The sequence below is a fragment of the Nicotiana sylvestris genome, chromosome 1 (genome assembly GCF_000393655.2).
Source record: "Nicotiana sylvestris chromosome 1, ASM39365v2, whole genome shotgun sequence".
Lineage (NCBI taxonomy): Eukaryota > Viridiplantae > Streptophyta > Magnoliopsida > Solanales > Solanaceae > Nicotiana > Nicotiana sylvestris.
Window position 1 is genome coordinate 57,917,240 of NC_091057.1, and position 72,089 is coordinate 57,989,328.

The window sequence follows — 72,089 nt, forward strand, 5'->3', positions numbered from 1 at the left end:
CCTACTTAGGTTAAATAAAATATAAAGATCAACAGTATAGAACAGAACGGTATAAATAAGTACGGCAGTAAAATAACACAGGATGTACAGAAAAGCAATAACTATACAGGAACAAGGTAAACATGGAAAGGAAATACACCTCAGCACCAATAATAACAATCGGGGATCTCCAAGGATACCATCCTATAATCCCATTTGTACATATCCAGTGGATCCCTGGGATCTCGTCCCGTAGTCTAACTCATAGTGCATGGGGATCTACCGGAATCTCGTTCCATAGTCCCAAATATAAATACCCAGTACCGGGGGAATCTACCGGGTGCATTCCCGTAGTTCCATATAATTGTGCAGGGGGATCTACCGGGAATCTAACCCTTAGTCGCAAAGTAACTATGCAAGGGAACTACCGGGAATCTAACCCGTAGTCCCAAAGTAAACTGACAGGGGGAGCTACCGGAATCCCACATCCGTAGTCCTAAAATAAATACACGGCAGCAGCAGAAAGATATACAAAAATGGCAAAATTTCATATTAAGGCAATAAGTGATTCTAGCCTAGCATGCTGAACAGAATTCAAGTAAGGCAGGTTGAGCAAATAAGGCAATTAAGTCACTTAGATATGCTTTCCTAAACTAACAACAGGTTTAATAGTGCAAGTAATAAAAACAGGAAGGGAAACATACTAGTGATTACTTAATGAAAACCGGATTTCCAACAATTAGCACAAGTACGCACTCGTCACCTCACGTACGAGGCATATCAATTACCAAATATACTAATCCTAAGGGGAAGGTCCCCCACACAAGTTTAGACAAGACACTTACCTCGAACCGGCTCAAAAATCAATCCGAAACCACGCTCTTGCCACGAGTACTCGACTCCAAATGGCACAAATCTATTCAATTCAATTTCATAATGCAAATAACACTACAAGTAACTGATTCTACAATTAAATTCTAAGCTAATGCACAAAATTAGGTAAAACGACCAAAACGCCCCTCGGGCCCATGTCTCAGAATCGGGTGAAATTTACATTTCCAGAAACCTCGTACTCTCACGAGTCTATACATAACAAGAACATTAAAATCGGAGTCAAAATGACCACTCAAATCCTCATTCAAAAGTCTCTTAAACTCAAGCCCTAGTTACCCATTTTTCCAAATTTTTCACCACTAATTAGGTCTTTAGTCACATAAAAACGAGTTATGAAGTAAAGAATGTTACCTCCAAGTGATTCCCCTTTGTTTTCCTCAAAAGTTTCTCTCAAAAGCTTCAAACCCGGATGAAAATAGTGAAAGAATAGCTCAAATTCGTGAAGGCAACTATTTATATGTTCTGGCCAGTGATTTCCGCATCTGCGGCCCTGGGACCGCATATGTGGTCCCACTTTTGCGGACCAAAGGTCGCACCTACGACATTCACTTAAAGACCAGAAATCGCATCTGCGATTACCCTTTCGCAGATGCACCACCGCTTCTACGGAACCTGAAAACCCTCCCCAGATCCGCTTCTACGATGGCTTCGCTGCTTCTGCAGCTCCCCACCTGCGGAAACCAAACCGCAGGTGTCGTTATGATAGAAGACCAGTTGCTGCAGCAAACTTCAAACTCCAAATCCTTCTGTCAACCATCCGAATTCACCCTGAGGCCCCCGGGACCTCAACCAAAGGCATCAACAAGTCACAAACCACTATCCAAACTTGTACCAATTGTTAAAACACCTAAAAAAACATCGAAACCTTGAATTAAACATGGATTTAAGCCTAAGAACTCCAAAATTCTCAAAATACGATTTCGATCAAAAATTCTATCAAACCTCGTCCGAATGACCTGAAATTTTGCACACAAGTCATATTCAACACTACAGAGCTACTCCAACTTCCAAAATTCCATTCTGACCCTCGGATCAAAATCTCACTGTCGGACCGGAAACTTCAAAAATTCAACTTCCGGCATTTCAAGCCTAATTTAGCTACGGACCTCCAAAACACAATCTGATCACCCCCCCCCCCAAGCCCGAAATCACCCAATGGAGCTAAAAAACCATCGGATTTCCATTCCGAGGCCGCTTGACACTGTTCCGACTGCAGTCAACTTTCCAACACTTAAGCTCTTATTTAGGGATTAAGTGTCCAAAACTCTCCGAAACTCAAAACCGAATATCCTGGCAAATCAAAATAGCAGAAATAAACTTGGGGAAAGTATTTAATAGGGGATCGGGGCGTTAATTCTTAAGACGACCAGTCGGGTCATCATAATAAAAAATAATTAAATAACTATTTTGTCTACCGTCTTAAGAATTAACGCCCTGATCTTCTATTAACTGCTTTCCCCAAGTTTATTTCTGCTATTTTTTATTTGTCGGGATGTTCGGCTTCGAGTTTCGGGGAGTTTTGGGACACTTAGTCCCTAAATGAGAGCTTAAGTGTTGGAAAGTTGAGCGTAGTTAGAATAGTATGAAGACGGCTTCGGAATGTAAATCTGATGGTTCCATTAGCTCCGTTAGGTGATTTCAGGCTTAAGGGCATGTTCGGATTGTGTTTTGGAGGTCCGTAGCTAAATTAGTCTTGAAATGTCGAAAGTTGAATTTTTGAAGTTCCGGTCAGATAGTGAGATTTTGATGCGAGGGTCGGAATGGAATTATAAAAGTTGGAGTAGTTCCGTAGTATTGAATGTGACGTGTGTGCAAAATTTCAGGTCATTCGGACGAGATTTGATAGACATTTTGATTGAAAGCGTATTTTGAAAATCATGGAGTTCTTAGTCTTAAATTCATGGTTAATTCGAGCTTTAGATGTTGTTTTAGGTGTTTTAAGGATTGGTACAAGATTGGATAGTAGTTTATGACTTGTTTGTGCCTTTGGTTGAGGTCCCAAAGGTCTCCGGATGATTTCAGTTGGTTGACGAAAAGATTTTGGAATTTAAGTTGCAACTTCATCTGCTGGTTCTGTCATAACCGCACCTTCGGTTTGGGTTCCGCAGATGCGGCGCCGTAAAAGCGGCTCTGTGGTCGCAGAAATTAGGAACTCCTTCAGGAACTGCAGAAGCGGTGGTAATTCCGCAGAAGCGGTACCGCATCTGCGGATTGGGAGTCGCAGATGCGGAAATTGGCCATTAAGTGAAAAGCCGCAGATGCAACATTAGTTCCGCCAGAAGCGGGACCGCAGATGCGGTCCTAGGGCCACAAATGCGGATATCGCTGTGCAGAACATACAAATTCTTGCCCTAGCGAAATTTATCCATTTTTCATCTTTTTCAAAACGGAAAGAAGCTTGGGGAGAACTTTTCAAGAGGGATTCTCAGAGGAGTTCATTGGGGTAAAGGCTTTGGTCACTAAACTTGTTATTGGAATGATTTCTATCAATTTAAGCATGAAAAATTAAGGAAAATTAGTGGTAATTGGGGAGTTAGGGCTTCTATAATTGGAGACCATTGAGTGATGATTTGAGGGACAAATTGAGGTCCGATTTTGGTACTTTTGATATGACTGAACTCGTAAGAGTGCGGGGATTCTGGAAATATAAATTTTACCCAATTACGAGATGTGGGCCTGAGGGGCATTTTGGTCATTTTATATAATTTCGCGTATTAGCTTAGAATTTAATTGTAGAATTAGTTACTTGAAGTGTTATTTACATTATGAAATTGAATTGAATAGATTTGGGCCATTTGGAGTCGAGTACTCGTGGCAAGAGCATGGTTTCGAATTGATTTTGAGCCGGTTCGAGGTAAGTGGCTTGTCTAACCTTGTGTGGGGGACCTTCCCCTTAGGATATAATATATTTGATAATTGAAAAGCCTTGTACGTGAGGTGACGAGTGCGTACTTGAGCTAATTATTGAAAATTCGGTTTTAGTTTAAGTATTTAAATTGAGTTCCTTTTTCTTGTATTATTCTACTTGCGAATTTAGCCTGCTGTAGTTTAGAAAAGCATGTTTAATTGACTTAATTGCCTATTTGCTTAAATTGCTTTAATTGCATTACATGAAGCATATTATGCTAGAATTAACTATTTACTTGGTACGAAATTAGCATTTTAATGAGTATTCTTATGTTGCTTCTGTGTGTTTTTAATTGGGACTACGGGACGGCATCCTGGGAGATCTCCTATATGTATTTATGATTTGGACTGAGGTGCGGGATACCAAGAGATCCGTGGCACGTATATTGAGGATACCAAGAGATCCTCGGGTTACCAAGAGATCCCTAGTGTATATTGAGGATACCAAGAGATCCCTAGAATATATATTGAGGATACCAAGAGATCCTTAGGATACTAAGAGATCCCTTGTATACATAGAGGATACCAAGAGATCCCCCGGTTAACATCCTTGCTATGAGTGGTATTTTCCTTGTGGGTTGCCCTTATCTCTGTTTCCGTTATTGTACTCTTATTATCCTGTATAGATTTTTACTGTAGATTCTCAATTGTACTGCTTATCTTATCTTGTCATCTTTATATTTATTTAATCTCAGTAGGGCCCTGACCTTCCTCGTCACTACCAAACCGAGGTTAGGCTTGGCACTTATTGAGTACCGATGTGGTATACTCATGCCTCTCTGCGCATATTTTTCTCATGTGCAGATCCAGGTACTGCTACTCAGTCCTACCATCCTTGAGGGAGGCGACTGCTTTAGAGACTTCGAGGTACATTTGCCGCGTCCGCAGACCGAGAAGTCCCTTTTTATTCCTACTTTTAGTATTTAGCCCTTTTGTATTTTTCTGTTCTTATTAGACATTCCAGAGATAGAGCTATGTAATATTTCTCTTAGCTTGTCATTCGTGGGTTTCCTGGTCTTGGATTTACGTATTAGTATTGAGAGTTAAACATGGTGTATGTCGAGCGGCACATTTAAAACACTGTTATCACTTTATTTCTGTTTTAAATTGTTTTACTTCCACAAATTTTGGTTTTCTTCTACAATTTAGGCTTACCTAGTCATAGATACTAGGTGACATCACGATAGTTCACGGAGGGCGAACCAGGGTCGTGACACAAGGTAAAGGAAACACTAAAGCAAAGGAGAAAATGCAGGAGGAGGAGCTAGATCAGGACAGTGATGATGCACATTGGTCGAATCTGGGCAATTATCTAGTCCAATCAGTAACACCAGCGAGTTCTAGCAAACAATTAAAACCTATGGAGAATTCTGGAAAAGGAAACAACACAGTGATGATTACAAGTGAGCAACCAAGCTCGAGCAAGATGCAATTCAATGGGATAGTACATGTAACCCCAAATAAGGAACAATGGACCACTACACTCGATAGCCAGATGAAAACTGAGCAGAAGAGCAATGTATCAGTAGTAGAGAAGGGATGATCATGGGCAGGACTAATTCAGGAGAACAAGTTGGCAACGAAAGGTATGAATCCAACTTATATACCCCTAGTGATGAAGGATGGTGAAGTAGTTCCCTATAGGTAAGGGTTGACTTTTTAGGATGATTTTTCCAATTCTTGCTAAAATAATAATTTCATTATTTAGATTAGCTCCCTATAGTTATATTAGTAGTATGTAATTGTTTTTGTCTAGAATTGAGTTGTTCGGAGTTGGAAAGTCGAGGGAAAGGCCTTCTTATTGATTGATTGAGCGTGGTTTGAGGTAAGTGACTTGTACAACCTTGTGGGGGGAGGTATTCTTACGGTAATTTGCTATATGTGAATGCCGTGTACGCAAGGTGACGAGTGCGTACACGGGCTAAGTGTTGAAATTTCAATTTTTGTTAAGTAGTTTCCTTTTTATGCCTTAACTAAGTTACTTTAGCATGTGTAATCATCATGTTTAGCCTAATTTCACATGTCTACTTGTCTTATCTCTTAATTGCAACTTGTGCTACATGCTTAGTTAAGTTACCTGGTTTCTTGATTCCATATTCATTATTAATTGTGTGATTATTTACTTGAAATTGATATCCTTGAAATGTCATTGGTTCAGTTGTCGTTTTAGTTTCCGTGACTATTATTAAGATAACCGTTTGGTTGTTATTGTGGCACGAGGTTTATGTAGTGGGGGTTGTTATTGTGGCTAGATGTTTCTATCGTGTGTGTTGTTATTGTGGCACGAGGTTTCTGCCGTGCGGATTGTTATTGTTTGCACGAGGTTTCTGTCATGCCGTTGTGATTATGGATACGCATGGGAGGTATAAGGAAAGACTGTGAGATATTTACTTTTGGAACTACAAGGCGGTTCCCTGTTAATTTTTCCTCTATTTGTTATTTGTTGTTTTTGTTTCCTTAACTTGTAATATTCCCTCTTCTTATCGTGTTGTAGTTATTTTTCTTTGATTCCGTACTATTGCCTTCTGAGTACCGCTGTGGTGTACTCATGCCTCTCTATGCATGTTTCTCATGTGCAGATTCAGGTACCGCTACTCAGGCCTACCATCCTTGAGGGAGGCGACTGTTTTAGAGACTTCAAGGTACATCTGTCGCGTCCGCAGACCGAGAAGTCCCTTTCTATTCCTGCTTTTAGTATTTAGCCCTTCTGTATTTTTCTGTTCTTATTAGACATTCCGAAGTTAGAGCTATGTAATATTTCTCTTAGCTTGTGATTCGTGGGTTTCTGGGTCTTGGATTTACGTATTGGTATTGAGAGTTAAACCTGGTGTATGCTGAGCGGCACATTTAAAATATTGTTATCACTTTATTTCTATTTTAAATTGCTTTAATTCCGCAAATTTTGGTTTTTTCCGCAATTTAGGCTTACATAGTCGTAGATACTAGGTGCCGTCACAATGGTTCACGGAGGGCGAACCGGGGTCGTGACAAGTTGGTATCAGAGCCCTAGGTTCATAGGAGTCATGGATCACAAGCCGGTTTATTAGAGTCTCGTTGATCGATACGGATACGTCTGTACTTATCTAATAGAGGCTATGTAACTATTAGGAAAATTTTCACTTCATTTGATTTCCTTGTCGTACAATATTTTGACATCACAATTCTAAACTTTTGTCTTCTGTTCTCTCACAAATGGTGAGGACACGTGCTACCCGAGATGATCAGGCACTCGTGCCCCCTACTGCAGCCGTTAGAGGCCGAGGTAGAGGCCGAGGACGCGCATGTGGTGCAGCCAGAGCACTTGCACGAGCTGCTGCCGAGGTACCACCAGCAGTTCCAGCCGGAGTCCAGGCACCTAACACGCCTACTGCTACCACTACTCTAGCTCTTCAGGAGACTCTGGCACAGTTCATGAGCATATACACCACTCTGGCTCGGGCAGGATTGCTTCCCCTTGCTGCAGCCACATCTCAAGCCGGGAGAGGAGCACGGACTCCCACCGCCCGCACTCCTGAGCAGCGAGTGCATGTTGAGTAGGTCCTGAGATTATTCTTGTACCGCCTGCAGTACCAGTTCAGCCCGAGGTCAAGGTAGTGGCTTCCGAGGAGGAGCAGCTGAGGCTTGAGAGGTTCAAGAGGTACAAGCCTCCTGTATTCAGTGGTCTAGCATCGGAGGATGCTCTGGGATTTTTAGATGAGTGTTATCGTATTCTCCGTATCATGGGTATATCAGGATCGAGCAGGGTTTCCTTCACTACTTTCCAGTTTCGAGGATCCACCTATGAGTGGTGGCGCACCTATGAGTTAGACAGTCCGGATGAGGCTGCTTCACTGACTTGAACTCAGTTTTCAGATCTGTTCCTGAGAGAGTATGTTCCTCAGAGCCTCAGGGATACATGGCACGCAGAGTTTGAGCATTTGTGTTAGGGTACTATGACTGTCTCAGAGTATGCTGTCTGTTACACCAGTTTGGCTAGGCATACACCAGCCTTGGTTTCTACTGTTTGCGAGAGGGTTTGCCGGTTTATTAAGGGCCTTATTCCTAGCATCAAGTCTAGCATGGCTCGTGATTTGGAGATGGATATTTCTTATCAGCAGGTGGTGAGCATTGCTAGGAAGATTGAGGGTATGCATGCTAGGGAGAGAGAGGGGAGGGAGGCCAAGAGGTCTCGAGAGTCAGGCCATTTCTTTGATGCTCGTGCCCCAGCAGCAGGTCGTCATGGTAGGGGTTATATGAGTCGCCCTATTCATTCAGCTCTTCTAGCAGCCAGTGGTATTCCAGCTCCTCCTAGGCCTCAGGAGGCTTATTATGCACCTCCGGTTTCTAACGCGCCTCCTGTGTGGGGTGTTTTCAGGGGTTAGTCCAGCAGACCTGACCCGAGCCAGTCACAGCCACCACATCCTTCTAGAGCTTTTTTTAAGTGTGGTGACACATGCCACGTGGTGAGGGATTGCCCTAAACTTGGGAGGAGTTCACCTCCACAGACTTCTCAGTCACAGTGTGCCCCGCAGAGTTCTCAAGCTATGATTACAGCTCCAGTTGCTACCCCACCTGCTCAGCCAACTAGAGGTGGAGGTCGGGGAAGTAGAGTCTCCTTAAAGGGGGAGGCCAGGCCAGATACTACGCCTTTCATGCCCGTACCGAGGTTGTTGCATCCGATTCTATCATCATAGGTATTATATTGGTTTGTCACAGAGATGCATCGGTTCTATTCGATCCAGGCTCTACTTACTCTTATGTGTCTTCTTATTTTGCTCCACATTTGGGTGTATCTCGGGATTCTTTGAGTTCCCCTATTTATGTTTCTACTCCTATGAGAGATTCTCTTGTTGTGGACCGCATTTATCGGTCGTGTTTGGTTGCTCTTAGTGGTTTTGAGACTAGATCCGATTTATTATTGCTCAGCATGGTAGATTTTGACATTATCTTAGGCATAGACTGGTTGTCACCCCATTATGCTATTCTTGATTGTCACTCCAAAACCGTGACGCTAGCTATGTCAGGTATACCGCGTGTTGAGTGGAGGGGTACTTTAGATCACACTCCCAGCAGAGTTATTTCTTTTCTTAAAGCTCAGCGTATGGTTAAGAAGGGTTGTGATGCGTATTTAGCTTATGTGAGAGATGCCAGTATTGATACCCCTTCAGTTGATTCGGTTCCAGTAGTACGGGATTTTCCCGATGTGTTTCCAGCTGACCTTCTAGGCATGCTGCTTGATAGAGATATTGCTTTTGGCATTGATCAGTTGTCGGGCACTCAGCCCATTTCTATTCCTCCGTATCGTATGGCTCCTGTTGAGTTGAAGGATCAGTTATAGGAATTTCTTGATAAGGGTTTTATTCGGCCCAGTGTATCACCTTGGGGTGCTCCTATCTTGTTTGTGAAGAAGAAGGATAGTTCTATGCATATATGTATTGATTATCGCCACTTGAACAAGGTTACAGTGAAGAACCATTATCCCTTGCCTCGTATTGATGATCTGTTTGACCAGTTTCAGGGTGCACGGGTGTTTTCTAAGATTGATTTGCGCTCAGGTTACCATCAGTTAAAGATTCGGGAGCTAGGTATCCCGAAGACTGCTTTCAGGACTCGATATGGTCATTACAAGTTCCTTGTCATGTCATTTGGGCTGACCAATGCCCCAGTAACTTTTATGCATTTGATGCACAGTGTGTTCCGGTTGTATCTTGACTCGTTCGTCATTGTCTTTATTGATGATATTCTGGTGTATTCCCGGAGTCGGGAAGATCATGAGCAGCACCTGAGGACTGTTCTTCAGACTCTGAGAGAGAAGAAGTTATATGCTAAGTTCTCGAAATGTGAGTTTTGGTTGGATTCAGTGGCATTCTTAGGCCACGTGGCATCGAGTGAGGGTATTCAGGTGGATCCGAAGAAGATAGAGTTCGTGCAGAGTTGGACCAGACCATCCTCAGCTACCGAGATCTGCAGTTTCCTTGGTTTGGTGGGCTACTACCGTCATTTTGTGTGGGGTTTTCATCGATTGCGGCCCCTATGACCAGGTTGACCCAGAAGGATGCTCCGTTCTAGTGGACGGAGGAGTGTGAAGCGAGCTTTCAGAAGCTTAAGACAGCTTTGACCACAACCCTAATTTTGATACTGCCTATAGGTTCGGGGTCTTATACGGTCTATTGTGATGCCTCGAGGGTTGGCCTCAGAGCGGTGTTGATGCAGGATGGTAGGGTGATTGCCTATGCATCCAGACAGTTGAAGATATATGAGAAGAACTACCTTGTTCACGACCTTGAGTTAGCTGCCATTGTTCACGCCCTAAAGATTTGGCACCATTATTTATATGGGGTTCCCTGTGAGATTTATACTGACCATCAGAGCTTACAGCACCTGTTCAAGCAAAAAGATCTTAATTTTTCCAGAGGAGGTGGTTAGAGTTGCTAAAGGACTATGATATCACTATTTTGTATCTCCCGGGCAAGGCCAATGTGGTGGCTGATGCTTTGAGTCATCGGGCATAGAGTTTGGGGAGTTTAGCTTATCTACCAGCATCAGAGAGGCCTATGGCGATGGATGTTCAGGCCTTAGCCAACCAGTTTGTGATATTGGATCTTTCGGAGCCTAGTCGGGTTCTAGCTTGCGTGCTTTTTTGGTCTTTCTTGTTTGATCGTATCAAGGAGCGGCAGTATGATGACCCTCATTTGCTTGTCCTCAAGGACAAGGTTCAGCACGGTGATGCCAGAGATGTCACTATTGGTGATGATGAGGTATTGAGGATGTAGGGTCAGATTTGTGTACCCAATGTTGATGGGCTGCGAGAGTTGATTCTAGAAGAGGCCCATAGTTCGCGGTATACCATCCATCCGGGTGTCGCGAAGATGTATTAGGATTTGAGACAGCACTATTAGTAGAGGCGGATGAAGAAAGATATAGTTGGATTCGTAGCTCGGTGTCTCAACTGTCAGCAGGTGAAGTATGAGAACCAGGGACCGGGTGGGTTGCCTCAGCAGATAGAGATCCCGGAGTGGAAGTGGGAGCGGATCACCATGAACTTTGTAGTTGGGCTCCCACAGACTTTGAGAAAGTTCGATGTTATTTGGGTGATTGTGGATTGGCTGACCAAGTCCGCTCATTTCATTCCTGTGTGTACTACTTATTCTTCAGAGTGGTTGGCGGAGATTTATATCTGGGAGATTGTTCATCTGCATGGTATTCCGGTTTCCATCATTTCAGATAGAGGTACTCAATTCACATCACGGTTCTAGAGGGTCGTTCAACATGAGTTGGGTACTCAGGTGGAGTTGAGTACAGCATTTCACCCTCAGACGGACGGACAGTCCAAGCGCACTATTCAAATTCTTAAGGATATGCTCCGTGCGTGTGTGATTGAATTTGGAGGGTCTTGGGATCAGTTCTTGCCATTGGCGGAGTTCGCTTACAACAACAGTTATCAGTCCAGCATTCAAATGGCACCATATGAGGCTTTATATGGTAGGCGGTGTAGATCTCCGGTGGGTTAGTTTGAGCCGGGTGAGGCTAGACTATTGGGCACGGACTTAGTTTAGGATGCTTTGGAGAAGGTTAAGGTGATTCAGGATAGACTCCATACAGCCTAGTCCAGACAGAAGAGTTACGCGGGCCGGAAGGTTCATGATGTTTCCTATATGGTTGGAGAGCGGGTTCTACTTCGGGTTTCACCTATGAAGGGTGTCATGAGATTCGGGAAGAAAGGAAAGTTGAGTCTGAGATTTATTGGCCCTTTTGAGATATTTAGACATGTTGGGGAGGTTGCTTATGAGATTTCCTTACCTCCCAGCTTGGCCAGAGTTCTTCCAATATTCCATGTTTCAACACGGTGATTCGTCGCACGTGTTGGATTTCAGTCCAATCCAGTTGTACAAGGATCTGTCTTATGTTGAGGAGCTAGTGGTAATAATAGACAGATAGGTTAGAAAGCTGAGGTCAAAGAACATTACATTAGTAAAGGTTCAGTGGCGAGGCCAGCCGGTCGAGGAGGCGACCTAGAAGACCGAGGAGGATATGCGCAGCCGTTACCCTCATCTTTTCACTACTTCAGGTATGTCTTTATGCTCGTTCGAGGACGAATGAATGTTTAAGTGTAGGAGGATGTGACGACCCGGCCGCTCGTCTTAAGAATTAATGCCCCGATCTCCTATTAACTGCTTTCCCCAAGTTTATTTCTGCTAGTTTTGATTTGTCGAGATGTTCGGCTTCGAGTTTCGGGGAGTTTTGGGACACTTAGTCCCTAAATGAGAGCTTAAGTATTGGAAAGTTGACCGTAGTCAAAACAATGTGAAGACGGCCTAGGAATGGAAATTTGATGGTTACTTTAGCTCCGTTAGGTGATTTCGGGCTTAAGGGCGTGTTCGGATTGTGTTTTGGAGATCCGTAGCTAAATTAGGCTTGAAATGACGAAAGTTGAATTTTTGAAGTTCCGGTCCGATAGTGAGATTTTGATCTGAGGGTCGAAATAGAATTTCAGAAGTTGGAGTAGTTCCGTAGTGTTGAATGTGATGTGTGTACGAAATTTCAGGTCATTCGGACGAGGTTTGATAGACTTTTTGATCGAAGGCGTATTTTAAGAATCTTGGGGTTCTTAGGCTTAAATCCATAGTTAATTCGAGGTTTAGATGTTGTTTTAGGTGTTTTAAGGATTGGTACAAGTTTGGATAGTGGTTTGTGACTTGTTGGTGCCTTTGGTTGAGGTCCCGGAGGCCTCGGGATGATTTCGGATGGTTGACGGAAAGATTTTGGAATTTAAGTTGCAGCTTCAGCTGCTGGTTCTGTCATAATCGCACCTGCGGTTGGGTTCCGCAGGTGCAGCACTGCAGAAGTGGCTCTGTGGCCGCAGAAGCGGAAATTGGGAACTCTTTCAGGAACCGTAGAAGCGGTGGAAATTCCGCAGAAGCGGTACCGCATCTGCGGATTGGTAGTCGCATATGCGAAAATTGGCCATTAAGTGAAAAGTCGCAGATGCGACATTAGTTCCGCAGATGCGGTCCCAGGGCCGCAAATGCGGAAGTCGTTGGGAAGAACATATAAATTCTTGCCTTCGCGAAATTTATCCATTTTTTATCTTTTTCAAAATGGGAAGAAGCTTGGGGAGCACTTTTCAAGAGGGATTCTCAGAGGAGTTTATTGGGGTAAGGTCTTTGGTCCCTAAACTCGTTATTGGAATAATTTCTATCAATATAAGTATGAAAAATTAAGGAAAATCAGTGGTAATTGGGGGGTTAGGGCTTATATAATTGGAGACCTTTGAGTGATGATTTGAAGGATAAATTGAGGTCCGATTTTGGTACTTTTGATATGACTGAACTCGTAAGAGTGCGAGGATTCTGGAAATAATAATTTTACCCGATTCCGAGATGTGCGTCATAGGGGCATTTTGGTCATTTTACATATTTTCGTGTATTAGCTTAGAAATTTATTATAGAATCAGTTACTTGAAGTGTTATTTACATTATAAAATTGAATTGAATAGATTTGGATCATTTGGAGTGGAGTACTCATGATAAGAGCGTGGTTTCGGATTGATTTTGAGCCGGTTCGAGGTAAGTGGCTTGTCTAACCTTGTATGGGGGAACTTCCCATTAGGATATGATATATTTAATAATTGAAAAGCCTTGTACGTGAGGTGACGAGTGCGTACTTGAGCTAATTGTTGAAAATTTGGTTTTACTTTAAGTATTTCAATAGAGTTCCTTTTTCCTGTTTTATTCTACTTGTAAATTTAGCCTGTTGTAGTTTAGAAAAGCATGTTTAATTGACTTAATTGCCTATTTGCTTAAACTACTTTAATTGCATTACGTGAAGTATGTTAGGCTAGAATTAACTGTTTACTTGGTACAAATTATCATTTAAATGAGTATTCTTGTGTTGCTTCTGCGTTTTTAATTTGGGACTACTAGAAGGCATCACGGGAGATCCCCTGTACGTATTTATGATCTGGACTGAGGTGTGGGATACCAAGAGATCCCTGGAACGTATATTGAGGATACCAAGAGATCCTTGGGATACCAAGAGATCCCTGGCGTATATTGAGGATACCAAGAAATCCTCAGGATACCAAGAGATCCCTAGAATATATATTGAGGATACCAAGAGATCCTCGGGATACTAAGAGATCCCTTGTATACATAGAGGATACCAAGAGATCCTCAGGATACCAAGAGATCCCCCGATTAACATCCTTGCTATGAGTGGTATTTTCCTTGTGGGTTGCCCTTATCTCTGTTTCCGTTATTGTACTCTTATTATCCTGTATAGATTCTTACTATAGATTCTCAATTGTACTGCTTATCTTATCCTGTCATCTTTATATTTATTTAATCTCAGTAAGGCCCTGACCTTCCTCGTCATTACCCAACCGAGGTTAGGCTTGGCACTTACTAAGTACCGATGTGGTGTATTCATGCCCCTCTATGCATGTTTCTCATGTGCAGATCCAGGTACCGCTACTCAGGCTTACCATCCTTGAGGGAGGCGACTGCTTTAGAGACTTTGAGGTACATCTGTTGTGTCCGCAGACCGAGAAGTCCCTTTCTGTTCCTGCTTTTAGTATTTAGCCCTTCTGTATTTTTCAGTTCTTATTAGACATTCCGGAGTTAGAGCTATGTAATATTTCTCTTAGCTTGTGATTCGTGGGTTTTCGGGTCTTGGATTTACGTATTGGTATTGAGAGTGAAACATGGTATATGCCGAGGGCACATTTAAGACACTGTTATCACTATATTTCCATTTTAAATTGTTTTGCTTCCGCCAAATTTTGGTTTTCTTCCGCAATTTACGCTTACCTAGTCGTAGATACTAGGTGACGTCACGATGGTTCATGGAGGGAGAACCAGGGTCGTGACACAAGGTAAAGGAAATACTAAAGCAAAGGAGAAAATGCAGGAGGAGGAGCTAAATCAGGACAGTGATGATGCAAATTGGCCGGATCTGGGCAATTATCTAGTCCAATCAGTAACACCAGTAAGTTCTAGCAAATAATCGAAACCTATGGAGAATTCTGGAAAAGGAAATAGCACACTAATGATTACAAGTGAGCAACCAAGCTCGAGAAAGATGCAATTCAATAGAACAGTACATGCAACCCCAAATAAGGAACAAAGGACCACTACACTCGATAGCAAGATGAAAACTGAGCAGAAGAGCAATGTATCAGTAGTGGAGAAGGGACAATCATGGGCAGGACTGCTTCAGGAGAACAAGTTGGCAGCGAAAGGTATGAATCTATCTTACATACCCCCAGCGATGAAGGATGGTGAAGTAGTTTCCTATAGGTAGGGGTTGACTTTTTGGGACGATTTTTCCAATTCTTGCTAAAATAATAATTTCATTATTTAGATTAGTTCCCTATAGTTACATTTGTAGTATGTAATTGTTTTTGTCTAGAATTGAGTTGTTCGGAGTCGGAAAGTCGAGGGAAAGGCCTTCTTATTGATTGATTGAGCGTGGTTTGAGGTAAGTGACTTGTACAACCTTGTGGGGGGAGGTATTCTTACGGTAATTTGCTATATGTGAATGTCGTGTACGTAAGGTGACGAGTGTGTACACGGGCTAAGTGTTGGAATTTCAATTTTTGCTAAGTAGTTTCCTTTTTGTGCCTTAACTGAGTTACTTTAGCACGTGTAATCATCATGTTTAGCCTAATTTCACACGTCTACTTGTCTTATCTCTTAATTGCAACTTGTGCTACATGCTTAGTTGAATTACCTGCTTTCTTGATTCCATATTCATTATTTACTGTGTGATTATTTACTTGAAATTGATATCCTTGAAATGTCATTGTTTCAGTTGTCGTTTTGGTTTCCGTGACTATTGTTGAGATGACTGTTTGGTCGTTATTGTGGCACAAGGTTTATGTAGCGCGAGTTGTTATTGTGGTACGAGGTTTCTACCGTGCGGATTGTTATTGTGGCACGAGGTTTCTGCCGTGCGGATTGTTATTGTTTGCACGAGGTTTCTGTCGTGCCGTTGTGATTATGGATACGCATGGGAGGTATAAGGAAAGACTGTGAGATATTTACTTTTGGGACTACGAGGCGGTTCCCTGTTAATTTTTCCTCTATTTGTTGTTTGTTGTTATTGTTTCCTTAACTTGTAAGGTTCCTGTTTCTTTTCGTGTTATAGTTATTTTTCTTTGATTCCGTACTATTGCCTTCCGTGAATTCTTATTGTTTCACTTCCCTGTCACCTTATTTATCTTCTGTCTTGTCTCTTATTATTTTCCAGTTGGCTCCTGACCTGACCTCGTCACTACGCTACCGAGGTTAGGCTTGACACTTACTGGGTACCCATTGTGGTGTACTCGTGATACGCTTATGCACATATTTTTTTGCAGATCCAGGTACCTCCTACCAGTCTAGGCACTAGTGAGGCGAGCTCAATTCGGAGACTTCAAGGTATACTTGCCGACGTTCGCATGCCTCGGAGTCCCCTTCTTTCCCATTCTTTTTCTTATTTCTTTTTATCTTATAGACAATGATGTATAGGAGTGTTCCACACTGTATCTAGTGTTTGTGACTTCTATTTTACCGAATTTTGGGATTTGTTTAGGTTGAGTTGCAGTCTTCATTTATATAGTTGTTGATTTTGATACTTAAGTTATTATGTCAGTTATTCTGCATATTTGTTAGGCTTACCTAGTCTTAGAGACTAGGTGCCGTCACGATATCTTACGGAGAAAAATTTGGATCGTGACAGTACAATTTGATATTGATAAAAGCTTGATATGTGTATATATCTTGTAAAACAAAAGCTAGATTTGAGAGAATTTTTTTTATTTAAAAAGGCCTATTAGAAATCCATAATAGCATAGATTTCCAGAAGATATGGAGAAGTGGAGAAACAGAAACAGTAAATCTGAATCCTTTCTTCTCTATTTGATTAAAAAGAAATTCATTTTCTTTCATCTAAATTCCTTTAGTATTTATTGAAACATATAAACTTAGTGAACGTAGACAACTCAAGAGACATAACCATTAAATGTTTATTCCTAAACATTAGGAAAAGGAATGGAAAAAAGTTTTAAATATTAGGAAAATAATTAAATATTTATTTCTAAATATATAGAAAATAATTAAATGACTATTTTGTTTAGTGTGGAATCTATTTTTGAAGGGTAAAAAAAAGCGAATGACAATTCGTTAAGGACATTCGTACTTTTTATAGATAGATAGACAAATAAAACAAATTCTATCCAAAACCACAAAACTAATACTCTCTCCGGTCCACTTTAAGTGATTTTTTGGCTATTTTCACACATATTAAGGAATTCACCTTTTAGCACTAATTCACAATGAAATTAATTGTGAAATAATTAATCTTGTCAATTTTGTTTCTCTCTCGGCGCATGTTAGGTGACTGACTAACTTGCGCCTTCGCCGGAAATGGGAGGAAGACTGAAGAGGAGTAGCATTAAAACACCATGAAGAGGAAGACTGAAGAGGAAGGCAACTGACGGATGTTATCACACGCGAGCAAGGTAAAGGAAATACTAAAGCAAAGGAGAAAATGTAGGAGGAGGAGCTAGATCAGGACAGTGATGATGCAAATTTGTCGGATTTGGGCAATTATCTAGTCCAATCAGTAACACCAGTGAGTTCTAGTAAACAATCAAAACCTATGGAGATATCTGGAAAAGGAAATAGCACAGTGATGATTACAAGTGAGCAACCAAGCTCGAGCAAGATGCAATTCAATGGAACAGTACATGCAACCCCAAATAAGGAACAAAGAACCACTACACTCGATAGCCTGATGAAAACTGAGTAGAAGAGCAATCTATTAGTAGTGGAGAAGGGACGATCATGGGCAGGACTTCTTCAGGAGAACAAGTTGGCAGCGAAAGGTATGAATCTAACTTACATACCCCAAGTGATGAAGGATGGTGAAATAGTGGTATAATTAATGGAAGAGGACATTGAAGAAGAAAATCAAAAGTGGAATCGAGTTGTTATACTCTATGTGGTGGGGAATACTCCATCAATTGGGGATATTAAGAGATTTGTAGCTAATCAATGGGTTAATGTTCAGAAACCTAAGGTGTTATTTCACAATGATGGGTACTTTATTATTCTGATGAATAGCAATGAAGAGAGGGAGAGGGTGCTACAGAATGGTCCTTATACAATCAATAGCATGCCAATTATTATTAGAAAATGGTCGGAAAATTTTGATTTCAATGAAGAAGTACTGAAAACCATTTCCTTATGGACCAAGTTCACAAACCTGCCACTTAATTACTGGAGTAAATAAGCCCTAAGTAAAATTGGAAGTGGACTTGGGAAGTCATTATATGCTGATTCCTGTACTACAATTGCTGAAAGAGTTTCATATGCTAGGGTCCTAATTGAAATGGATATTATAAGACCGTTGCCACAGAAGATCAAGATATATGATCCTAGAGGCAAGGTGATAGAACAACTGGTTCACTATGATTGAAAGCCAAAGTATTGCCAGAATTGTTGTCAATTAGGCCATATATATAGGGACCAAAAGAAGCAGAAGCGGGAAGGACTGATGCAAAAGAATATGGAAGTAATGCAGAAACATGAGTGGAAAAAAGTCAGAATACTTGAGCTTGTAGCTGATAGAATTGATGCCCAAGGAAGATTCATTGACCAGCTAGAGGAAGCACCAACTGTGCAGCAAAATAGTTCAACAGCTGAGCCACAGTGGCAAATTGCTCGAGGAAAGTCTGCTACAAAGAAGAATGCAGAAGTGATAAGGGAGAATGAAGTGGACATTGGTAATGCCTTCAAAGCACTAGTTGACACAGCTCAGAAGATAGTTCAACTGTCTAAAGCCCAAAGAGTGAGGGAGAAATAGAATAAGAAGGCTAGGGAAGGAATACCACAACAAATAACCATATCATGATGAACATTATAGCATAGAATGTGAGGAGTTTGAATAAAGTATATAAACAAAAAGAACTAAAAAAATTCTACAGAACAAATAAAGTGATATTGATAGCTATAATAGAACATAGAGTGAAGAGAAGTAATTCTGACTCTGTAATAAGGAAGGCCCTAAACAATTGGAAATGGGTGGACAATTATAATGAAGCTCTTGAAGGCAGAATATGGATAGCATGGGATCCAACTCAGGTGGATTATGTACTGATAAGAACTCATGAACAGTTTATATTGAGGAAGATAACTATGGTGCAGCATAGCACTAGTTTCAATCACTGTGCAGTCTATGGTAAGCATACAATTCAAGATAGGAAGAACTTATGGGAGGAGTTATTGAGGTCGGTGCAAGGTATAAACAATCCTTGCCTCATAATGGGTGATTTTAATACTGTTCTAACTAGTGAGGATAGGATTAATGGTAACCCTATGCAAGAGGTGGAGATAAGGGATTTCAAGCAGCTTTTATTGGATGCAGAACTAGATGAGTTGAAAACTGTGGGAAGGCAATATACATGGACTAATAACCATGTCCATAGTAGGATTGATAGGATATTGGTGAATGCAGAATGGATACAACAATGGCCTCAAATGGAGGGGATAACTATGAACCCAGGATTTTTTAATCATTGCCCTTTAAGTGTGAGTTTTGACACCAATAAATTTCTCAACTACTTGGCAAGTTTGAGTGCATTTGAGGGGATAGTATAGCATTTCTGGAAGAACAAAGAGGGTAGAACTACAATGTTATCTGTGTGGAACAAACTTAAAAATCTGAAAGGGACTCTGAAGCAAATAAATAAGTAAGAATTCAGTGGAATAAAGAACAAGATACAAGCAGCAAGGGGGAGATTAGAGAGTATACAAAATCAAATGAACATCCCAGGCCAAGATGATGAGAAAATAGCCCTTGAAAAAGCTACAAAACTAGAACTGGAAAATTGGTTGATGGTTGAGGAAAGCATACTAAAACAAAAGTCAAGGATACAATGGCTTAAACTTGGGGACTCCAATATAGCATACTACCATGCTTGCATGGAAAATAGGCAAGCAAGGAATAGCATTGGCAGACTAGTCAATAGTATTGGGCAAATACTACATAATCCAGCTGAAGTGGAGGAAGAAATCCTATGTTTCTATAGGGGACTACTTGGTACTGCAGCAGCACAATTGCCAGTTGTTAATCCAGAGATTATGCAGAATGGTCATATACTAAATAGGAGGCAACAACTACAGTTAATAAGACCAGTTACCAAAGAAGAAGTGAAACAAGATATAATGGACATTGATGATAATAAGGCACTACGCGCCCCCTTTTTCTAAGGCAAAATCGGGTTCATGCCATTTGGGAGGACAACTCGTTCCCTCTTGGGAATTGGGTTTTTTGGGTTGAAGAGTTGTCACCTAATGATTAAAGTGCATTAGGACACTAAAGAAGAGTTCGAGTTGGAAAACCAGAGTTCGGGTAAGGGCTAGAAATTATCTCGAGGGAAGGTGTTAGGCACCCCCCAAGATCCACTAGTGTGGTTCCCGGCCATGTTACAATTGTGACTTTAACTAACAAGTAAGCAAATAAAGGTCTCAAATAGAAGGGGATTTACACATAATGTTGCAAGTGAATTGAAAGTTTGAAGAAAGATAAAGAAAACAGAAATCTTAAGCAAATAGTTTGGACAGTTAAAAAAGGGATAACAAGTAAAGGGGAAGGGGTCATAGGTTTACAAACAATATGGATCACATCAATGCAATACCCGGCAATTACTCCTCAGAAGAGGGGTCGCACGTGGTATTAGCGCATCGGTCATCATGTCCATATCTACCCTTTCCCACCCCGTTAAGGTATTAAACGCGGAATAGTATCGTTGCTTATTGCATGCTATTACCCGTCCCGATCCTATCAGTCTCGGAGGCATTTAGGACTACTAGTCCTAAAGGGAGGGAGGTTGGGGCTTTTTAGAGTTTTAAAAGGACAAAATTCTAATGCGACAAACAAAACACATAAGCAAGTAGGGGGGAAACAAATAGCAGTTTAAGGGCTCAAATAGGCCTCCTCACGTAAAGGAGCAAATTATTTAGCATGTCTTCAAATACTGGTTATAGTCTGAATTAAATTTAAAGCGTTAGGACATGCTGCTTCATCACATATTTCTCAGATGAGGAGTCCGAATTAGGCCTTGTCTGGTTGCAGTTTATTAAAACTGACACAATTAAACAATTACCTACTGCTTACCTAGGTGGAAGTATACTGATTTTAAAAAAGGGTTACTGATTTTAGAACCAATTAAATTCTGCAAATATTAAACAAACATTACTACTGATTTTAGACTTGTAGATAAAATAGACGAATCAGATTCAGACGGTTGCTCCTATAGGCATGATTTCTAAGCGTTATTGATTTTAAAACGATTATATAAGTGCAGGAGCCCTATAGGCATGGTATCTAGAATGAAGTTGATTATTATTAAACCTATGATTGTTTGCCTAACGACAGATGAATATGCAGAAATGCAGAAACAAAACTATAGTCATGATTTCTATATGCAGAAACTTATAGGCATGGTTTCTAATGCAGTAATGAAACAACTTATAGGCAAGATTTCTACGTGTAATGCATAATTTATAGGCAGGATTTCTAAATGCATAATTGCAGAAACTTATACATGATTTCTATATGCAGAAACTTATAGGCATGGTTTCTAATGCAGTAATGAAACAACTTATAGGCAAGATTTCTACGTGTAATGCACAACTTATAGGCAGGGGTACTATATGATATGAATAAATACAGAATTTGTAAATAGTAATCCCTATGAGCATGTTGTCTACCCATATACATACATAAATGACCCTCCCCTTTTTCACTAGAACCCCATAATTATGACAAATTATCACAGACCCGAATGAATTTTAAAAAAAAAGTACATCAGAACTTCCAGCTGCAACCAAACAGCCTAATTCAGACTCAAGGTCTAGCAATATGAGATAAACCAACTTCCAGGATCCGTTTTCCAAAAGCCTTTCTCTTATTTGGGATGTGTCAAAGTTCTCAAGAGTCTCAAAGGGACTCAGGGCAGTGCTTACACCCCAAACACATTGCAGAATTAGATTATAGTGCAGTGTGGAAGAGTCAGCCCTCAAATGTCCAAGTTCAGAGGGAACTCAGGGTCCCAAAGCATGGCTCATAAGAGGGGGACAGAACTTAGAATATAAGATTAAGTGTATTGCATAGAGGGGAATTAGGGAACGTCATGGCAGGCTGGTGGTCGCGCCCAGAAATTTAAGAGTGCTGGCATACCCCTAACCAGCCTGTCAGCCAAAATTGGGAGTTAGGATCCATTGAGGATCAGGTTTGGACCTGGGCAGTAATTTAGATACTGCCAGTCCATGAACCTTAACTCAAACACATAGAAGGGAATAGGGGTAGGGATTTATAACAGAAAATAGATGCAAGAAAAGAACACACATAGTTAACATTAATCATGACAACAAAGTAAACAGGATTGCAGAAAACTGTAAATAAACACATAGGGGTGAGGCAGGAAAGCTAAATTAGAACATACCAGTTTCAGGGAAAACAAACAAGTAGAAGTAGTCTTGAAAAAGCCAAGTTGCAAGCAAAAGTTCCAAAAGATCCCAGAAAAGAGCAGAATGTTGTAAGAGTATTGAACTCAAAGCAATAAAATGTGTAAGTAAGTTGAAAGTATTGATCTAAAAGTTTGAGGTATTGAACTCGAAGTGGTCCTAAAAGTGCAGAAGGGTAGTCCTTTTTATAGTGCAGAGAAACAAGTAAGAAAGGCAAGGAAATATCATTGAAATCAATCTCCCTTTGGTTAAGGGATTCTAATTCCAACGGGTAAAAGCCAGTTAAGAAAATAAATTTTAATTAAAACCTTTCAAAGTAGCACAAAAGGGGTAAATACATAGAAGTTATTTAAGGAAAACCATCAATGGTACACGGTTTGTGCCAAATATGGCAAGGGAATCAATCAAACAACCATGAAACCAAAATTACAGGTTCAATTCGAATGAACTAAGTCAAGAAAGGTAAAGGAGGTTCAATTGAAGAAAACATCAGTGACAATTCGTCAGCCTTATTAAAAGGATTTTAGAATCAATCAATCAGTTGGTAAAAACCTTTTGAAAGAGAAATTTCACATATATAAAACATACCAATCAAACGAAAGGAATCATCAGGTTACTCAGAAAAAGAGTCTATCATTGAAAGCCTTAGAGTCACAAACAAAAGGGAATCGAGTTCAGTCACAGACTCATAGTGAGTCTAAAAGCCTAGGGTCCCAAAGTGGAACCCTAATATCACTTGCCAAAGAAACCCCCAAATCCTTGGGTTTCGAATTGAGTCAGACATAGAGGTGAGAGAGCAGGTCATTGAAAGAGGCTCAGAAGTCTCTTCCAAAGACTTTATGAGAAACAAACATACATGATAGAAAAAACTGATTCAAGATCATGAGAACATGTTTGGGAAAACTCGGAGTTTAAACAAGTTCAAAAGAAAGAGATGATACGAGCTTAAACAAAAGCAGGTGAAATATGCTTAGTAAGAACACAAATAGAGCTAAATAAAGTGAACAAAATCAAAGAACTCAACCATAAACACGTATAACAAAGAATAAGGATTAACAACACGGATTAACATGTGAGTACAGGAATAACAACAAAAGTAGAAGAATCTTGCATAATAGAAAGGAAACAAGAGAGCAAACTCAAACATAGTAGAAAAGAAAGCATAGGTAAACACACATGAAGAAAGAACAAAAAGAATCAGAAAGATATTCGAAGAAACTTTTTCAGAAACCCTAAAATTGAAATTGAGCGAATTTGAAAAAGAAATTTGGGGAAAAACCTTTTAAAATGTCAAGTAAAGCCTAGACATATCACAGATCTAAGAAAAATAGGCGAGTACAGAACCTCAGATGGCTTAGAGTTGCAGAGAAAACCCTAGAAATGAGAAAGGTCTTGAGGAAAGTCAGATCCTGAGTCGAAAAGACTCATATTGCTTGAACATGTCGGGGTAATGGCCGGAGAAGCCATAGATCTACAGATCTGAGAAGGATCTAAAGGAGAACCATCGAGGTCAGGTCTCGAAGCTTCGAGCAACCATGGTTTACTGATGGAGGGGAGTGAGTACCAACCATCCATGGCCTGAAAAGCCATGGATTCCGGTGGAGTGGTGGTTGAAAAGGGGTAGAAGAAGGCTAGGGTTTCGGAGAGTTTGAGAGAGTTTGAGAGACGAGAGGTTTCAAAGGTGGTTGAGAGATGGGAAATGAGGGATTAGGGTAGTCGTTTGGGGTTAAAAAAGGTAAGAGTGGTTTATGACCGTTGATCAAAATGATCAACGGCCTGGATCAATAGTAGGAACCGGGCGGGTCATTTGGAATTGGGTCGTGGGTTGGGTCCAAATGAAATTGAGCTGGTTTAATTGAGTCAACTTAAGGGCTACAATTGAAATGTAATGGGGCTGTTATTGAAATAAAAATGGGGCTAAATATTAAATAGCCAATTTCTCTTTTTATTTTATAAAAATAGTGAAGATGATTTTAAAAAGCAAATTAAAAGTACTGAAACAATTAATAGTATATAAATATTGATTTAAAAATACTGGATCCAATTTTACAATTATAAAATGCTATTAATCTTAAAGTAGGCTATAATTGCAATTATATGCAATTTAGTCTTTTAAATACCAAATAAATTTGTAAAAATATACAAAAATCACCTTAACTATATTTTAGTATAAATATGGGAATAAAATAAATTATTCACCAAAATTGATGATTTTGGAAGTAATTATTGGATTTTGTACTGCTAAAAATAGACAATAAATTGATTTTAAAATCTTAAAAATTAGGAAAAAATACCAAAACTCTTGGGCATGCTTATATATGGTATGTACATAAAAATTTTGAAAGTATTTTGTATATAAAAATACATAGAAAAAAATTGGGTATCAACAGGCACCAGGGTGTGATGGGTACAATTCTATTTTTTTAAGAAGACATGGCACATACTGGAAGAGGAAGTAACTGCAGTAATTCAAGAGTTCTTTGAAAGTGCAAATATGTGCAAAGCTATCAACTGCATAACAATCACCTTGATACCAAAGATCTAGAATCCAACAAATATAATATATTTCAGACAAATTTCATGTTGTACAATTCTATATAAGATCATCTCAAAGGTGCTTACAACAAAATCAAGGGGTGATGACAGACTTGATAGATAATTGTCAAGCTGCTTTTGTACCTTGGAGATTGATTACAGATAACATATTTATGAGCCATGAACTGGTCAAAAGATATGGAAGGAAGAATATATCTCCTAGATGTATGCTTAAAATTGACATGCAAAAGGCATATGACTCTGTGGAATGGGTGTATATTGAACAAGTGCTGAAATTACTAAATTTTCCTAAAATATTTGTAAAGTGGATAATGGCTTGCATCAGAACTGTATCCTACTCAATGCTTATTAATGGTAAACCATTTATACCATTTGAGGCAAGGAAAGGTTTAAGACGGGGAGATCCACTCTCCCCCTTTTTATTTGTCCTAGCAATGGAGTACCTAAGTAGATCATTGAAGACACTGAAAGATAATAAGCAGTTTAGATTCCACCCAAGGTGTGCCAGATTCAACCTAGTCCAGCTGGGATTTGCAAATAATTCACTCTTGTTCTGTAGAGGAGATGTTGAGTCAGTAAAGATTCTGCACAAGCATTTTCAGCTATTTTCAGTAGCACCAGGTCTGATTGTCGATCCAAATAAGAGCTGCATTTATTTTGGTGGGGGTGAAAAACTTGTTGCAAAAATAAATTATGGAGATATTAGGCTATACAAAGGGTGACCTACCTTTTAGATATCTGGGGGTCCCTTTGAGTACTAAGAGGTTGTCTGCTATACAATGTGAACTCCTAATACAGAGGATGCTAAGCAGGATCCAAAGCTGGACCACAAAATTCCTATCATATGCAGGAAGAGTTGTACTAGTCAAAAGTGTGTTATTTGCTATTTCAAACCTTTTGGGCCCAGATTTTTATACTGCCTAAGAAAATTATCCAGTTCATAGAAGCTATCTGTAGAAGGTTTGACAGGAAATGTTGAACCAACAAAGAAGGCTTTGATAGCCTGGGAAAAATTATGTTCACCAAAGGTTGCTGGGGGTCTGAACTTCACTAACGTGGAGCTGTGGAACAAAGCTGCCATCTCTAAACTGCTATGGAGTATTTGCACTGGAAAGGAGAAGCTATGGGTCCAATGGGTGCATACTTACTACATAAAGGGTAGCACAGTCTGGGGTACAGAACCAAAGAGTGCATCCTGGGCAATACAAAAGGTCTTCAAAGCAAAAGAATACTTTACAATTGCAGGGCTCTCTGAAGATGATGTTCAGAAGATGGTGAAATGCTCAGTCAAACAACTATGCAAGGCCTTGCAAGGAGAATTCCAAAAAGTGACATGGAGGAAGTTAGTATGCAATAATCAAAGACAACCCAAGTGGACATTCATTTTAAGGCTAGCAATCCAGCAAAGGCTAGCAACTAAAGAGAGACTTGCAAGATGGGGTGTTATTACAGAACAAACATGCTCATTATGTAACAAGAAAAATGATACAGTGCAACACATATTTTTTTTATTGTGAGGAAACAGGGAAAATATGGAATGGTTTGCTGAAATGGAAGGTATACGAAGATCAACGCTTTCATGGCAGGAAAAAATAACACGGTTGACACAGGTGTGCAAAGGGAAGAGTGCAGGGGCATCAATATGTAGGATGACACTAGCAGCTGTAGTATATCACTGTTGGCAAGAGAGAAACAATGTGATCTTTCAGAAGAAGAGAAGAACAAATAATGCTATACTTCGTCTTATCATTCAGGAAATACATATAAGGGCAGCTAAATTCTCTTATCTAGAGCAATGGCTAAGTTGAACTGGTATCCTGAAGTAAATTAGAGCATGAAACAGATTTGGTAGTAGAAGAGGCAGTAGTAGCAGTTAAAGATAGGTGTCTCCTTACTGGGGCTGCATGTCCAGTAAGTGATACGCGAGAGCAAATTTTGTAATAGTTGTATGTGCTGTAAATATTTTACTTGGTAAATAAAATATTTAATTACCAAAAAAAAATATTAACCTTAATTTGCTCATTAGAAATATAACAAACTACTCCTAGGCTCTTTAATTCAAGGGCAACTTTGGAAAGAAGAAGTTAATTCTTTCTTGATATCTGAAAAAATTAAATATCGTGGACCACAAAAAAGACCAAAAAATCACTTAAAATGAATCGGAATGAGTAGTAACATGCATCAAAGTATTTATTCAAGTAGCAGAAAAGAATTCAAATGTGCAAAAAATGTTCGACTTATTTGAGTTCCTCTAAAAAATGACCTCTTTTTAAGGAAAAGTAATTTACTACGTCGATCAACTGATGAAAAATAGTGGTATTATTTATGCAAATGAGGTGAAGGAGTCAAGACTTAAATCGCTCACTACTAATTTACATCGCACAATGGTCTGTAAGACTGTAATTATAATGGGAGAGAGGTTAGAGCCAGATTATTTTTGTAATCTTTCATTTAGAACTTGCTGAATTTTGTTTTTATATTTATATTCCATAAGGTGGTAGGTTGACAGGTATTTGATAGTTTGTTCGAGGTTTACCGATAGTACTAGTACAATTCTCATATTCTTTTATTCTTGGTTCTTTATATTTGTTATGTCACTCACTTCCATTATCTTATTACATTGTTGTTGTTATTGTTGTTGTTGTTGCTTGTTGCTTTATTTTTACCGTTCCTTAAGCTGAGATCTATCGGAAACATTATCTCTACCTTTATAGTATAGGGTTAAGGTTGCGTACACTATGTTTTCCAGATCTCACGTATGGAACCGATTCACAAAAGAAAAAAAGAAAAACTTATCAATTGGTAAATTTTATTAAATGGAGTACTCGATCATTACGTAATATTCTTATATTAATAATATTTTCTTTTTTTAATATTAAACAATTTGGATGCGCCATTCACAGAACTTTATAAATACACCTCTTTACCTTCTTGTTCTCTCTCGCCTTCACGCGGAACCCCTTTTCCATATCTCGCAAAACCCTAAACTCACATCTCCCTCTTCCTAAACCTCTCCTTCATTTCCATCCAATTTTCACCGATCAATTAACCCAATTGATCGTTCCGTTTCCTCAATTCGACCAATTTTTACCTACCCATTAGTCCTAAAGTTCAATCTTTTTCCTCAATTCCACCAAAAATTCAATCGTTTCCTCAATTCCACCAATTTCTCACCGTCCCATTAACCCGAAGATTCAATCTTTTGGTTCAATTTCATCACAAATTCAATCTTTTTCCTCAATTCTACCGATTATTTCACCGACCCGTTAAACCCCCAAAATTCGATCTTTTTCACCATATGGGCACATTTAGGGTTCCATCGGAACCTTCAAAATCCCCAAATTCATCATCATCGCAACCCACAACCACCACATCGACATCTCGAATCGAGACGATTAATGGGTCTCACGAATTCAAGGTAGAAGGTTACTCATTATCTAAAGGTATGGGAATTGGGAAATATGTAACTTCTGAGATTTTTACCGTGGGTGGTCATTCTTGGGCTGTTTACTTTTACCCTGATGGTAAAAGTGCTGAGGATAATGGTACTTATGTCTCGCTTTTTATCGCGTTGGCTAGTGATGCAACTGACGTTAGAGCTTTGTTTGAGCTGTCTCTTATGGATCAGAGTGGTAATGAGAGGCATAAGGTTCATACCCACTTTGGTCGTGTGCTTGAGACGGGTCCTTACACGCTAAAATATCGTGGTAGCATGTGGTAATATTCTCTTGCACATCTGTACTTTTTATTGTATTGTATAATAATGGCATGCAATGAGTTTAAATGGAGTAACATGGTTAGTGAGCATTCATATAGCCGACCCCCAACTAGTTGGGACTGAGGAGTAATTGTTGTTTATTTTTACTTCTTATTGTATGATATTGGAATGGGATAACATGGTTCATATAGCCGACCCCAACTTGTTTGGACTGAGGAGTTGTTGTTGTTGTTGTTGTTGTTGTTGTTTATTTGTACTTATTGTATAATATTGGCATGCTATAACATTGTCAGTTAGCATTCATATAGCCAAACCCAGCTTAGTTGGTTGATAAAACTGAGGCGTAGTTGTTGTTGTTGTTTATCTATACTTTTTATTAATTGTAGTTGATTTTTGTTTTTGCTATCATGGGTTAGTATACAGTGGAATTTGTTTATGTTGTAGGCAGTATGTCATATGCAGGGATAAGTCTAATCATTAGTGCTGGAATGAAGCAGGTCCACTAAAGTAGAGTGTATATAGGATGCAGAAGCCACAAGTACTTCTGGCTTGAGGAATAGCTGACTTATTGATTAATATGGGTTATTTCTAGTCCTTGAATTATTTGATTGGGAAAGTATTTTATGGGTTAGTGTGAATAGGTTAGGGTTTAATAAAACTGTAAGAAGGGTGCAGCTGGGTTTTTCTCTAATGGTGTTCAAGCTATGAAGAAGTAAGCATGGTGAGCTAACTTGACCGGCCGCGGCTGGGGTTTCATTGCGGAAGCTTGAACCCGCTTGACTGTTACTCTAAAGACATTCCAAATGTAATTTACCTTTATGACAATGAAAGCTTCTCACATCACTTTGACTTGAGTTACCTGAATGACAATGAAAGCTTCTGACATCACTTTGACTTAAGGTGGATCCACCAATGATGGCAAGGGGTTGGTGGTCTAGAAACATCTTTTGTTGGTACATCATGGGCTGTGTTGGTATATGTACATGTTTGGAATTATGTAAATTTAGTGCTGAAGTGCCTAAGCTAAAGTTGAACACTGAGAGTAAGTAGTTGGTAAAATATAGTGCGTTCAAAATTTATAACATTGTGGAGAATGAAAAGCTTCCTTTTGTGTCACTTAGATTTTTGGTGTAAAAAGTTATTCCATATTGTAAATAGTTGGATGAATCTTTTTGAGTTCATATGTTATCCATACTCTGGTACAATAAAAAGGACTTGGTGCTATATTGATTTAATCCCTTTGCTCATGAAAAAGTTGGTCTAATTCTTGCTGTAACATGCTATGACTTTGGTCCTTTATTTGCAGCTGTCTGCTTGCCTTTCTCGTTTAACCACTAATCCGGCCTGTTTTGGCTCTAGTGTTGTATAACGAGCTTCCCTCCTTGCAGTATAAGTGGTCTATTGATTTTAATACTATTGCATTGAAGATCACTTTTCAGTGTAACCCCAATAATTCCAAATTGGTGCTATTGGGCAGGGTATATATGACCCCATGATGCACAAATAAACAATGAATGACTAGTAGGTGTTGAGACATGTTAACTCCATTAGGCTCATTCCATCACGATTCTTTTGATTCTAGTACGAAGCAAAAAAAAAAGGTGATGGCATTATAGGTTCTTTCCCATTGTTCATTTAAATCTGGATGTGCTCAAATTCTGTTCTCCTTTATGCGGCAAAGGGGAATCTCCTTTAAGCAGAAGTTTTCAATGAGTGTTGTCGTACAACTACGGTGAGGGTGAGATTTTTCTTTTTTATAGGTAAGTAGTTATAATTTACAAGCAACAACCACCTAATATGTGATGCAGAACTTGCATTTTGGAGGATGCGACCTTTGTATAGTCTTAGTATGATCAAGTACACAAAACATGTGAGATATACCTCGAAGAAATATCATGTCATGTCAAGGAGTCCAGAGAAACCCGAAGGATGAGTCTCGTATTCAGAGATCTCCACTACAGAAACTAAGTTTAACATAACAATCAGAGTTAGTCTTTTGTTCATTGTTATGGTTGTTTGCATGTTTCCAACCTCTTTAGCTCTCCCTCCAATCTAGAAGTCTTCCTTTCTGGCAATTTCAATGGAGAACTTTCTCCAGAAGCTTTTGCATTTAGAATGTAGCATTGATTCAGATCCCTCTTACACAGTTTTCCTCGTGTGATTCTAGGTGGCATGTGTATGCTCCTGCACACCTGACTTTCCATTCCATTGTTTTAGATGTTGATACTTTTTATTTGCTTCTTTTGATTATTGTCCATTCAGTATATATTTTTGCTCCTCTGCCATCCAATGGTGTCTTCCACTTTTGTCCAAAACCTGTTACCTTGTATTTTCATTGTCTCTTGCTGCTTCCCAAGTTGGACCTCCTAGCTTCTGCGGTCTCAATTATTAGGACCAGCCTTGAAATTACATTGTCCAGTAGTCATCCTTAATGTAGTTTTCGCCTATCAAAAAGTAAAAAAGTGAGTGTCATCCTTAGGGTTATACATTTTCATTGGATGATGGTGCACTTGAAAAAAGTTGTAGGAAGAACATTTGCTATTGAAAGATATGTATGAAGGAAGAACTTTCTCGTAGCAGAACTGAACTTCTTTTTGGAGTAGCGAAATCTATAATAGGGATATTTAAAGAACTTTTATTATTAGCTTACTGTCTTTTTTCCTTTTTAGGAATTTAGTTCTTTTGTACATGTACTCTTTTTTTGCTTTTTTCTTCCATTAATGCATCTATTGACCTTTTCCAGTTTGATGGTTGTCTTTGTAGGGGATATAAACGCTTTTTCAGGAGAACATTATTAGAAACATCAGACTATCTGAAAGATGATTGTCTCTTGGTCCAATGCACTGTTGGTGTTGTCAGATCATACAATGAAACACCGAAGACTTACTCCCTGCCTGTGCCACCATCAGACATTGGAAGTCATTTTGGGCAGCTCCTAGAGAGTGGAGAGGGAGCAGATATAAAGTTTGAAGTTGAAGGTGAAGTTTTTGCTGCACACAAGTTGGTTCTTGCTGCCCGCTCCCCTGTGTTCAGGGCACAACTCTTTGGTCCATTGAAAGAAGATAATGTACAAAGTATTAAAGTTGAAGAAATTCAGGCTCCAGTATTCAAGGTTTGAAACCTTCTTTCTTTCACATGTCTGTTGACCCTTATTCTGTTGTATTATTCTTTATGAAGGGAGGAATTTTGCCCATGAATGCTCTAAGTTATTGCAAGTGTTGTGTGTTCCAATTTAAAAATGAAAAAAATGACAGTAAATATACATGACATGGCTATACAACTAATAGCTATTCTTTTTTTTTTTTTGCTTCACGATTTGATGGCTTCTGTGCTGATGAGTCACATGTACCTTATTGTTTTCACCTGCCTTCCTGAGCCATATATGTTGCTATTGCTACCATATGCAGGGTTACTTTTTATCAGCAGAACATTTGGAGATTGTATGTGCACATATTTAATCTCCTATTTTGGTGAAACTATGTATTAGCATATGATGTGTGTTGTTTGTTTATATTGGTGCTGAAATTTGGATTTTGGCTCAATAAAGATCCCTAGACGGTGGCCAACTAGGGATTAGAGTCTTCTGTATTCCACTACTGCTTTGGAAAAGCTATCAAAAATGTGTTATGGTCTTTAACATGCATTATTATGTGATCAAATTAGTATTTAGATGTTAGATTTTGCCAGTCTGCTTATAAAAAGTACTGGTGAATGTTTTTGTCCCCTTTTATTTATAACTTCAACAAGGTCTCTCTAGGAGGATTTTACTATCATGATTCGTTGTGAAATAATTATGGGAAGTTGCACAAGGCAAAGGACAAAAACCTTTCTACCTTCACAAAGGTAGGGTAAGGTCTGCATACATCCTACCCTCCCCATACTCCACTTGTGGGATTCTCACTGTGTTTGTTGTTGTTGCACAATGCAAAGGACAAAATGATGATGTACTCTGTTACCTTTCTCAAAAAAATATTGTATCAGGGAAACTATGGGTCATATCATACATGCAAGTTGGAATCACTTGCTACTATGCTTACGAAGTTGTTGCAGTTGGTAGCATGTGCCTTATGGAGATGTCGGTTAAAGGGGAGGAGATTAAACTTTAGTACGATGAGCTGAAATCCTATGTTGATTATAGTTTGCGGTCTTGATTTTTATGTTTAATGGGGTTTATGTGATGGGGGGTGGGATTGAATTTTCCGGAGCTACTAATTGCGAGAGTAGTCTGAAGCAAAAAGTTCCAACCTTTGTTGCGATTTAAGGGCAAAGCAGAGTTAAAAAGCATGGGCTTTAACAAAGAAAGGTGTTAAAAAGTAGAAAAAACAAAAAAAAAATATATATATATATATGCAGAGGAAAATGAACTGCAAATACTACAGTAACTATTTGGACTAAAAAGTCGAAATAACTATAATTAAGTGAACTTTATGAAGTAAAATCATGCGAATCAAGTCCAGAAACTATTTTAACTTTCTGATTTAGATGAAAAGATGCAATTTTATGTTTTTGGAGCTAGTTTTCTGAATATTTTGATTTAATCTTTAATTCTTGATCAGTAAAATTCTTTCATATTGTTCTTAAAAATTAACACATCGCTTTACCAACTATATTTATTGTCTAGTACTGCCTTCTTAAAGATAGCCCATAGGTCACGAGGCACGTAACATAGCACCTTAGTGTCTACATGGAAACACCAGCTAAGTGAGGCGAAGCACGTAGCCTGGCTTTAACTTTGCTTTATGGCTTCCTGTGTGCCTCAAACAAGCCATTGACACCACTACCTTTAGGTTTATTAGGATGAAAGAACAGGACTTGACCTTCTCATCAATCCTCTTCTTCTTGTAATTCTTTTTTTGTTCTCGTGGAATTACATGTAAAGTATCACCTAAGGGTGTGGCCTAGTAGTCAATTAAGCGGGTGTAAACCTTGGAGACCAGGGTTCAAATCTCAGCAAAGGCTCATCTTTCCATTTGCCTAAACTTGGTGGATAGAGTTACCCAATACATGTGTTGGTGGAAGGTAGCACGCAATCACTAGAATAGTCAAGCTGTGCAAATTGGTGTAGATACTACTACTATTAAAGAAAAAATACATGTAAAGCAGGTAGTGGCAAGAAGCAATAGCGTTGTTCCATACTAGCAGCAGTGAGGTTAGAGCCATGAATTAGCAGAACTGGTGGCGAAAGATTGCGTTATTATATGAGCTAAGCTTGAACTCAATTTTGGCCGAACACGTTAAGGGAGCCGAGCTTGTGTTGCTCGAGCTTCTTCTGTGCTCACGAACTAAAAAAAAATATTTTCTTTAGGATTAATATTATGTGAGAATTGGGGGGGGGGGGGCTACATTGTTTCACCGAGCCAAATGAGTTCAAAAATATTGTATCGGAGCTTTGTGAGCTTGGCTTGCAATAATGGAGTTGAGCTCAAAACACCTAAGGTACCGGCGGGCCCTGGGGGTTGTTGTGCATCTCCCCTGTTATATTTCCTAATGTTTCTATGTTGGTTATGGTGTTTTTGGCTCTAGTAATCTGGCTTTGCATATTGTTTTTCCCTCGACTAATTCTACGGGATACCTGCCACGTCCCACCAGCAAGTCCACCAAGGCTTGGACAGATGAGAAGAAATAACTTAGTGGGGTTTGAACCTGAGACCTCTGCCTAGATTTTGTCATCAAATAGCTGCTTCGTCATTATTATTGCTTATTTTTTCTAAGTTTGGGAGTAGTGAACTTGGCATCTCTGATTTGTTATTAGTATTTTTTTAATTTTGGCGTCTGATATGAATTTAAATGGGAGTATTCAGTGAGGATTCATATAGTCGACCCCAACTTGTTTGGTACAAAGACATAGTTTTGTTTTATCTGATAAAACTTTCTTTTTTTGCTTTTTCCCAGGCGTTGCTCCACTTCATCTATTGGGATGCCCTTCCTGATTTACAAGAGCTTGTGGGTCTCGATACAAAATGGGCAGTCACTTTGATGGCTCAGCATCTGCTTGCTGCAGCTGACCAGTATGGTCTTGAGAGATTGAGAGCACTTTGTGAGGCTAAGCTTTGCGAAGATGTTACAATCAACACCGTTGCTACAACTTTAGCTTTGGCAGATCAGCATCATTGTGTCCAACTGAAATCTGTGTGTCTTAAGTTCATTGCGTTGCCTGAAAACTTGAAAGGTGAAGTATTCGACGCCTATTGATTGGATAACTACTCATCTATCGGTGTTTTTTATATTAGCAACCAATTCATCATAGTGAAAACTCTTGGAGAAGTATATTGATTTCTGTGTGGTCTCTTTATATGGCTTGATGTGAAAGGTTGTTTCAGCCTGGTTATTATATGAATATCTTGCTCGACTTTTTGAGTGCGCTTTTCACCTTTGCCAATTAAGCCACCAAGCAAACACATCCCAATATTTTCCTCTACTGGAGATTCTACTCACCTATTGGTGATCTTGCGCTTGCTAGTATCTTAGTCTTTTTATGTATTTCATATTTGCTATATAGTACTTTGCAGAATTGACGTCTTTCACTTTTCTGCACTGAAGCCTTGCAATTGTTCCTAGGGCAAAGTGAATAATTTGTGAATGGGCTATCAAAAGATCTTTTCCTGGTTGGATGTTTTGCTGTAAAGATCATGTTTACACTGCTGTCAAAACAAACTTTTGGCTAGATGTCATATGTCTGCTCTTCTGCTATTTGTTTTACATTTATCCTGCAGGCAATCAGCTATTTGTCCCTGTTAAATAATCTTTGTCTGGTTTTCTATTTGTTTAAGCTCTAATGCAATCGGAGGGATTTGATCTGGCCTGTTAAATGCATCTTTGACTGGTTTTTATCTGTTTTCAGCTGTGATGCAATCAGAGGGATTTGATCACTTGAAGGAGAGTTGTCCGTCTGTCATCACAGAATTGCTGAAGTATGTCGCTGGGATGAATGAACATGCAATCATTTCTTATGTGCACGGTGGACACATTCTAGATGGCACTGATGTGAATGGAAGAAGAGTGAAGCAAAGGATTTATTGAGTGCAAGGTTTCCATATTTGATGCTGTGTAGCAATTTATAATGACATTGTCATCAAATTTTTTTAACAGTTCCAATTGGTACAGTTATTGATTCTATTACTAGTTTTATTACCAAAGTGCATATAGTCTGGGAATGCTTTCGTTGGTCACTCATATTGTTCTGTTTCTGAGCAAATGGACCTTTAACCTAGGGTGGATGAGGAGGTGCCTGCAATATGTGTAGTAGGTGCTTAAATGTTCTCATTTTAGGACGAAGTCAACAGTTGTGTGAGTCTAAGCAGCGGTTGATGCTGGTATAGTGTGATTTCTTTCTTTCCCTTTTTATTCTGAAGATTGTAATATTGTCAAGTTGAGCAAATTTCGCTCACTGGTCTGAGTTTGGTGTCCTGTCTCGACTCTCATGTATGATTGATGATGGATATTCCGGTTTCTACTGTTATTCAAATATGAAGTGTTTTATTCCTTTCTATTTCAGTGCAACACTTGTTTCTGCAGAAGTTGGGAAATTAAAATCCCTGCGACTGGCCTACCTCAACGATGATTTTGTCAAGAAATTGACTTGGAATTTTGCGTCAGCTATCTGAAATGTGATGCAAAATATCCTCATGCACTAGCGGCAAAGTATGGAAGTCCACAGATGTGTACTGATCGATCACCATGCATCAGAATGTGACCAAGACACTGATTGAAATATGCAAATTGCACAATTGCTTTCTGACCTTGAATCATCAAGAATTCATGCAAACTTGACGAAGATTGGAAGAAAATGAAATCAAAAGAAGAAGAAAATGAAATCAGAATATTCAAATGGAAGATACACTAAAAGGATTCACAGAGGTGAAACTAATTGGATTAAACTAGTTGAGCGTATGTTGCACAGCTATATGTAGCGTTGGAATTAAACCAGCCTGAATAAAGCAGAATGAGTAATTGAGGATTGACGTAGCTGATGCCTACTGATTTGGAATTAAGCATAGATGAGTGACTGATCTTGATTGCAACATGTCTTGTTAGTCACATACAAGTTCACATCAACTTAAAAGGAGGGATCCAGAAGATATAGATTGAAACATGTATAGTGTTACATCCAAGTCAACATTGCCTCAAAAGAGGGATTCAGAAGAAAAAACAAGTTTCAGAACTGCATCGCATCACCATGGCAGGCAGGCAGATCAGGCATATGATTCAAAGCAAAAATATCATGTCACCTGTTGTGCTTTACGGATGAGTCCAGGAGGAATAGAAACATAGAGGTCCTTATTTAACTAAAGAATGTTACAGGTTACACGTTAAGATTATCATTGTCTTAGTCATAACAAAGTAGCGTGTCTACAATATTTTTGCAAAGAATAAAGGGAGGGGAAAAGAAAAAAGAAACATGAAGAAGTAACTGATACCAGTAGTTCTTGACATCAGATACCAACATCCACCTTTATCAGTGCTACTATTTCTATCCCAATCACAGAGCATGAGTGGGGTCATGGAGGAGAATCCATGTTTGAACCTTTAAAGTTAAGGAATACAAGTGACGAGTTGTACATAGACATCTGAACCCACCAAAATCACATATTAGGACTCTTCAAGTTCAAGTGCTCGCCTCGCATCAATTACCAAGCAATGCTGAACTTGGCGTTGCTGATAACTTATGGCTGACAGTCAAATTAACTTGGATTTGGTGTGTTTTATGAGTGAACCATCCTTCCGGAATGTCAGCTTAGTACATGGCTGAACTGGGAAGCTGAGTGTGAGATGGTTAATCGGAGATCCCATAAATTTAATACCATTGACTACCAGGTCCACCTGGAGCTGCAGCAACTTTTCTTGCCATGTACTGTTCAGGTTTTGGCTGCACACCATTGGAACCATCACTACTATCTTCACCCCTTTCATTTTTACAGCTGGGATGTCTTCTAGGGTATGAAGCATTAGAAATGGGATATTGAGTCGGACCACCAGGGTTCCTTGCAATTTTCCGCTGTTCAATGACCTCTGCTGCCGTCACTGCTGCTCCACAGTTGTTGTAGCGCATCACTGAACTAACGACCCTCCCCGGTCTTGCAGCACCACCTGCATGACAATTCCTCTTGTTAATAAATAACACTTTCCTAAGCATTAAAGCAACCTCATATCGCTTAAATAGTGATGTTTCTCTTCTATACAACTAGGGTATGCGCAGTACGGCATCATGTATCAGTCTTATCTATCTGTTTTCCGTTTAGAAGAATACTAATGAGCCAGAAGAGAACAGAACTTGACGTAGAGTTTCTCACTAGTGAAACTAACTTCATCCTTGATGACACAGTATTAGTGCCTCATGAGTGGGAGGTTGGAAGTATATTAGGGCTTTGTGGCCTGAATTTAATAAAAGAATTGGCTTCAAAATTGGAAAACGGCAGAAGGATTTCAGTCTGGCTAGACAATAGGATTGGTGACATACCCCTTTGAAAGAATAATTTCCCCAACTATTCACCCTGTCCGCTAACACAGATTTTAGCCCATCGCAAAATCTGCGGATGGTTGGGATATAAGGTTCAGACGGAACCTGGATGATTGGGAGCTGGAGGAGGTTGCAGAATCTTTTAAGACCCTTGAAGAAGGCAAAGAGTTATCTGATGCAAAGGTCATTTTGGGGTGGAAATAAAAGAGGAAAGCGGTGTTCACAGTGAAATTCTGCTACAAATCTCTTACTGTAACAGAGATGACAATTTAGAAGTCCGAAGTACCACATAAGGGGCTTCTTTCTCTTAGATGTGTAGTTCACCAAGCATGTTTGACAAAAGAGAAATTCCAGAGAAGAGGAATTCAGCTCTGCAGCAGAGGCTATCGATGTGGAAAAACGGCCGGAGAACATCAAGCAACTATTTTGCATTACGCTACAGTAAGACATCTATGGACTCTCTTCCTAAACAACTTCTGGGTAAACTGGACCATGCCAGACACCTGAGATGGAGGAGTACTACTTCTGTGCTCACAATTTTGGCAAGACAGTGTTTCACCTGTCTTTTCCAGGTTTCCAAGTTTTACATATGTAGATATCCATCAAATCATTTGCATATGCTAATTCATTAACAATTCACAAGGAATTGCAGCATCCCAATATGTCTTTCCCAATTTCAATGCAGAAGAAAGAATATAATCATGAGTGCATACACCATCATCAATACGAAAAGGGAATGCTAATTTTTATAGCTGGCAACAATCAAAAGAGAAAAATTGAATAGTACTCCCGGAAACACATTAAGTACTAGTCTCAGGAAAACATACTTCTAGCATTTAAAATATGAAAAGAGATCGGAATATTGGACGCTAACTAGAAGTGTTAGCAAACTAGTGAAATCAAACCTTGAACATTCTGGGGAACTTGGAGAGGCAGCCTTGTCATGGGGATCATTGAACTCCGGTCTACATGTGGTTTCTCGCCTTCTTTGATAGAGCACTTAGAAAGATCATTTGCAACTTCAACTGGATTTTGCACTGAATTATCTGAATATAATACACAAGCCCTGTATCCAAAATTTATCAGTGGCTAAAGTTGTGCAAGAATTGAGAAATATCTGATAACCAAAACTTGCAGGACATTTCTTAAATGGGAAAAGCTAGGAGAAGTAACAAAAATAGTCAAAGGAGAAAGGAATTTGAACAACTAGCATGACTGCCGGGGACTAACCTGGGTAGGGATGATGAGTGCTGCCTCTCAGGCGGAGCAACAGCCCCTCCTCCTTTTCCATAATGCTCTTCAAGATATGCAAATTGTTTCTTGAATTTGTCAACGGCACTGGGGAGAGACAGAAGAAACTATCAGTGATCTAATAGACAACAAAGAGAAACAAATCGGAAACTCGCTACTCCAACGCAACCAAATTCTGTTTCTTAAAAGAAACTACAGTGTATAATACCCTCTTATGATATTTTTCTAAGTAATAGCGAGTTTATCTATATAGGACTAAGTTAGCGCTGATATGTTATATGTACCATAGAAGAATATTACGGTTGCCACCAAATTTTCTCAATAACCCATGGCCCCCCTCCATAAATTTTGTACTGCAGCTAGCTAAGGATGAGTACGAATAAGCCAGAAATGATAGGTTTCTCTAAGAGAAAGGTTTTCTAGAGGGTTAAAAGCAGCCAGATTGAGGCTTGATAAAAGAACAGACGATTAATAATAAGCTTGACATGACTGGTCACGGAGAGAATCAAGTACACCAGTCATTCTTGGGACATGCCTACAATAGTATCAAGTTTAACTTCTTGAGATAATGAGAAAACTTAAGTCGAAGTGCCATCTTTGCCCTCTCTTTGTAAGCTTCTAAAGTTGGCCATTTCTGAGTTGTATCTCTTTTCCTGGTAAAGATTGATTTAGATGTACATCTTTCTCAAGCAAATTGTCAGATGAACCACAATGGTTTTTATCAGGCAGATGAATGATAATACTTGTCTCTCGGGCCTTCAAGAGTAGGGGTAAGGCTGCGGACATCTTGCCCTCCCCAGACCCCACTTGTGGAAATTCACTGGGCATATGTTGTTGTACATGAATTCTACTCCCTCTGTTTCAATTTAGATGACACACTTTCCTTATTAGTACGTTCCAAAAAGAATGACACATTTCTACAATTGGAAATAATTCAACTTTAAACTCTTCATTTTACCCATTTTACCCTTGATGAAAAGCTTTTATAACCATACAAATTTCATGGCCCCACAAAACTTTTATCCCTAAAGCTTTTAAGACCACATATTTCAAAAGTCTTTTTTTCTTCTTAAACTCCGTGCCGAGTCAAACTACCTCATCTAAATTGAAACGTAGGGAGTAATTCTACTCCCTCTGTTTCAATTTAGATGACACACTTTCCTTATTAGTACGTTCCAAAGAGAATGACACATTTCTACAATTGGAAATAATTCAACTTTAAACTCTTCATTTTACCCTTAATGAGAAGCTTTTATAACCATACAAATTTCATGGCCTCACAAAACTTTTATCCCTAAAGCCACATATTTCAAAAGTCTTTTTTTCTTCTTAAACTTCGTGCCGAGTCAAACTACCTCATCTAAATTGAAACGTAGGGAGTAATACTTGTGATTGGCAAAATGAGGGTCGATCAGGATACTACCACATCCGAAAATGGGAAGTTTATAGATCCATATGAATTACCTTCAAAATAAAACAATACATGCCATCATATGGAACAGGGTTGGTTTCATTCCAAGACCGTCCTAGAGTACAACAAATCTAGATTTACACCTTTCTAGGTCAAAGCTGATTGCATGAACTAGAACTACTGTATCAAATCGCAAGAGGAAAACAAGACAAGAACCACTCCTATTAATCCTTTATTAGAAGAGTTCTCAAAGTTTGTCTACCTTGAAATTGAAGTTAAGAGTTCCTTTGAACTCTGAACTACCCCAAGGAGGAGAAGTCTGCTCTGATTCACAATGCAAATAAAGCAGTTTAACCTAGAACTACATTGATTATTAAGTCTAAGCAAAGGTAAACATTCATGCGAAATGGAAGAGATCAGCACTATAATTAACTAAGAAAATAGCAGAAACGAAACAGAAGAAAGAAAGAGAATGACGGAGAAGACTTCATGTAAAGGAAATGAGGTTAAATAGACATAGTGAAGCTTTTCAACTCTATCCACCTTTCTAAGAGAACACGACGTCGTGGCCATGCCACCTGAGTTGCAATACTGGAACTTAAACATAATATATAGATGCAATATATGAATTCATTGACATGCACATGCAATATAAGAGGTATGAATGCGAAGAAAACCATGTAATACACAAGTTCAAAGACAAGACGAAAAACTCAGTTCGAGCCAAATGTACCTTGGGTACATGAAATTTGTTGGTTCCTGCCCCTCTAAGAACTCCTTCAACATCTTTGGATGGTATTCAAGAATTTCTCTGTATATTAGCTCCCTCACATCCTCCTTTGTCACCCTTCGCCTTTCAAATTCAAACTCCATTTTTGTAACAGGTTGAGCAGAAGGTTCTCTTTCCACTTTGGCCAGATTCCTGAAATATGGATCTGCAAGCGCCTGAATTTTGAACAAGAATAAAGGCCCTGTTAAGAGCTGGAGTCGCAAAAAATGCAACTTTTTGGAAACAGATAGACATAGTGTATTTGTACCTCTTCTGCAGTAGGACGATCCTTAGGATCAAAAGCAAGCATCTTTTCTAGCAAACGAAGTGCAAGGGGATCTGCATGCGGAAATTTATGGGAGAAAGGCACAGGCTTTTTCTTACGCATACTGCTCAAATACCTCCGAGCCTTTTCATTTCTTATCTATAGGCAGATAATCAACCATATATTAGCCACAAAGCTATCAGAGTAAAACATCTTGAGTTCCAGGAAACATGTTGGAACATACCCTGGCAATGGATTCTGGAGATGGTGTGCCCAACAGATCGGTCATCAAGTCTAATTGATGAACCACATTTTTACCCGGAAAGAGAGGCTTCCCAGTTAATAGTTCTGCAAATATGCATCCAATGCTCCATATATCAATTGCTGGTGTATACTGAGGAGAAGTCACAATAATGTTGTCTTAGAATGTGCTGTTATCATAACAAATGAAGAAACCCATAGCTAATTCACCAATAGATCAGAACAATTATCTAAAGCAGAAAATTGTATATTCACACCTTAGAGAAAAATGATCCACACAATTCGGGAGCCCTATACCACCTCGTGGCAACATAATCCTACAGGAACAATAAATCAGATCATGTTAGATGTCACATGTTCTGCTAAGCTCATTAATAGAACTATGTTTCAACGTTAAAGTTTTGCACAGAGCATTAAGAAGCATACTGTCCAAAATATAGCTGTTGGAGTGTCATTGAAGGCCACTCTTGCAAGACCAAAGTCACAGATCTTGAGCTTGCAGTCGGCATTTGCTAATATATTTTTGGGTTTCAGGTCACGGTGAAAGACATTAGCTGCATAATATTCCAATATAGAGGCATTATTAGAATTGGAAATTTTATGTAAATGTCTAAGTATATAAAAATGTCCTTTGTGGAGGAAAGTCAGTAGTAATTAATGCACAATGCATACAAACCTGTGTGTATATATTTTAGCCCTCGAAGGAGCTGATAAAGAAAAAATTGATAATGTTCCGGCGTCAGATCATCATTTGCTTTAATGACTTGATGCAAATCGGATTCCATGAGTTCAAAGACAACATAGATGTCCTTGAATTCTCTCCGAGAAGGAGGCAACAAGATATGCTTAATTTCCACTATATCTGGATGACGAAGAAGCCTAAGAAGCTTGATCTCGCGAAGGATACGTGTGGCATCAGAGACATGTTCAAAGATGTCGTTTATCTTCTTGATTGCAACTTTTTCCCCTAGATGGGTATCATATGCAGAGCAGACAACACCATAGCTACCTTTACCAATCACTTCCTCGATTTTGTATCGGCTCCCTTCACCATATTCAGTGAAGAAATCTACATCTGCAGACCCCTGCATATTCATATAATAATTCACAAGATGAATTACAAGACCTGTCAAAAAATGGATCTTATACAATACTTTAATTGCTACAACACATTATCTCGTAATAGAAATGTTTCGAAGTGTACAGCTATGCTATTCCAACCTGCACAAGCTACGGAACAATTCAATCGTTCCATTTGATCAAAACCATACAAGTTAAACTATTTGTTTCACTCCACAACTGTTTCTCGATTGGCTTGGATCATATTTTAACTTGCATAGTACCATAGTGATACATTTATAAGGTCTGACATTCCACTTAGCCTTAGACCTCACCACATATCAAAGCACGAAAAGAAGATCCAGTTACCACTTAGCTAGGTTCCTAAATCATACAACTATCAATATTTTAATCCTCCAACCAAATGTCCTAAATCAGATAAATGATTGGCCGATCCTAGCAGAGGCAAGAACCACTAGGTGATTCCTTCCCATCTTCCTAAGCCTTGGTTGGCAGAGTTACCCGGTACCTGTGCTGATAGTAGGCAGTAGATATCTAATAGAATAGTCAAGGTGCAAGCTGGACCGAACACCACTGTCATTAAAAAATAGATTGGCCGAATTTAAAGTTGGTAGCCAATCAGAAGATCACATCATTATGTGAACTTTCTAAAGCATAAAAGAACACACACACCCCCCCCCCTCAAGCAACAATCACTACTATTAAGAAAGGAACAATAAATCTAAGTGTTACAACAACTAGGTTATTGCTGTAACTGATTCTAGCATACTACTTATAGAGTCTTACCTTTTTCCTCTGATCAGGCTGCATATTTCAGGTGGCAAGCATTAAACCCACAAACCACAGGTAGCAATAAGTAAAGGCCAAACGCCTTATCACAAAAGTAGCTCAAACAAAACCTCCAAGAATCAATCAACAAACTTCAAGAAACCAAAAATACCGCTAAAATGATCAGATTCAAACAAGACCCACCAAAAATCTTGCAGTAAAAACCCCAAATCAGAACAGCAAGGGCAAAAATGGAAACTTTGTTCAAGATTTCAAGATCCAATAATGAGTTAAAAAAAGGAGTGTGTGGGAAGCACTATATGACAACAAATTCTGGGGTATAGCTGGAAATGAAAGTGCTTTTATTAAATGCTCCACTAATAAATAAAAAGCTCAAAAAAACAACAGTTGTCAATGATCTCTATTACATGTACAACAATGCCAAAGTTGAAAACTGAAAATAACTATGTAAAGATCCAATCTTTAGTGAGAGAAAGTGAGTAAAAATCAGATCTTGGAAACACCCAGACAGAGAGAAAGGGAATATCTTTGAGAAATGGTCTCTACCGTTTCTTGAAGTTTTTTTTTTTTTTTTGAGAGAGAAGGGAAATAGGAAAATTTAGATTGGAAAATTTCTATCCATGAAACTTTGGGGACCCTATTAATAACTTTGTGTTCTTTTGGGGAAAAAGACACAACTGCCACTGAATATTCTTTCACCACATTACCGTTATATTACCAAGATTTTGCAAACAATCTAGTGGTTGGGGAGCATTTTTGGATTTGGACTTCTCAAATTGCTTGATAATTTAGAATAGATTTGGTAAAGTGGTTGGTTTGATTTTTTTTCTCTTGAACAACTGAAAAAATCTTAGTTACTCCTATATTTATTTATTAATTGTGGTCTTTTGGTTGCTAAATGGGGGCATATTGTGATCTTGATAAAGACTAAAGAGGCCATAGTTGGGACTAAAAAAGAGAGATATGTGAGCTAACATTTATAATTTGTAATTTGGCTAAGTTATACAATATGATCGTTTGACTAGCTTTAACTTAGCATATCACTGTATACGTATATCATTAACAGAATAGTTATAAAAAAATTCTAGAAGTCTTACTTTCCTTTTTAGCTCTCGTAATTATTGACTCATTTAATAGTTCGAATATATCTTTTTATATCATCAAACTTCATTGATATTAATGTTTGATTTCTTTTAAATTCATGATTCATCTTTGCTAGTACATTACAAATTGCGTTAATGTACTATAATGATTCTTTTAGAGAAATAATAAAAGAGCAATTGAACCGATTTAGTTTCTAATACAAACGAGAAGAATATAAAAATTAGATTAGTTAAGTTAATTACTCCATCTTTTAACAATAGAGGGAAGGAAAAACTAGATAGAGGAGATAGGGTTTGGGGGGCGGGGGCGGGGGGAGGGGTAAGAAAAGCAACTTTTTGGTATAATTTACTTTGTTATAATGTCAAATTTGGGAGTTCAAAATAAATACAAAGATAAACTTTTTGGCGTGATAACAATACCAATAAATCATCTATTCTTACAGGTTATCCGTACCACTTTATCATATTTTTTTCTAGTCGCGTTAATTGCATTGGTCTCCTCTATCTTACCAGAAGAACAAAATCTTCCTGAAAAATATATTTTACTGAATACTATTAGAGATGTTATATATCCAAAAATAAGCTCGTGAAACAAAAATATATATCGAAGACATTTAAAGAATAACAAAAAAAAAGGAAATTAAGTGACGAGGCGAATTTGTATTGAAATTTCTTGTTCGTACTCTGTCAAATTTTAGTATAGTTTAAGATATCATCCCGCATAGACTGGATAATCTATGCTACAGACTTGTAATATTTAACTACTATTTGAGAGAATAAGATTGACGAAAAGTGAGTGAGGTTTAAAACTTGTTAATTATTTAAACAAAAAATAACTTTTGAAAGATTTATAATTTTAAAAAAGAGCTGGGAACCATTGAATTAACTTGATAATATTAATATAATAAAATCTCAATTTTTACATTTATTTCTTTAAAGAATAATTGCTTATTTCTAATACAATTATATTTTCCTCGCTAAGAAATAATCAATTAATAACACTCTGTGAGAATTATGTTAATTAATCAATTTAAGACTAGTGACGTTTAAATCGAAATATTTTTCTTGCTTGAATTATGCTAAAAGAAAGTAAAAACTTCGTGAGAATATTTTTACTAAGGATCAATAATCTTGCCTCCAAATATTCCTCCGTGAGAATTAAAACTGAGGCAAGCAAGATTACTGACTTGAAATAATAGTTTGCTGGAAAATTTCCTTCACTCTACTATTTTATTTATCAGTTATTATATATCAATTTTGCTCCGCGAGAATTACAAAATTAATATATGAATAACTTAGAGACAAAATATATAGGTGTGATAATAGAGTAATTAAAAACCATCATTTCAGCACTGTGAGCACGTGATTTTTGCTTCACGAAAATTACTCCAAAAGAAATCAAAAATAAAACAAATTTCATCTGTGTACAATTTTGAGAATTTGCGGGACATTTGGTAATTATTTTTGTCCGCAAATATTTACCCTTGCTGTGATTAATTAAAAAATACAAAAATACATGTTGCACGCATATTCAAGATTTAAGTGTACGTCTTGGAATTAATTGAGTCACGTTTTATGGGAAACTTTTTTACAAAATATGCAGTTTTGTTGCGTTTTGTCAGTCATGTACCGTTGTGTAATTTTGTTTTAAATTAATTAAATGTTTAACCTTGTGTGATAACTGTTGTTAAGGTTTAACAATGTTGTAGGTTAATTTTGGGTTTACAAATTATTTTAGAAGTTTATTGATTGTTAATTAAAAGTAGAAAAGAAAAAAAGAGTTGAAAAAAGCAAACTCGGATTAGGCCCAAAAAAATCAGGCCCAAAACCAAGACACAGACCCAGTCCAAACGCCTTGTGCCCGGTCCATTCCCACAATCACTAGAACGACGTCGTTCCAAGGCAATCAATCCCAGCCGTCGACCTCACATGATCCAATGGCTCAGAGTCCGTCCCCCTTACCCATGCCCTGAACCCGACCCGTTGCCCAGTTCGAACCGACCCCCTACTTAAACCAAACGACGCCGTGTTGGTTAACTCCTCTAATCCTGGCCATTGATCTTGATTGATCCAGCGGCTGGGATTAAACCACCCACCCCGTATAAAAACCCCAATCCCTCACCCCATGCCCTCAAACCAAACCCCCTCTCACCTACTGTTCACCATCGTCCTAGAGACGACCCTTACAAACCCTAGCCGCCTTAGGATTCCCCCACCGTAAACCCGGCAACCACGACGCCGATGACCACCAGACTAACACCCCTGAATCACCATGACCCCTTCTCTCCAAATCCACACTCAGTTTACTTCGAATCTTCCCCGAACGTCTCGAATCTTCGTTTGAAGATTCGAGCAAAAACGAGATCTACACCTACTGACCCCAAATTCATACCACAATACCTCCTGAACTCCCTCACACCCTAAACGCCATTGGTTCCGTTCGAATCTGACCGGAGCTGGACGAATCCCAAATCAAACCACAAAGAACCCTAAAAGACCAAAAGTTGAGATATGTCCAAATTAAAAGACGATGTGGGGTCTAATCGACTTTAGTCGAAGTGTTCTCAGTTGAGAACACTCGATTAAAGTCCATTCGACCTCAAAAATGGTCGAGTCCGAGTTCGAGCCTGGGTCAGTTTTTGATTTCGAATCCCTGAGGTAATTTTTCCTTTTCTTTTGTTCTCCTATGAATTTTATCTGTTTTTCATGTTTAGTTTGGTTTGTTTTTGATTTTTCTGTCAAGTCTGTGGATCCTGAGGTAATGTTTAGATAGTTTGTGTATTTTATTGATTGTTTGTTGTCTGTTATAGCTTGTATAGTCGTTTAAATAAGTGTCGTCAATTAATTTGTTTAAAAATTAGAGGAAACATGATAGTAGCTCATGGATGCCCTCCATGTATGTTTACCGGCTCTACATCTGTATATGAACCTATTGAATATGTTCAGTTTTGTCTTTGAACTAGATTGCTCATTCATTCAGTAACCCCATGATCTTCATAGTTTGCCATGGAAGCCTGATTGTCACTGCTTCATCATTTGCTCCATGTTGGTTGTTTGATTTAAGTTGGTCAGGATTGGTTCCCAATTTGATCAACTTATCTGATTGACATCCCTGTGTGATCTAATTTTAAGTTGGACTTAGGTTGAGAATTGGATATAGCTGTAGAAACCTAACATGTCAACCTGAAATCAGTGTTGAGTTTAAGCTTATACAATTAGTAATCAGTGATTTGCTAAATTTAGAGAGGTTTTGTATACTGACCAGTAAGGCTTAGAGTAATACAGTAATATGCAAGGGTTAAGGGGTAATTTTGGAAGTTTAATAGGATCTTAACAGTTTGTAAGCTTAAGTTTGGCTACTGGTAATTTGTTAACCTTAGTTTAATTGTCAGTGGGGAACAAGACATAAGAACATGGGAGTTTAAAATGAATACTCTAAACCCATGACTCTTGATTAGAACAATAGGACAAGCATGAGGAACAATATAGTGGGCACCAAGAAAAGACATTTAGGCATGGGGAATTAAGGGGTATGGGCAGAATAAAAGGCTGAAGGTGTCAAGGCAGCTTGGCTGGCCTGCTTTGCTTATAAATAGGCTCATTTAGAACAAAAAAAGGGGCTGGAGATTAAGTTTTTGGAGAGGGAGTAAAAAAAAAGAAGCAAAAACAGGGCTGGTCTTTCAACTTTTAGAAGGTCAGTTTATCTTCAGAGTGATATAGAGTGAGATTGTGCTGGAATTTGAACATAATTTCCAGAGGCTACTGCTTTTCTTGCATCTGGTTCCTTCTCTGCTTTGCATGTACTTGTTTTGGTATTGCTGGGCTGCAAACTGAATTTCTTGCTTGGGTTTTAAAGATCTTTTGCTGGGTTTTGTTGCTGTTGATTGCTGGTTTCTGTTGTTGCTATTTGCTGTGAATGCTACTGCCCAACTGATCCTTCCTTTTCTTCTTTTGGCTTTCCCAATACCAGGTACACCACTGATACACTGTCAATGTAAGCTGAAAGTTGAAACATGAATATAAAAATGAAGAGCTGAAGTTGCCTTTTTCGAATTTGCTTCAGTTTGTATATGGAACATTAAGTTGTATGTATAATAGTTCATATCTTCTATTAGGATAATGAAGGTAGTCATCATGTATAACTAGACATCACATATGGAAACTTAATGGCTCATAATCTATGTATGCTGGTAGCTAGAAAAGAAGTGATGGTGTAATAAGCAATATCCTGATTTTTCAGTTGTATCTGTGGTTAGCATGTCTTCCAAACATACGTTAAGTATTAAACTGTCCGTTGCTAGATAATCTCACCTCATTTAGTAGGCTGCCTCGTTATAACTTGCAACAATACCGTTAGAGTAGATAGCACAAGTTTACATTTCAGCCTTATAAATGTCGAGCCTGAGTCGAATGAACTAACCAGGCCTTTATCGGAAAAGAAGTGGCCCAGGTCCAGTCAATACTGTGTGCGCTGGGCCTGGGCCCATAATATCCAAACGACTGCCCATATACGCGTTCATGTTTCGGATTTTGCGAATCATATTCGGAACCCAACTATAACTAACTCGTAAGCATGTAAATAAAGTCGGACCCTTTTTCTTCTTTCATTGTTAGAGACAAACTTAATAGAAAACATAGTCACTATAGGACGACCTTTTAAAAATAAAATGAGGCGCGCCTTGCCAAATAAATTACACATCGCTGGGGCCCTCAATAAATACATAACCATTGGTTAGACTTTGGAGTTAGCCGTTTAGTGAATTTTCACGACATGTTTTCTAAAATAACAATACGTTAGTTTCTTTAGGACGCGTCTTAATTAATCTTACCTTCTTAAATACGGGTGTTCATTTATGTGACCCAAATCCAAATCTCAACGGAGTCGAAATGTGTCTCTAATCACAGGTACATTGATTGTGACGTGGTTCGAGATGCGTGTCCACAACGTTGCAAATTCCCTAAAAAATATAATAATAAATAATAATGAACGAGATGAGCCTCGACAAACAAGAATACTCAAAGTGCGGGGCCCTCAACGAATAGTTATTTCGAATGCACAGATTTCAAGACAGGCCGCATAACGAACTTTACGGCTTTTCTCAAAATAACAACGCGTTAGTCTTTAGGCGCGTATTTAATAATGTTATCTTCTTAAACTCGGGTGCGCATTTATGTGACCCAAATCCAAATCTCAACAGAGTTGAAATATGCCAACAACCACGGGTGCATTGATGTGACGTGGTTCGAGATGTATTTCCACGATGTTGCAATTCTTGATAAAAATAATAATAATGACAAAAGCGGTTAAAAGTTAAAATTCGCACATAGGTTCAACATGCATTAAATCAGATAATCAAGCCGAATATGACAGTTGTGCGACCGTGCTAGAACCACGGAACTCGGGAATGCCTAACACCTTCTCCCGGGTTAACAGAATTCCTTATCCGGATTTCTGGTTCGCAGACTGTTAAACAGAGTCATTCTTCTCCTCGATTCGGGATTAAACCGGTGACTTGGGACACTCTAAATCTCCCAAGTGGCGACTCTGAAATAAATAAATAAATTCCGCTTCGATTGTCCTTCAGTTGGAAAAACTCCTTCACCCCTTGCGGGGACGGAAAAAGGAGGTGTGACAGCTCTGGCGACTCTGCTGGGGACTTTAACCCAGAACCACTGGTTCAGGGTTAGAAATTCGAGCTTAGATAAATTGTTATATTTGGTTTTATCTGATTTTGTTACATGTTTGGGCTCAATGTGCTAAATGATGCTTTTACCGCTTTGATATTATCTGAACTGTATATAAACTGTGCCGAAACCCTTCTCTTCTTACCTCCGGGGAGGAGCTCGCTGGTCGAGACTCCCTATTCTGTTAGTGTCAATACCTGAAATAAGAAAGAGGCTGGACAAGTTACAAAGCCGGACGATCCCGCGGGTCCCCGGTACGTAGCCCCCTCCTCGACTCGAGTTGTCCGCTCGGGTACACAGTCTAGAACAAATACCCAGGTTATGAACCTAGAATAACTCAGCTTCATGCCGGATCCCTAGTAGGAACGTTTGTTTGCATCACGTGCATTTGACTTTGGAGGCTCAACAAAAGGGTTGGGTCTGTCTAGGACAGGTGTACCAAAAAATGAAAATGACCATCCTGATGCATCTTACTTGCTGCTACTTGTGCATTTATTTGATTCGGACTTGTGTGTTGACCGGCTTTGAAATATCAGGAATATTGTGAAATTGAGAAAAAGAAAAAAAAGAAATAGCGGTTAGGGAGTTAATTGTTTATTTTTGGAAAAACCCAATGCCCAAATACTGTCGAAACTCTGCCGAAATTTTTAGAAAATGAAAAAAAAAATGTTTTATTAGTTTGTTTTACTAAAAGCAAAGGAAAAATAGAAAAAAAAAGTCGTTGTTCTGTCTTGTTTTCAAAAATAGAAAAGGAAAATAGTTTGTCTTCCCATGAAAAATAAAAATGAAAAAGAGTCTTATTTTTTTTAAAAAAAAAAAATATAGTTTGTTTTATGCCCGAACTACGCGGGTCTGATTCTCACCGGATGTGAGATACGTAGGCAAACCTACGCGGGTCTTTCAGAAATTCAGAATAATAGTCCAAAAATATTTCCTTTTTCTTTAGAAGATTTTTCGAACTTTCCAAAAAAAAAAAAAGAAGTTAAAATCAGAAAAAAAAAATATTTCTTTAGTCGTCGTTTCTTTTCAAAAATAATAATAATAAAAAATAATAATAATAATAATAATAATAATAAAATCGAAATTCAAAAATATTTTCTCTCTTCTTTGTAAGTATTTTTATTCGGAAAAAAAGAGTTAGTTTATTTCCTTTATTTCCGATGGGCGAACTACGCCGGTTTGATTCTCACCTGATGTGAGATACGTAGGCAGCCCTAATCGGGTCCAACCTCCCCTTTTGCTAAAAAAAAAACATGTCAAAATTTTAATTTTTGTCATAAATAATTTGGGTGATGTCCAACCTCCCCTTTTGCTAAAATAGCCAAAAAATATGTCAAATTTTAATGTCATCATAAAGAAGTCGGGTGACGCTGTTTTGTCAAAACATAGCCGAATGTTCCCGAAAGGGACGCCGAAAGGCTGACTTTGCATAAATAGCCACCTTTGGGTCATTTTTAGATTTGGTCCAGTTGACCCACACAGCCTTAAAAATCTTCGTCCCCGAGGCGCTGAAAGGCCGTGTTTGCAATATTGAGTTTTCTATTTTGAAAAACGAGAAAAGGTCATAAATATGTCGGGTGACGCTGTTTTGTCAGAACATAGCCGAATGTTCCCGAAAGGGACGCCGGAATGCTGACTTTGCATAAATAGACACCTTTGGGTCATTTTTTTTTAGATTTTGACCGATTGACCCACACAACCTTAAAATCTTCGTCCCCAAGGCGCTGAAAGGTCGTGTTGGCAATACTAGGTCTTTTATTTTAATTTAAAAGAAAAAATAAGAAGAAAAATTGTTAGTGGGAAAGTGAATGCCTCTTGGGTGTGTTGGTCAAAATAAGCCGAGCCAGTTTCGGCAATGTATTAAACCGTTCTTGCCGAGATAGCCTTAGAATATTTTTCAGTTGTTGAAAGGCTATTTTCGTAAAAGAACGGAAAAGTTTGTAAAAGTGTCATAAAACAGATCCTCCCCGGTCTCAAAATTCATGAAAATTAGACAGGGGCCACGTCTGCAAAAAACAGCCATTTGGTTGAAAGTGGCAAATGGGGGAAGGAATCTGTCAGTCTGTTTTTTAATTTCTTTTCATTAGAGTATATGGGTTGTTTAATGTTCAAGTCTGTATCTCGTCTTTCACCAGAGTCTGTTAGTTCGGTCTAAGTTTGTCAGTTTTTTTTAAATCATTGTAATCAAAGTGTGTTTTACTGTGAAATATTAAAAGTTACAAAATATGTTTTATTATTTTATTACCTTTCATTTTGTCCGAACTACGCAAGGTCTGATTCATGTGGTGTCATGATACATAGGCAATCTCCATAAGATTCGACCACAAAAAAATGAAAAAAATGAAAAAAAAATCGAAAGAAAAATGAAAAAAAGGGAAAAAGATGTCGTTAATAATGAGGACCGACTGAGTCCATTCTAACCTGTTTTGTTTTGAATCGCAAGGAAAGTTAAGGTGGTTGGTTTGTGGTAAGCCGGAAACACAAAATTCAGGAAGACCTGATTGTAATCCAAGACAATGACACCAGAATATCACGCAGAATCCTTTACCTGCACATCATGATGCACACTTTGTGGGGATGAGGCCTGATGACAGAAGCACTCGAATCCTATTGGGAACTTGTTGAACGAGGTTGATGATATTGAAGTTGGTAATGGTTTTGGCAATATTGATGCGAAGCTCAGTGGCTAAGATGTCAGGTTTGATAAAGTGGGAGGACGCTCCGTTCCTTGGTTAGCAAGAGAGAAGCTTTTGGTGGCTTATTTTGTTGTCATTTCTGTTGTCCGGGTTATTTGTAGGGTTGTAGTCCGGACATTGTCTTGTGTCAAATCCTCTTATCTTTCCATTTTTGTCATAGCGATTTGTGTAGTTTTGTCCAGGTTTGTTTTGGATTTTATTCTGGTCTGTTTTTGTTTGTTTTGTTATTCAAACCATTTCACCATTAGTCTAATGCAAAATTCGATCTTTTATTATTTCCAGTCATCTTTTTGTTTAGTTTTTTTTATCAATTTGTTCAGTGCCGATTCTAGTGACATGACATGCGCACACAGTTTGGGCCTAGTCTTAAAAGTTAATCATAAAACCATTGAGAGGTAATCGGAACATTTAAAAGAAATCAGGACGGTTTGAGATTATTCGGAGCTCAAGTCATGCGGAACTAGGTCAAGTAAAACATAAAGAAAACCGTTAAAAGCAAGATTCGCCAAATTGACATGAGGGTCGTTCATGATAATGAGAGCGAGAGTGTTGCCCAACGGTGCTTTAGAGATGACAAATGAAAAGGCAAATGTGTGAATATAATTGTCAAGTCCAGCACCATCAGAAGAGGCTACAAATCTTTGTTTAATTGTGTTGTTTGCACTTGGTATGTTTTGAAGACTGGAATGACGAAGGCATTTTGTTCTGCTACCTAAACACTTTATCCTTCGTTACCCCTTTTTGAGCCTTATTTATTTTTCTTTTCATACCCCTCATTTGGAATCGGTAACAACAGGTTAGAAATACAAACGTGGAAGAAAAAAAGACAAGAAGAAAAAAAAGGAAAAGAAAGCAACAAAAACAAAAAAAAATGAAAAGAAAAGAAAAAATGATAACAAAACAAAAGAAAGTCAGAAGAAAACAAAGGAATTGGGAAATACGTTTGACCTGATTCCTCAAAGAGGATACGTAGGCGCTTCACGGCTCGGTCATAGTGTGAATAGTGTGCATAGTGTAACATAGTGTAAGGTAAAAAATAAAAGTCCCCAAGCAAGAAACTGGGGCAGAAGTTGTGTTTGATGTAAAGAAAGCTGGTTCCGAAGGTTGTAAATTTTGAACCTAAATTGAGTCGTTTTGAGCCGCCAATACCCTTTCCTTCTAGCCCTATCCAAAACCCCACGTTACGGTCCAAAGAAAGACCTTTTGACCAGTCTTCGAAAGATGCCAAGTTATACAAACGGAAGTCGGGGATAGCACCCCGATTCCCAATAGAGAAAAGGATCATGGATTGGAAATGAATTGATAGCCGGAAAGAATCCCCAGCAGAGAGAGTCATATCGGCAACACTCCGAATCCCCAACTGGAAAGTGACAAATGAGAGAGTCTTATCGGTGAAAATCTTCACGGGCACCATAAGGCGATGAAAACTGAGAGAAAAACCAAAATGAGAGAGGCTTGATAGTGAAAACCCTTCGGGCACTACAAGTCGAATAAGATTAAGAATCAGATGGGGAATCGCCAAATGAAGATCTTGAAAGACGATTGACGGCAGAGGATAGGCCACATGTGCATGTCATGACCATTAGAGTCGGTATCTGTGTTTGATAGGTTTTTATTTATAGTTTCTCTTGTTAAAGAGTCGTATTTTTTCTTTGTCTTTTATTCGTTTCCTTTTTTGTTTATCTTTCTCCTTTCATAGAAAAATTCCCCAATAGAGTCTGTTTGGTCCAAACAAGTGAGAAATGACTTCAAAAATCTACCATCAGCTTTCCAATTATGCAAGACGAGATCTGACTAGTACATCCAAGTGGTATAGTCAGCAAGGAACAAGCACGAGGCCAGTGTCAAGAAAGATATCTCCCCAGCAATAGGAGATTGACAAAAGGATGGACGAGTATCAAGAGGGATATCCCCGCCAAAATCAAAGGTTATAAACCTCAAGGCCAAGGCCCGTGGACAGATCAAGAAAGAACAACGCGGAGAGCAATGGGAATGATTTGGGAAATTCATATGAGACTAAAAGGTCGTGGAAATGCCAGTTTCCGAGCTATGCCACAAAAGAAGGAGGATATCCCCAGCAGAAAAGGTTGCTTTAGTGACACGAATAGACAGAGAAAATGGTTAATCAATGAACATGCACGATCTTCAAGTTACATCAGCTGTCATGAATATGCGTGAGGTCAGATAAGGAGATCGAAAAATGGTTAAGAGGTTTGGGAATAATGAATCGTCAAGAAGGGCGGAAGGTATCAGCCCAAGCTTCAAGATGGACAGACAACGCATAGATGGAGAATGGTTGATGGCATCCCCAGCAGGAGTATCACAACCAACCACCACGTTTTAAACTGACCAAATTTTCTTTGATTTGAAGCAGGGACAGGGAATGCTACCGATGACAGAAAGATGCGCCGCAAGAAAGATTGTCAAACTGGGGCAGAAAATTTTCGTTCATTTCAAAAAAAATTGGGAAGTATAACACAAGTTTGGTGAAAAGCGGTATCCCCAATAGTTTTTCGGGGAAAGGCAAAACGAGTTTTAAGGGAGGTAGTCTTCGAAGGAAGAAGATAACAAAACAAAGAAAAAAAATAATAAAATTAAAAAAAAAAGAGAAAAAAAAAAGAAGAAGAGGAAAACCAGTTTTGCAAAAGGAAATAGTTTGCAGAGGAATAAAACATCCTACTTAAAGGAAGTAGTTTTAGAAGGAGTAAGATAACATATTTTACTCAGCAGAGTTATCCTCAGCGGTGTTATCCCCAAGCAGTGTTACTCAGCGGTTCGCAGTGTTATCCCCAACAGATCATCGAGATGTAGAAGCATCCTCGACAGATTTTCGACCAAGTTCCAAGAGGGTCGGACAACCCAGAGTGGGGAAGGAAGAAAAGGAAAATTCATCCCCAGCAAAATAATCCCCAGCAAGTTCTGATAGCGTAATGAAACATAGAGCGGGGAAGGGAGAAAGGGAAAAACCATCCCCAGCAGGAGTGGCACGACCACTCACCATGTTTTAAAACTAACAAACTTTCTTTGATTTGAAGCAGGAAAAGGAAAACTTATTAATGGAGAAAAGCATGCCACAAGGAAAAGCACCAAAACTGGGGCAGAAAATTTTCTGCCATTGTCGAAAATTCTCTCGGAGGAACGAGGAAATCAATTCAAGTTTTAAGGGATAGCAAGACAGCATGATTTTAAGAAAAACGGCCGGAGGTAAGACAATTTCAAGTTTTGAGGATATTTTGGGTTCATCCGCCCTCGAATAGGATATTTTAGGTTCATCCGCCCTCGAATAGGATATTTTGGGTCCATCCGCCCTCGAATAGGATATTTTGGGTCCATCCGCCCTCGAATAGGATATTTTAGGTTCATCTGCCCTCGAATAGGATATTTTGGGTCCATCCGCCCTCAAACAGGATATTTTGGGTTCATCCGCTCTCGAACAGGATATTTTGGGTTCATCCGCCCTCGAATAGGATATTTTGGGTTCATCCGCCCTCGAATAGGATATTTTGGGTCCATCCGCCCTCGAATAGGATATTTTGGGTCCATCCGCCCTCGAATAGGATATTTTGGGTCCATCCGCCCTCGAACAGGATATTTTGGGTCCATCCCCCTCGAAAAGGATATTTTGGGTCCATCCGCCCTCGAATAGGATATTTTGGGTCCATCCGCCCTCGAATAGGATAATTTGGGTCCATCCGCCCTCGAATAGGATATTTTGGGTCCATCCGCCCTCGAATAGGATATTTTGGGTTCATCCGCCCTCGAATAGGATATTTGGGGTTCATCCCCCCTCGAATAGGATATTATGGGTCTATCCGCCCTCGAATAGGATATTTTGGGTTCATCCGCCCTCGAGTAAGGATATTTTTGGGTCTATCCGCCCTTGAATAGGATATGATGGGTCTATCCGCCCTCGAACAGGATATTGAATCTATTCGACCCGAGTGGTCCGACTGGTATAAACATTGCCAAAATATATATTTTCATAAAGCATTGCCAAATGGTATTTTATTTTCAAAGTTGTTGTTGAGGTCAGGAGCCCCCCTGGAGAACAGAATGGCGTTTTATTTTAAAAGTTGTTGAAATCTCGTCAGCCTAAAGAAAGGAATGACATTTTATTTTCAAAGTTGTTGTTGAGGTCAGGAGCCCCCCCTGAAGAACAGAATGGCGTTTTATTTTAAAAGTTGTTGAAATATCGCCAGCCTAAAGAAAGAAATGGCATTTTATTTTCAAAGTTGTTGTTGAGGTCAGGAGCCCCCCCTGAAGAACAGAATGGCGTTTTATTTTAAAAGTTGTTGAAATCTAGCCAGCCTAAAGAAAGGAATGACATTTTATTTGCAAAGTTGTTGTTGAGGTCAGGAGCTCCCCCTGAAGAACAGAATGGCGTTTTATTTTAAAAGTTGTTGAAATCTCGCCAGCCTAAAGAAAGGAATGACATTTTATTTTCAAAGTTGTTGTTGAGGTCAGGAGCCCCCCCTGAAGAACAGAATGACGTTTTATTTTAAATCTCGCTAGCCTAAAGAAAGAAATGACATTTTATTTTCAAAGTTGTTGTTGAGGTCAGGAGCCCCCCTAAAGAACAGAATGGCGTTTTATTTTAAAAGTTGTTGAAATCTAGCCAGCCTAAAGAAAGGAATGGCATTTTATTTGCAAAGTTGTTGTTGAGGTCAGGAGCCCCCCCTGAAGAACAGAATGGCGTTTTATTTTAAAAGTTGTTGAAATCTCGCCAGCCTAAAGAAAGGAATGGCATTTTATTTTCAAAGTTGTTGTTGAGATCAGGAGCCCCCCCTGAAGAACAGAATGACGTTTTTTTTTTAAAAAGTTGTTGAAACCTCGCCAGCCTAAAGAAAGGAATGACATTTTATTTTCCAAGTTGTTGTTGAGGTCAGGAGCCCCCCTGAAGAACAGAATGTCGTTTTATTTTAAAAAGTTGTTGAAATCTCGCCATCCTAAAGAAAGGAATGGCATTTATTTTAAAAGTTGTTGTTGAGGTCAGGAGCCCCCCCCCTGAAGAACAGAATGGCGGCTTTATTTTCAAAGTTGTTGGTTGAGATAGGCGTCCACCTGTATAACGAGAGGAATATTTTCATGCTTTTAGATAAATAGGCGCCCACCTGTATAACGAGAGGAATATTTTCATGCTTTTAGATAAATAGGCGCCCACCTGTATAACGAGAGGAATATTTTCATGCTTTTAGATAAATAGGCGCCCACCTGTATAACGAGAGGAATATTTTCATGTTTTTAGATAAATAGGCACCCACCTGTATAACGAGAGGAATATTTTCACGCTTTTAGATAAATAGGTGCCCACCTGTATAACGAGAGGAATATTTTCATGTTTTTAGATAAATAGGTACTCACCTGTATAACGAGAGGAATATTTTCACGATTTTAGATAAATAGGCGCCCACCTGTATAACGAGAGGAATATTTTCATGTTTTTAGATAAATAGGCGCCCACCTGTATAACGAGAGGAATATTTTCATGTTTTTAGATAGATAGGCGCCCACCTGTATAACTAGAGGAATACTTTTCATGTTTTACATAAATAGGCGCCCACCTGTATAACTAGAGGAATACTTTTCATGTTTTAGATAGATAGGCGTCCACCTATATAACTAGAGGAATTCTTTTCATGTTTTAGATAAATAGGCGCCCACCTGTATAACAAGATGAATACTTTTCATGTTTTTAGATAGATAGGCGCCCACTGTATAACGAGAGGAATATTTTCATGCTTTTATATAGATAGGCGCCCACCTGTATAACGAGAGGAATATTTTCATGTTTTTAGATAAATAGGCGCCCACCTGTATAACGAGAGGAATATTTTCATGTTTTAGATAAATAGGCGTCCACTTGTATAACCAGAGGAATACTTTCATGTTTTTAGATAAATAGGCGCCCACCTGTATAATTAGAGGAATACTTTTCATGTTTTAGATAGATAGGCGCCCACCTGTATAACTAGAGGAATATTTTCATGTTTTTAGATAAATAGGCGCCCACCTGTATAACTAGAGGAATACTTTCGTGTTTTTAGATAAATAGGCGTCCACCTATATAATTAGAGGAATACTTACATGTTTTTAGATAAATAGGCGCCCACCTATATAACGAGAGGAATACTTTCATGTTTTAGATAAATAGGCGCCCACATGTATAACAAGAGGAATACTTTTCATGTTTTTAGATAGATAGGCTCCCACCTGTATAACGAAAGGAATATTTTCATGCTTTTAGATAGATAGACGCCCACCTGTATAACGAGCGGAATATTTTTATGTTTTTAGATAAATAGGCGCCCACCTGTATAACGAGAGGAATATTTTCATGCTTTTAGATAGATAGGCACCCACCTGTATAACGAGAGGAATATCTTTCATGTTTTAGATAGACAGGCGCCCACTTGTATAACAAGAGGAATACTTTCATGTCTTTACCAATTAGGCGCCCACATGTATAACGAGGGAATATTTTTCAGTCTTTACATTTCAGGTCTAGAAACCAGCAACTCACCGGAAAGCAGAAGGTTACAAAAAGAGGTCCCGGCGCATATTCAAGCACATGAGCCAAAAGGAAGATAAGACAAATCTCGAGAGAAGCGGCCTTTGAACATCAAATTATTCCCAGCATAACAAAAGCTTAATGAAGGAAGCCATATCCCCAGCGGACCGAACCAGACGGTGAGAATTGGTATTCAGAGAAGCAAAAGGCCGGTGTCATCCCCGTCAGTTCTCGGAAGAAAGAAGCACTAGAATAGATGCAAGCCGACAAGAAAGCCAGGCATCAAGAACAAATGGAAGATAGATGGGATCTTGTAATCCGTAGTCTGGCCTAGCTTCTTGATTTTTCTTTTAAGCACGGTGTAATAAGGAGATCGGTAAGCAGTAATAACAGCATGCAACAACAGTAACATTGCAGTCTCATGGTAGTCCCAGCTACCAAAACTTCCCTAACTACATTAACCTGATTCTCTTTTAGCCAGGGATATGTAGGAAACCTTTGAAGCAAAGGTTCGGTTAAATCTTTTCAAAAAATGCTTCGCACGGAGTATTCCAACGGGCAAAAATCGCTCGTATCTGCTCACTTTATTTTCGCACGAAAACTCTTTGTGTTTTCGGACAAAGAGGGGCAGCTGTGAGCACGTGATTTTTGCTTCACGAAAATTACTCCCAAAAAAATCAAAAATAAAACAAATTTCATCTATGTACAATTTTGAGAATTTGCGTGACATTTGGTAATTATTTTTGTCCGCAAATATTTACCCTTGTTGTGATTAATTAAAGAATACAAAAATACATGTTGCACGCACGTTCAAGATTTAAGTATACGTCTTGGAATTAATTGAGTCACGTTTTATGGAAAAAAATTTACAAAATATGCAGTTTTGTTGCGTTTTGTCAGTCATGTGTACCGTTTTGTAATTTTGTTTTAAATTAATTAAATATTTAACCTTGTATGACAATTGTTGTTAAGGTTTAACAATGTTGTAGGTTAATTTTGGGTTTACAAATTATTTTAGAAGTTTATTGATTGTTAATTAAAAGTAGAAAAGAAAAAAAGAGTTGAAAAAAGCAAACTCGGATTAGGCCCAAAAAAATCAGGCCCAAAACCAAGACACAGACCCAGTCCAAACGCCTTGTGCCCGGTCCATTCCTACAATCACTGGAACGATGTCGTTCCAAGTCAATCAATCCCAGCTGTCGACCTCACATGATCCAATGGCTCAGAGTCCGTCCCCCTTACCCATGCCCTAAACCCGACCCGTTGCCCAGTTCGAACAGACCCCCCTACTTAAACCAAACGACGCCGTGTTGGTTAACTCCTCTAATCCTGGCCATTGATCTTGATTGATCCAGCGGCCGGGATTAAACCATCCACCCCGTATAAGAACCCCAATCCCTCACCCACGCCCCAAACCAAACCCCCCCTCACCTACTGTTCACCATCGTCCGAGAGACGACCCTTACAAACCTTAGCCGCCTTAGGATTCCCCCACTGTAAACCCGGAAACCACGACGCCGATGACCACCAGACTAACACCCCTGAATCACCATGACCCCCTCTCTCCAAATCCACACTCAGTTTACTTCGAATCTTCCCTGAACGTCTCGAATCTTCGTTTGAAGATTCAAGCAAAAACCAGATCTACACCTACTGACCCCAAATTCATACCACAATACCTCCTGACCTCCCTCACACCCTAAACGCCATTGGTTCCGTTCGAATCTGACCGGAGCTGGACGAATACCAAATCAAACCACAAAGAACCCTAAAAGACCAAAAGTTGAGATCTGTCCAAATTAAAAGACGATGTGGGGTCTAATCGACTTTAGTCGAAGTGTTCTCAGTTGAGAACACTCGATTAAAGTCCATTCGACCTCAAAAATGGTCGAGTCCGAGTTCGAGCCTGGGTCAGTTTTTGATTTCGAATCCCTGAGGTAATTTTTTCCTTTCTTTTGTTCTCCTATGAATTTTATATGTTTTTCATGTTTAGTTTGGTTTGTTTTTGATTTTTCTATCAAGTCTGTGGATCCTGAGGTAATGTTTAGATAGTTTGTGTATTTTATTGATTGTTTGTTGTCTGTTATAGCTTGTATAGTCGTTTAAATAAGTGTCATCAATTAATTTGTTTAAAAATTAGAGGAAACATGATAGTAGCTCATGGATGCCCTCCATGTATGTTTACCAGCTCTACATCTATATATGAACCTATTGAATATGTTCAGTTTTGTCTTTGAACTAGATTGCTCATTCATTCAGTAACCCCATGATCTTCATAGTTTGCCATGGAAGCCTGATTGTCACTGCTTCATCATTTGCTCCCTGTTGGTTGTTTGATTTAAGTTGGTCAGGATTGGTTCTCAATTTGATCAACTTATCTGATTGATATCCCTGTGTGATCTAATTTTAAGTTGGACTTAGGTTGAGAATTGGATATAGCTGTAGAAACCTAACAGGTCAACCTGAAATCAGTGTTGAGTTTAAGCTTATACAATTAGTAATCAGTGATTTGCTAAATTTAGAGGGGTTTTATATACTGACCAGTAAGGCTTAGGGTAATACAGTAATATGCAAGGGTTAAGGGGTAATTTTGGGAGTTTAATAGGATCTTAACAGGTTGTAAGCTTAAGTTTGCCTAGTGGTAATTTGTTAGCCTTAGTTTAATTGTCAGTGGGGAACAAGACATAAGAACATGGGAGTTTAAAATGAATACTCTAAACCCATGACTCTTGATTAGAACAATAGGACAAGCATGGGGAACAATATAGTGGGCATCAAGAAAAGACATTTAGGCATTGGGAATTAAGGGGTATGGGCTGTATCAAGGCAGCTTGGCTGGCCTGCTTTGCTTATAAATAGGCTCATTTAGAAAAGAAAAAAAAGGGGCTGGAGATTAAGTTTTTGGAGAGGAAGTAAAAAAAAAAGCAAAAACAAGGCTGGTCTTTCAACCTTTAGAAGGTTAGTTTATCTTCAGAGTGATATAGAGTGAGATTGTGCTGGAATTTGAACATAATTTCCAGGGGAAAATTGATCGGAAATTTCCATTGGAATCCACGGTGATTTAAACTCCCCCTAAACCCTTACATTCGAGGACGAATGTTCCTAAGGGGGGGAGGGTGTTACAACCCATATCCACATGTGTTAGTTCATGCCATATATTAGTTAACATAAATCCAAGAAGGAATTATCTTTGAGATGATAAGAAGTCAATCCTATTGGTCTTAAGTGATACAAGAGTGTATAAGGGTGATTAACCAGTATTAGAAGTTAAACGAATCAAGGATGTTGTAACTCGTATTTTCAGGTAATCTAGCGGTGCTTAATACACTCAAGAGGTCATTTATTAAGGTATTTTAATCATATAATATCCGTATCATAAGTCTTGAAGTCAAACGAGTTATGAAACAAAAGTCGACAAAAGTTGTCGCAACTTAGGTTCATAATTTTACTTAAACATTAGGTCAAATGTTTCTAATCTTTTCTCATAATTTACAAGGAATTACGGGGTGATATACCAACCAAATTAAAGATCTAGGAGTCTAGTTTCCAACACATTAAACCGTTCATCGATACGATTTCGGAGTAGAGAGATATTCGCGTTTTCGCGAGACTGCGCCAAGCACCTCTCTATGGGGCCCACTAAGTCGGTTTAAGATATTTGGACCTATATAGGATGACTCCAACCCGTTTTAAGTCATTTCTTTTCACTATTTTCAGACCTTAGAACCCTAGGAACATCCTCTCAAGGTTCTCTCAAGATTCAAGACCCAAAAAAGGGCAAACAACACAAATCAAGTGTCGGGAATTCCGTGGCGCTAGTAAGTCTCTTGTTCTTCTTGTTGTTGCTCATTTTTGTGTCATTCCAGCTCGTGTGGGAGGTTGTTTTAAAGGGTTTATGTTCTGTAAATACTCCCTCATGTTCTTAATATCAATCCTAGGTGATTTCAAGCCTTCTAAAGTGATTCTAGTGCCGAAAAACACTAATTGATCGCTAGTTTCGCTTTTTTGTTGTTGTGGCAGCATTGGAGGGATATTTCATGGAAATTTAAGGTCAAATTGGAGTTGTTATTTCTGTATAAAGGTAAGGAACCTCTTACTCTATATGTATTTAAGATTATCCAAGTTGCAGCTAAGCCATTGAAGCTAGAACTTGTGAAATATATATCGAAAGGCTTGGAAGTAATGTTATTGTTTTGTGGACTGTTTTGCGTTGTTGTTGGGCTGCGTATTTTACTACTATCTTGTGGAGTTTTGGAGGAGGAAGGGTGTGGAGAAACACCATATATATGTAGGGTTATGGGCTGATAGTTATTCGTAACATTTCCAGGTTGTTTGACACGACTACGGTGGTCGTCGTATGTATGGAGTGATTAGGCTGTGTGTGGACTATTTTGGGAGGCTCAATATGTTTATTATTGATGTTGTTTGGGCTGTTTGGTGATTGTTTTGAATGGTGTGAGGTCATATATATAGGGGAGGTGCTGTCCGTTTCATCGTAAAATAGGTTGTGGTCGATACATAATAGTTATGACGCTTAAATGATAACGATAGTATCGTTTCTCTTATTGTAGACTAAGGAGTTTTGACAATTGCATAGCTTGAGATTGGGGCAGTATATACAAGGTATGTGAGGCTATCCCTTTCCTTCTTTTGCACGACTCCGATTGCACATAATGTAATGAACGATCTTCCAAGATACTCTACTCTTAGAAGCTAGCAGTACTTACATTGTTTTCCCTCTTATGGAACGATTGATGTTAATGTTGCTTCTCTTAGTCTTATGTTATCAATGTTGTTGGTACTTCCTGATTCTTATAAGGTTTATAGTGAAGAGTTAGTCCTAATAACGTGTACAGAGGATACCGACCTTACGTCACTCCAAAAGGTTTAGAATGTGATTCCATGAGTCGAGCATGCATTATATATATGTATCTATTTTACTCTACCGAGCCACGCTATAGTTGGCCGGGTACGGCACCTATTGTGCAACCACTGATCAGTTGGGTTTTACCGAGCTCCACGTGGCCGGGTACGATTCTACCGAGCCTATTATGGCCGGGTACGATATGATGATAATGATGCCCACAGAGGCGAATGCTTTAAAGGTTTATGTATTTATACATATGTATCATGCATTTCATGTAAGTAGCCCTCAGAGGTACTAAGATGTTACAGGTTGTATATTCTCTATCCTTGCTTACATTACTGATCGTATTTATGGTTCCTTGCCTTACATACTCAGTACTTTATTCGTACTGACGTCCTTTTATTTGTGGACGCTGCATGTCATGCTGCAGGTCCTGATAGACAGGCAGGTGCAGCTCCCCCACCACAGTAGACTGTCCAGTTCAGCGGTGATTGGCGAGATCCCTTCTCCGGACTTGCCTTGGTCTTGGTATGCAATTTTTGTTATAGACATTATGGGTATGTCGGGGCCCTGTTCCGGCTATGTTGCAACACTTATGTTCTTTTAGAGGCTCATAGACAGGTGTCGGCTCATGTATAGTTTGGTATGCCTTGTCGGCTAGTTTTTGTTGTATAGTCTTTCATAGTAGCGTGGTAGCTCATACCTTATATGTAGTTTCTTGATTGTCTGGTCATCCCCTGCTATGTATGTTCATGCCGTCATATTTTATTGCTGGTTGTCCATGATCTAGGTCTACCATTTATATTGATCTCTTTAGCCTTAAAAGATAATAATGAAGGTTAGATGAAATGTACGTTGGTGCTCGGCAAGTGTGGTCGGGTGCTAGTCATGGCCCTTCAGTTTGGGTCGTGACAAACTTGGTATCAGAGCAAGTCTGTCCTAGGGGTTGTCTATGAGCCGTGTCTAGTAGAGTCTTGATTATGGATGTGTAGCGCGCCACATTTATAATCAGGAGGCTACATGACATCTAGGGTTGTTACCTTCTTCCTGAATCTAGATCGTGCGTAGAGTTGAGTCGTAAGTGTTTGTCTCTAATATTCACCTTGTTTTTTTCAGTGATGCCTTCGACTAGGAAGCAAACGATTAGTAGACGGCTTGATACAGCAGCGGGAGAGGGTACCAGTCAGGTGCCCCAAGTCAGAGCAGGACAAAGTGAGGCTCAAAGTGAGATGCCCTCTCATACCTCATCTACTCCATCTCCTCCAGAGGATATTAGAAGGCACCCAGCGCCTCCAGTTCCTCCGTCTGGCACTCCAGACCAGGATATGCAGAGTGCTTTGCAGTTATTGACTAGCTTGGTAGCTGCTCAGGCTCAGAGGCAGAATACAGGTGCTGCTGAGAAACCAGTTAGTACAAGAGTTCGTGATTTTATTAATTTAGACCCTCTAGTGTTTACCGGATCAGACCCCAAGGAGGACCCACAGACTTTTATTGACCAGGTTCATCGTACACTTCGGGTTATGCATGTTAGTGATACAGAGGCAGTAGAGTTGGCTTCTTATCGGCTACGGGATTTAGCGGTTCTCTGGTATGATAGTTGGGAGAGATCCAGGGGTCCGAACCCTCCTCCAGCTGTGTGGAAGGAATTTTCTGAGGCCTTTCTTCGTCACTACTTGCCAGTTGAGATACGACGAGCTAGAGCTGATAAGTTCTTGAACCTTAGACAAGGTAATATGAGTGTGCGAGAGTACAGTATGCAGTTTGATTCTTTGGCAAGGTATGCTCCCCATATGGTGGCCGAGATGAGTGATAGGGTGCATATGTTCGTGAATGGGTTGGGACCACATCTAATAAATGAGTGTACGACAGCCTCCTTGGTGGAGGGCATGGATATTTCCCGTATTCAACCTTATGCCCAGACCCTAGAGGATCGTAAGCGCCAGCAGAGGGCAGTTAGGGAGCAGGATAGAGGCCAGCATAAGAGGGCGAGATATGCAGGGTATTCTGATGACTTCAGAGGCCGCATCAGGCCACAGTTTTTGAGGAGTTCGGCGCCACCTGTAGCTAGTGCTCCTCCACAGTTTCAGAGGCCTCGATATGATCGATCCTATTCTGGTCCAGGTCAGAGTTCGCGGGCATCTGGCTCGCAACATCACAGGGATACTAGTCAGATGAGACCCCCAACACCACATTGTGATCAGTGCGGCAAGGCCCACTTTGGACTGTGTCGTCGAGGTTCTGATGCATGCTATTCGTGCGGGCAGCCTGGCCATATGATGCGGGATTGTCCTAATAGAGGAGGTGATGGTATGGCTCAGCCGACTGGATCTGTGTCTGGTTCTTCCTCATCAGTTCGACCTCCAGCACGGGGTTTTCAGCAGTCGACAGGTCGTGGTAGGGGTAGAGGTGCAGTGCCGAGTTCGAGTGGTGCTCAAAATCGAACCTATGCTCTAGTAGGTCGACAGGATCTCGAGTCGTCTCCAGATGTTGTTACAGGTATTATATCTGTGTTTTCTTATGATGTATATGCGCTGATTGATCCGGGATCTACATTATCATATGTTACACCCTTTGTGGCTAATAAGTTTGGCATTGAACCTGAATTGATAAGTAAACCCCTCGCGGTATCTACTCCGATAGGAGATTCTGTGATTGCTAGAAGGGTATATAGAGGTTGCACTGTGATGATTTGTAGTCGTCAAACCTCGGCAAATTTATTTGAGTTAGAAATGGTTGATTTTGATGTGATAATGGGAATGGACTGGTTGGCCTCATGCTATGCAAATGTTGACTGTCGTACGAAGATGGTTAGGTTCCAATTTCCGGGTGAACCCGTCATTGAATGGAAAGGGAACATTGCTACACCGAAAGGTAGGTTTATTTCCTATCTTAAGGCAAGGAAAATGATCTCAAAAGGTTACATTTATCATCTCGTTCGCGTTAGGGATGCGGAGGCGAAACCGCCTACTTTACAATCAATCCCTGTGGTTAACGAATTCCCAGATGTTTTCCCAGATGAACTCCCGGGCCTTCCTCCTGAAAGGGAGATTGAGTTTAGCATTGATGTGTTGCCTGACACTCAACCGATCTCTATTCCTCCATACAGAATGGCCCCGGCAGAGTTGCGAGAGTTGAAGGTGCAGTTGAAGGACTTGCTGGATAAGGGCTTTATTAGGCCTAGCACTTCACCTTGGGGTGCACCAGTCCTATTCGTGCGGAAGAAAGATGGGTCGTTACGGATGTGTATCGACTATCGACAGTTGAATAAGTCTACTATAAAGAACAAGTATCCACTTCCAAGAATTGATGACCTTTTTGACCAACTCCAGGGTGCCAAGTATTTCTCTAAGATTGATTTACGTTCAGGGTATCATCAGGTGAGGGTTAGGGAGAAAGATATCCCAAAGACGGCCTTCCGGACAAGATATGGGCACTTTGAGTTCTTGGTGATGTCGTTCGGGCTAACAAATGCCCCAGCAGCTTTTATGGATCTCATGAATACTATATTCAGGCCCTATCTTGATGTGTTCGTGATTGTATTCATTGATGACATTCTAGTGTATTCTCGTTCGGAGGCGGAACATGCGGGCCACTTGCGGATAGTATTACAGACGCTTCAGGATCGTAAGTTATATGCTAAGCTCTCCAAATGTGAATTCTGGCTGAACTCAGTAGCATTCCTTGGCCATGTGATATCTGATGAGGGTATTAGTGTCGACACTCAGAAGATCGATGCAGTAAAGAATTGGCCGAGACCTACAACACCATCAGAAGTCCGCAGCTTCCTAGGGCTAGCAGGATATTATAGGCGGTTTGTAGAAGGATTTTCCTCTATATCATCACCATTGACTAAGTTAACACAAAAAGCTACCAAATTCCAGTGGTCTGACACTTGTGAACGTAGTTTTCAGGAGCTGAAGAATCGATTGACATCTGCACCAGTGCTCACTCTTCCTGAAGGAACAGAAGGTTATGTGGTATATTGTGATGCCTCAGGTATAGGTTTGGGGTGCGTATTGATGCAGCGTGGGAATGTGATTGCTTATGCATCAAGACAATTGAAGAAGCATGAAAAGAATTATCCAACCCATGATTTGGAATTGGCTGCAGTAATATATGCTTTGAAGATATGGCGGCACTACTTATACGGCGTCCATGTTGACATCTACACAGATCACAAGAGTTTACAATACATCTTCAAGCAGAAAGAGTTGAATTTGAGGCAGCGTAGGTGGCTTGAATTATTGAAAGACTACGACGTCGAGATATTGTATCATCCCGGTAAAGCCAATGTTGTGGCAGATGCTCTCAGCCGTAAATCAATGGGAAGCTTAGTACATATTGAGGCAGGTAGATGGGGGTTGATTAAAGAGCTTCATCAGCTAGCCAATATGAGAATCAGATTGTTAGACTCTGATGATGGAGGTGTTACTGTACAGAATACATCAGAATCATCTTTGGTAGCAGAGGTAAAAGCACGACAATATGAAGATCCTATCTTAGTACGATTAAGAGAAAGCATTCAACAGTGTAAAAGTATGGCTTTTGGGATCGGAAAAGATGGGGCACTGAGATACCAGAGCCGATTGTGTGTGCCTAATGTGGCAGGGTTGCGAGAGAAGATTATGAATGAGATTCATCAATCCCGATATTCCATCCATCCCGGCTCGACAAAGATGTATCATGATGTCAAGGAGCAATATTGGTGGGATAATATGAAGAAGTCTATTGCAGAATTTGTAGCCCAGTGTCCCAATTGTCAACAAGTAAAGATAGAACATCAGAAACCCGGTGGATTGCTTCAAAATATAGAGATTCCGACCTGGAAGTGGGAGGTGATTAATATGGACTTCATTATTGGATTACCTCGCTCTTATCATAAGTTTGACTCCATCTGGGTGATAATTGATCGACTTACAAAATGTGCCCATTTTCTGCCAGTGAAGACAACTTACACGGCTGAAGATTATGCAAAGTTGTATATCAAGGAGATTGTTAGGCTTCATGGTGTGCCCATATCTATTATATCAGACCGAGGAGCTCAATTTACGGCTAACTTTTGGAGGTCTTTCCAGAAGGGTTTAGGCACACAAGTAAATCTCAGCACTGCATTTCATCCGCAGACTGACGGACAGGCTGAACGTACCATTCAGACACTGGAAGATATGCTACGAGCATGTGTTCTAGATTTTAAGGGGAATTGGGATGATCATCTTCCACTCATAGAATTCGCCTATAACAATAGCTACCATTCCAGTATTAAAATGGCCCCATACGAGGCACTATACGGGAGGAGATGTAGATCACCAGTTGGATGGTTCGAAGTCGGTGAAACAGAATTATATGGGCCAGATTTGATTCACCAAGCTATTGAGAAGGTGAAAGTGATACAGGAGCGATTGAGGACGGCACAAAGCAGGCAAAAATCTTATTCTGATGTCCGACGTCGTGATCTAGAGTTTGAGGTTGGTGATTGGGTTTTCCTGAGGATCTCACCAATGAAGGGTATTATGCGTTTTGGGAAGAAAGGTAAGCTGAGTCCAAGGTATATCGGGCCGTATAAAATTCTTCGACGGATTGGACAGGTTGCTTATGAGTTAGAATTGCCATCCGAATTGGAATTTGTCCACCCGGTATTCCATGTATCTATGTTGAGAAAATGTATTGGAGACCCTTCTCGAGTCGTCCCTATCAAAGATGTACAAGTTACAGAGGACCTATCATATGAAGAAGTGCCAGTGGCGATATTAGATCGGCAAGTCCGCAAGCTGAGAACAAAAGATGTAGCTTCCGTCAAAGTATTGTGGAGGAACACAAACGACACCGTTTTCCCTAAGTGAATAGATCCTGGCCATAGGTCTCGTTTGATCCAACGGCCAGGATCTAAGCCCCTAGATCGTATATAAGCCTAACCCCTTACCCCCACGCCCCAAACCAAACCCCCCTAGCCCCACTGTTCACCTTCGTCCCCGAACCCCCTCCTCTCAAAACCTAAGAAACCTTAGGTTCCTCCCCTGTAACCCCAGCCACTCGGATTCCGATGACCACCAAAATAACATCCCCGATGCACCCAGCCACCCTGAACACGAATCCGTTAACCGCTCATCTCGAATCAACCTGTAGCCTCTCGAATCTTCAAACGAAGAATCGAGCAAAAACTAGATCTACACCGATTGACCCCAAAATCACACCACAGCCCCTCCTGACCTCCCTCACCCCCTGAGTGGCTTTGGTTCCGTTCGAATCTGACTAGAATTGAACGGTTCCCAAATCGAACCTCAAGAGCCCTAGGATTCAGATCTATGGGTTTTGTTCGAATCAGTGGCAGGATCAGGGTCTAGCAGACTTTTACCAAAGTGTTCTCAGTTGAGAACACTTCGGTTAAAGTCCATTAGACCCCAAAATCACCTGGCCCGAGTTCGAATTTGAATCGATCTTAGTTTCATTTTTCTGAGGTATTTTTCCTTTTTCTTTTGCCCTCCTAAAATCTATCTGTCGTTCGTATTCTAGTTTGTTTATTCCGCGACTCATCTGTCCATGTGTGTACGTTTTAAGTTAATAATGAGTTGGTTGTTGGTTTATTGGTTGCTTGCTGTGTATTATAGCTTGTATAGTCATCTAAATAAGCGTCGTCAACTGAATTCACTTGAAAGGTGTCATAGCTTGTGTAGTCATCTAAATGAGTCTACATTTCAGTATTGATTACTATGCCTGTTTCTTGTTGGCGTTACTTGTATCAGCATGACCAACTTGTACCCTTTAATTGACACCCTGTTTGCTGAAAGTTTGAATCATTGCCTGAATTTGGGCAGAGAACTGGCAATTAACTTCAGAAATCTAACAAATCAGCCTGAAAACAGTTTGAGTTTAATTAGCTAGTAGTCAAGTATTGGCTGAAATTAGTGAGGTCTATATACTAACTATTAAGAGTTAGGGTAATACAGTAATATGCAAAGTGTAAGGGTAATCTTGGCATAAGGCAGGGTCTGATTAGGGGATAATTTCAGAATGTGTCAAGTGGTAATTAAAATAGGATTAAATTAATGCTAATGGGGGACCAGACCTAAGAGTATGGGAATTAATTGAATACTTAACTAAACCCATAACCCTTGATTAGAGTAATATAGACAGGGCATGGGGGCTGTTTAAGGATTCCAAGAAAGATGCCTTTAGGCATGGGGAGTTAAGGGGTATGGGCAGTCTGCAAGTAGGAGGGAGGCAGCTTAGCTGCCCTTGGTCATATGGCTTATAAATAGGCCATTTGATAACTAAAAGGAGAGGGGGGGATTTTTAGTCTTCAGAAAAAAAGAGAGAAAAGGCTGGAATTTTTAGTTTGAAAGCTGAAACTTTTAGTCTAAAAAGTTTTACTGAGTTTTAAAAAAAAAAAAAAAAAAAGCTGAAT

At 39.4% G+C, this 72,089-nt stretch overlaps 2 protein-coding genes across 2 annotated transcripts; one reads left to right on the forward strand and one right to left on the reverse strand.

Moving 5' to 3' along the window:
• Positions 1-27,729: 27,729 nt before the first annotated feature.
• On the forward strand, positions 27,730-36,032 carry LOC104235523 (BTB/POZ and MATH domain-containing protein 2-like). Its single transcript, XM_009789310.2, has 4 exons — positions 27,730-28,544; positions 31,309-31,657; positions 34,438-34,714; positions 35,387-36,032. Exons 1-4 carry the CDS (start codon positions 28,126-28,128, stop codon positions 35,563-35,565), a joined length of 1,224 nt encoding a protein of 407 aa, XP_009787612.1. The 5' UTR covers positions 27,730-28,125; the 3' UTR covers positions 35,566-36,032.
• A 770-nt stretch (positions 36,033-36,802) lies between these two features.
• LOC104235524 (mitogen-activated protein kinase 15) lies at positions 36,803-44,444 on the reverse strand. The gene is made up of 10 exons (XM_009789311.2): positions 43,826-44,444; positions 42,636-43,044; positions 42,386-42,513; positions 42,217-42,276; positions 41,943-42,092; positions 41,702-41,857; positions 41,398-41,609; positions 39,233-39,340; positions 38,908-39,068; positions 36,803-37,632 (listed from the first exon to the last, which is right to left on the reverse strand). Exons 1-10 carry the CDS (start codon positions 43,847-43,849, stop codon positions 37,340-37,342), a joined length of 1,701 nt encoding a protein of 566 aa, XP_009787613.1. The 5' UTR covers positions 43,850-44,444; the 3' UTR covers positions 36,803-37,339.
• Positions 44,445-72,089: the final 27,645 nt, after the last annotated feature.

What these genes read in the sequence shown, in the direction of transcription:
- LOC104235524 (XM_009789311.2), bottom strand. Translation starts at nt 43,849, where the DNA reads ATGCAGCCTGATCAGAGGAAAAAG. An exon ending in ACAAATTTCATGTACCCAAG is followed by an intron (nt 39,341 to 41,397) that starts GTACATTTGGCT and finishes GTCTCTCCCCAG; the next exon opens with TGCCGTTGACAAATTCAAGA. An exon ending in AGTTCCCCAGAATGTTCAAG is followed by an intron (nt 37,633 to 38,907) that starts GTTTGATTTCAC and finishes ATTGTCATGCAG; the next exon opens with GTGGTGCTGCAAGACCGGGG.
- LOC104235523 (XM_009789310.2), top strand. Translation starts at nt 28,126, where the DNA reads ATGGGCACATTTAGGGTTCCATCGGAACCTTCAAAATCCCCAAATTCA. An exon ending in TTCAGGCTCCAGTATTCAAG is followed by an intron (nt 31,658 to 34,437) that starts GTTTGAAACCTT and finishes GCTTTTTCCCAG; the next exon opens with GCGTTGCTCCACTTCATCTA. An exon ending in GTTGCCTGAAAACTTGAAAG is followed by an intron (nt 34,715 to 35,386) that starts GTGAAGTATTCG and finishes ATCTGTTTTCAG; the next exon opens with CTGTGATGCAATCAGAGGGA.